The sequence below is a fragment of the Pseudopipra pipra genome, chromosome 4 (genome assembly GCF_036250125.1).
Source record: "Pseudopipra pipra isolate bDixPip1 chromosome 4, bDixPip1.hap1, whole genome shotgun sequence".
In the NCBI taxonomy this organism is placed as follows: domain Eukaryota; kingdom Metazoa; phylum Chordata; class Aves; order Passeriformes; family Pipridae; genus Pseudopipra; species Pseudopipra pipra.
In genome coordinates, this window is record NC_087552.1 from 9,793,325 (window position 1) to 9,865,413 (window position 72,089).

A 72,089-nucleotide genomic window follows, 5' to 3' on the forward strand; every position below is an offset into this window, starting at 1 on the left:
ATTTATAAAGCAGAGATAGTATTCTCCTTGAAGTTTTTGAAACCTGCTGATTTCTTAAAAAGCACTGATTTTCTGGGAGTTACTTTAATTATCCAAGATATTTCAACTAATAAAACTAGCCACTAAAAAGTTTTTCAATTTTTTTTATTTTTTTTTTCAAAATTCACAGCTCTAAGTATATTTCAATCTTTACAAATGTATTAAAAACTCAGGACTTAGTAACTCAGTACTTATTATTCCTAACACAATTTTTATATAAAAATGATTTTCCAAAATAAGATGTATGTGTGTGGAAGGAGGTGAAGGGTGCAAACTTTTTGATGAAAATATTTTAGAATAAATAAATATTAAAATATGTATATAGTAACAACAATACTTGTATGAGAATTAATCATCACATATTGTGTTCTTATGTTTGTCTAAATGACCAAATTATAATACTGACTTATAGTGAATCATACTATCCAGATGAGTATTACATCAGTAACATTTTCCATGCATAGAGGAAGCAGGATGCTTCTGTTCATTATCTGATGCCTAAATCCAAAAGAAGACAGCCAACTAAAAAAGTTCATAAAATCTTATTTTTAATAAAAACATCCTATCCCACTTTCTCTTGTTAAACATAGATCAGTAACATTTTAATTACATGGAATCCCTACACCTGAGAAAGAAGCTCCTTGTTTGTTTTGAATATACCTTGGGACTCTACTTGAAATCATATTTCCTTTAATAACTCAGTGTAATTCTTAACTTGCATGTGGCATACATTGCCCTTTTGGGAAATAATGTTGACAATGTTATTGATGGAGTTTGTATCTAAAAATCAATTTATATTAAACTGATGTGAAAAAAATGTATTGAAACAACATGCACAAGAAAGCATGATCTTTTTCATCCTAAGAGCTGTTTCAAAAATGTTTTTAATGGTGACATTGTAGCTTAGGTGGCACCATACCTTAAGCAATATTCTCAGTTATTTTGATGAATTTCAGATTTCCTTCCTTAAATTCTTTCCATTCTAGTCTGATTTTGATCTGGAAGTATTTCCAAAGTGAGTGAGTGTTATGTGATAAGAAATGCCTCATAAAAAGCCTTCCCTACCAAGAGTCACTCATAACATTTACAGATTCATACATACTTATGTACTTATGTATCATCTTGGAAAGTTTACATGGGATTGCTTGATTTTTACCTTAACAGTTTTATGAAAATTTGTGGACTCAGATACCAAAATAATTTGTGTAAATACATGCTTGGTTTTTAGTTTTTGTTGTTGTTGGTTTGGGATTTTTTTGTTTCGTTCATTTCTTTCTTTGGGTTTTTTTGTTGTTGTTTTTGTAGAGTGAGGGAAAATGGCAAGATTCAGCTTCCAGAGAAGTTTGTGATGTAAGATAAGAGACCTCATCTTAGGGATGAGACTTAATCTGAGGCAAAAAGAGTAAGAACTGGTAAAGTGATCTATTTAGAGAATACAGATTATATACCTAAAGAATACAGAGAAACAGTGCATGAAATTTATTTCAAACATTAGATTTAATGCAGAAATACCATTGTCTAACTGCATGTTCTGATGCTGTTGTGGTATGATGAAAACACAAAAACAGTTCTCTGCTTGATTCACTGATATTACAGGCAGTGTTGCCATCTACATTCTATTTTTGTTGAAGTAATCCAAGTAGCATGTGTGTGTTTGTATACTGTATGTCCACATAACTCTAAAAATATACTTATTTCTCTATTTCCTTTGCAAATATTGATGAAATTGGAAAATTCACTAACCACAACACAAATATTCAGTTCTGTATCTTACACTCCCCCTGCAATAATATGGTTAAACTTGTTTTTAAAGCTCAGATATTTAGATTGCTTAACAAAAGCAAAATTAGAAATTAATTCAAGGGTTAAAAATAGTATTGCACTATTAATTATAAAAAGTAATAAATAATTAAGAATTATTTTGGAAATGCACATGTACGGACAAAGAATTTTTTGTTTGCTTAATAAAATAGGGTTTTGCAGATAGTACACTCAAAGCTATTAAATAATTGAATTTATATGCAATATAACTGCCAGGTTGCCATGACATTATGGATACTTCAGAGAAGATTCTGATACCAAAACAGCTGCTGCTAAGAATGTGCACTCTAAATAGAAATTGCATTACTTCTTTCCAGATGACAACATTGAATTTTTAGAACCTTTATAAGTAGGTTTTTAACCCCTTTCTACAGTAAAACGTCAAATAGAAGTAAACTAAATATAATAAAACAAGTTAGAAATATGTATGTGCACACAAGCTCTAATAAGAAAGGGCAAAGTTCTGAGGAACTGTGACTAGGATTTATAAAGAATTAAAGGACAGTCTCATAAATTGTCTTATTAAAAGACTTTTTTTTTTCCTTTCTGTTCCATGGAGTGAAAACTCTGACTGATCAGCCATGCTTCTGGAAAAGAGTAACTGCAGAGGCTCCCTGTAGGCCTGAAACTGATATACAAAGCTTTTACAGTTTTACCTCTATATCTCTCAATTTAGAAATCAAATCCTTTAGATTTAATATCAGGTTGGAAAAGACTAAATGACAGTGATACAAGAGGTTTTCTTAATTTACTTTTTAACCCAAACCAAATCTTCCTCCAAAACCAATTTCAAGTGGCATCACGTTGAGACTGTATGGGAGGAAGTTTGATTCTGAAGGTCAGACCCCTAATGAGATCGTGTTGGTCTTCAACGTGCTTTCATTTATAGCACTTTGCAAACAAAACACCAGATCAAGTGCTGTGTGCCTGTGTAGCTTAAGCCACACTTAATTTTGTTGATGAACCTATAACTGGTATGGTCTTGGGAACATCAGAATTGATGCAAGGACGACCCTTTGCCTTTGGTCAGCTCAAGAAATGCTTTCCCATAGCAAAGATCTTAAGCTTCTTTGTTGCTAAACAATAGGACAAGAGGAAATGGCCTCAAGTTGCCACATGGGAGGTTTAGGTTAGATATTAGGAAAAATTTCTTCATCAAAAAGGTTGTCAGGCAGTGGTTGAGTCACCATCCCTGGAGGTATCTAAAAGACATCTAGACGTGGCATTTAGGGACACAGTTTAGTGATAGACTTGGCAGTGTTTGGTTAACAGTTGGACTCGATGATCTTAAGGGTCTTTTCCAACCTTAATGATTCTGTGATTCTGAATTTTCATCTCAGCATCCTTTTTTCATATTTCCTCAAGATGGGCCACATATGCTACAGACACAGGCATTTCTGTGACACATGTTGCTGAGCTAGCTGTGACAGGAACCTCGTTGAGCAGTGTGCCACAAATCCTTCTCATAGGCTGCAGATTCTTGTGGCAGACTTTAAAAATATCTCTCTAGCTAAAATATGAACTAACATGCACATAAACTTCTGTGAGGCAGTTATCAGAGATCAGGAAAGTTTAGGGGCAACACCCCTTTTGTGGATGTCAGTTTTCAGATGGCTTATGTGGATGCCATTTTTATAAGGGTGATCAGCTCAAAACTGCCTGTGGGAGAGGTTTTTTTTCTCAAATATAGCATCTAATATTGTAACATGGGTGACAACATAGCAAGTCTTAGAGAAAGACTTTATAGGAGGAAAATGGGATTCCTTTTAAAAAGAAAACTGGTGTGACATTGATCTTCACCCACACAGTCCCTAGCAGTAGGATGTATGTCTTCCAAATATCTGGGCTGGAAGTCAAGTGTTCAGATGCTCCTTGTACCCAGGCAGCCTGTCCAATATGGATCTGCTCACTGGATGCTGTGGACGTGGTGGTCCCGGTGTCACAGGCACCACCATATGGTCCCTGCTCACCATCCTGGTTTTCCCAGGCTGACTATGCCTGCAAATCTGAGAGAACCTCTCTGTCCCCTGTTGGAGCCCACTGGAATGAATCTCATTCCTGAGAGTCATCAGGATTTCTTTGCTGCCTCTCTTCTGGGTGTCCAGAGAAGCAGCACATGTGATGTGTGCAGTGCTCAGGATTTACAGACAGGCTGGTTTTGGGGCTGCTACCTCCTACCACTCTGACAGCCCTTCTCCAGGGTCTGCTACGTCTGTGACTTCCACACCCACCTGACCCCATCATTCCTGTCCTAGTGCTCCTATTGGTACTCTCTGTAAGAAAATAACTTTCCTTGTTGCTGAATGCCATGTACTGATGTCTTTCTGGTGAGCAGCTACATTATACTGCTACATTTGCTGTCCATAGTTTGCTAATTCCTGGGTCAGTTGTGGAGCAGCTCAACTGAAACAGGCAGGGAATGACCTGCAGAAAGCACACGTGAGAGCATTCTTTGTGCAGGCTGGGCAGGTCTTTCCTCGTAAGCTAACTGTGGTTCTTGCAGTGTCTTATGATTGATACCAGATGGACAACATGATCTGTGATTCTTTGCAGAAGGGCTTGCCTTTTGTGGGGAGCAGTGGCTGCTGGGATCCTTTGTGATCCATGTTCAGCTGTAACTTGAGTAAGAAGGAGGTACACAGTGATGAGACTTGTGGCACAGACCAGGCAGCTCAGGCAAGCACAGGTGAAGTACAGAATTTTATTCTATCTATGGAATAACTTTGTCTCTTCCTTCAGAGTGTATTGCTTGTTCATTCTCTGGATAATTGTATCCTGGTTTTGCTTCTGAACCCTAAAACCTTCTTTTGTCTTACTGTTTAACTAAGTAGCCTGAAAGGCTCTTAGAAGGAACCTTCTTAAATAAAGCTGAATTTCTTTGCAGGATGCTAGTGGATGATCTCTCCTTTAACAACTTTTTGACATTTTCATAAAAGTTTCTAGCAGCCTTGACCTTCAGCAGTTCTTCTCTAACTTCCCTAAGTCAGATGCCAGAACTAAAAGCTTCTTCTTCTGAAGTTGTTTCTTTCTTTTAGTGGCAGCTTAATAGGAGCTTTTGACAGAGCCTGCTCTTATATCTCCATGGAGAGGTTCATTTTGGACAGACAAATCACAACAGCTACAGCTGAAATCTTTGTGCTCTGGCTGATAGTTAATCTAAAAGAAGAGTTTTAATTTTTTAAGGGTTTTTTTTTTTTTAAGATCTATCTCTAAAAGGCGTGTGCTCGTTCATTGTCCTAGACACACAGCAATACAGTCAAGATGCAAGGGATATGATTTAATTAGGCTTCAGCTGTACTAACTCTACTGGGAGTTATCCAGCACTAATTCAAATAGGGCAGGTTGTGATTTTTCGCTGGTGGAAGCCTGAATTACTTCCTGATTAACATTATTGTCCACAAGATGAAGAAGTGGCCTGGTACAAAAACCTTGTGTACCACCTGGGTGTTGGTAATTGTAATTACTGATGTCACCACTCTCTGTGTCAGGGCGGAGAGAGGAAGGGAAGAGCATTATGATGTTGCTGTGAGAATTAGATTTGTTATCTTGTCTTGAGAAAATAAGAAAAAAATCAAACTAATAATCTTTCTTAAAAGCAGCCACTCATCACCGCTCTATTAGAATGCTTAGCAATATTTCCCAACATCTGAAAATAAAAGCCAGTATATACAAATTTTGCTGTAGGGAGTTTAAACCATAACTGAAACCAAAACCAAGACCCTGATCATATTTCTTTGGCAGCCTCGAGCCTGTAAGCAGAAAGCAGACATCTCCTTACGTGTCTACTTCTCAACACAGCACAGCGAGTGACTGCTAGGTATTTGTTTCCCCCCAAAAAATAATTATTCTGTTTCTGTGGTTTCTGCACTCCCACAGCTGCTTCTGACTGAACATTTCTCTTAAATGATGCCAACAGTGGATAGTGTGCTTGGAGTGTGGACTAAGAACTGATAGATATTCCATGAAAATGACAGATTTGGGGAGGGATTTGGGGGAACAGGGGCTGATAGTGTCTGTGAAAGAGATCTGCTTAATCTTACAGTAGCTTTGCTAGATGAATTAAAAATTTCAGACAGAACTGAACTCTCACTAACCTTCATAGGATTTAGGAATTACATAGCTTCTTTTTATATATTTATGAAATAAAACTTTTTATTTCCCAAATTAACATAGACGATGCTGCTTTACACAAAATATTCAAAAGGACAAGCAGTATTTTCTATTGAAATTAACTTCAAGTTTAAATAATAAATAAAAAGACTGTTGATTCATTAAGTTCATGGAACTAACTCAGTGGAATTCCTGTAATGAGAATGTTTGCTTTCTACGGAACTTTAGGAAATATTTTGGTTCATTAGAGATAACATCTGGTCAACTGTAAGAAGTTTTTCTTACTTCAAAAATGTTTTTATAGGAGACTCCGCTAATGCAGATATTTCCACTGGCAGCTGGTTCTAAACTGAGGATAATGGATTCATCTATCAAGGGAAACTGTATGCATATTCAATCTCTTGCCACCAAAGTTATAGGGATTTCATGTAAATGCAAAAAGAAAGGAGTATAACAGATGACTTCAGGGTTGTTTAATGCACTTTCTCTGCTTTTTCAACTCCAGGCATATGAAAACCTTGTACATTTATCTTCTAATGTTGATACATATTTTAGCAACTCAGTATACAATTGGTTCTGCTAAAAATCCTATCAACCCTTCTGTTACACATAATATTTTTTTGAGGAGGCATTTTCATTTATTTCTCTATGTTTGAGCTAAAATGTCCAGGGTAGTATTACCAGTCTCACATAGAATTTTGTCACATATCTGCTTGTGCCCATTGTTGTAACTCTTAGTTTGGTAATTGGAGAGAGATGTACATCAGATTCAACTTTTAATTTGTTTTATTTATGGAGATTTAGCTTTCCATTCAGTGATCTTGTTTGTGATTTTAAAGCTAGCTCACCTCAAGAATATCAAATTATCTGTCAATTAGACACTTTCACTGATTCTAAAGACTGCTGTGCTATTGAAAAATATGATTTTTTTTTAATCCATCTTATGCTGTGGTCTTTTTGCTGGCCATTAGTTTTGGCAGTGGTTTCATTCTGTAATGCTGCAGCTTTTTTTTATATTTTTTTTTCTATGGATTCTTTAGCACAACACAATTGCAATTCAGTTTCTGCGTTTTCATTTCTTCCCTAGGTTTTTTCACTTGCAGTCACTGAATTGGTACTATTGCAGAAAGGATTCCATTTTATATCTAATAGCATAGTCTTTTTATTAAGTACAATAATTTGTATGTACACACGTAATATACAGAGATACACATTCAGGGAAAATAATATGAGAATATTGTTAATAAGCAAAATATCTCATTTAAAATGTAGGAAATACCAGAATAAAGATTTTTTTTTCCGTGCAAGCTTAACTGGCCTTTCCATGTGTGTTATCTTCTTTAATTAGATGGTCACTCTCTCTTTCCCCTTTTAGAGTCCATTCAGGCTGTTACTGCATGTGCAGATACTGACGGTATTGTTGTTATCATCCCACCAGATAAAAAGGGGAGGCTGGTTTAAAACTCAAGAGCTACAGCTTTGCATGGATGATGAATCCCGCCCTCTGGGGGATCTGGGAGTTGTGTTTGGAAGGGAGGACCTCTGTTGGGAGCCTGACATGTTGTCCGTGGAGCCTAAGCCACAGGGCTGGGTGCACTAGTGTGTGCACCTGTCTGAAGGAATGGCACCTACTGCACCTGCTTTGGCACGTTTCAAGGTTGATGGAATGACACTTGCCACTGGGGAACAATAAGCAAGCAGCTCCAGTGGAGAATTTCTAAGCAAGTTAGTGTTGCCCTCATTTTAGAGGTGTAGAAGGGAGGCGATGAGGATTTAGACTGAAAATTTGGGGTAGAAAAGTTGGTAAATCAGAGAGCAGACTTATATGGAGTAAGTGATTTTGTGTGCTGGAAGAACTGTTCTCCTTGTCTGCCTGTGTAGCTGTGAGCAGTCAGTTCAGCCAAATCTCTGCCTCTCAGAGTAAGCACCATGAAAAATTAATTAAGGCATAGTTATGATAGCTTCAGTTATTATATTACCCTGCTTTAAGTGGCAACTTTGTGGGATGAGGTCCAGGTTTCTAATGCAGCACTTACCTGCACTAATGTTCTCGACAGTCAACAATGTACAAGTCTGAGTGTAAGATAAAATGGTGACAGTATTTTATTCACCTGTGTATGCATTTAATATCTCCGGAACAAGAAGCATGTTTTTCTACAAAGATCAGAAACTATTTCCTAGGTAACAGAGGAATGGTGTGACCCTGTGAAATTCCAAAATCTGGAATAGACATTTGCTGTCTGAGGTAAATCTCTCTTATCATCTCTTGTCTGACGATATTCTTGACCTAGTCCTGCCTCTGCTTTCTGCTCCTTTTCTGTGTTCCTGTCAGCTTTGCCTTATCATTCCAGTCCCATCCTTTCCTACTCCATCTGTTCCTTAAGTTTACATGAGTGTTTTTTAAAATATGTACCCTCCTGATTCTGCAACAAAATAGAATTCTTAAAATTCAGCAGAAAAAGGTAAGATTTTCCATTATCATTTTCTACTTTACTAATAATTAATCAATGCAAAATTCAGATGCTGACTTTCAGCTCTAATCCATAATTATCAAATTTCATACTAGATCTATGTGAGGTTTACAGTCTTTCAATATGCCTCTTTCTATTCTTCAAGAAACTAACTTTGCAAAAATTCAACCATGGAAAAACACAAGAAAAATATGCTAGTATCATTTGGAAGAGTATCTTACTTGAGTTGTCTTTTTTAATATACATGACAAACTGTTGTGTAATTTTGAAGTTTACTAAATGATACCTGGTGAGTAAGGTTGCCTGGAAAAAGTGGTTTATCATTAAGTCCACAACGAAACAAAAGATGTGAAATTTTGCTTTGGGGTTTCAAACATCTCTCCTTCATGGTACATGCTGCATTGTAAAATCGTGTCTTTTAAGTATCTCTTTTCACACTTACTGTTTCAGGACACCTAACATTCTTTCTCTGAAATAAAACAACAAAAAAAGCCCTTTTAATTCAGTTCAGTAGAGAGTGAAAGGCAAGCAGTCTCCTTTTTTTCACTTCTTTTTCCAGAATGGCTTTGATATCGGGTGCAGTGGGCTCACTCTTCAGTTGCAAAGCACAAATAGCGCAATCAACCTGAGATATTTTGGAATTATACTTAGGTGTGGGAAATTTTCGTACACCTCCTATTCTTAAGTAAAAATGGAAACTGCAGATGTTTCTAGTATGTGTGTAAGTTCACACTTGTATAATGTATAATGTATGTTCCTTTCAATTAATGTATATTACTAATTAGTTTGAAGAAAGACTTCTGTCTTTACATAGATAATTAAAATTAGGATCAAGTATACCTGACTTCTGGCTCTTAAAAATTGTGCATTGCTCGTTTTCCCTAGTAAGTACTAAGCCATAGTGTGAAAATCAAGAACTCTGTGTTGGATTCATAATTTTCCCATACAGAGTGTGTATGTAAGCAGTAGAACACTATATAATCCTCAGTGAAACCAAGGTAATTGAAGATTGTTTCATGACAGCATGGTGGAAATGAGGAGCAAAATTATATATTTTGCTAAGACTTAGAGAACAACCTAGAATTTCAGAAATTCTTGCCTTCACTCAGACTGCCAGTCCTTGAAGTCTCTCATGAAGTGAGCCACGTTCATCTACGTCACATGTAGATGTGGCACTTGGGGACATGGTTTAGTCATGGACTTGGCAGTGTTAGGTCAGTGGTTAGACTTGATCTTGGAGATCTTTTCCAGCCTAAATGTTTCTATAATTCTATGAATATTTTTGTGTCTTTTTCCTAACCTTCCTTAGCCCAGAAAGAAGTGAACAAAGCTGGTTTTCTAGACGAGCTGCATAAATTCCTTCTGCTTCCTGCTCCAGGTGTGCAGGTTCTTTTCTGCAGCTGTTTTTCTATCCCCAAGCAGATCAGCTGTTTACTGCTTTTGATGGCATGGTATATCCATTGCTTCCACAAGGGAGGATTACTAAAGGCAGTTGATGCTATTCTTTATTTGTTTAGGATTTTTGGTCTTCATTATTCCTCTATCTACTTTGAACTTGTCAGAGTAGTTTACAATAGGGTGTTACATGCTTGTCAGGAAAGTTACTGTACTAATTTGTGAAACAGTTCTAAGCAGGATTATCAAAATAGGACTCTTCCCCCCCACCCTCAACTATATCTTTACTATAACTATTGTTTCTTTCACATTAGCCAGAAAAATCAGGAAGGATGTGCTAAGAGTGTGGATTCAGCTTTGGAGAGATGAATCCTGGTGTCTACTTCAGAAGGTTCATTGCCTTTTTATAATAGACTTTCAGTCTGTTTGAAGTATTTAAAATAATTTCTTTCCCTTTAGAAATACATTTTGCTGCTGAATTGTGTTATGCAGAAGTGAGTCAATTTATTTAAATGACTATTCTGCATGTTGGAGATAAAAATAAATATATAAATAAATTAACAGTTTCAGACATCTGTGACAGAATTTCTAAATGGAGCTATGGGAATAGTTAAACTGAAAAAACCTGAGAAAAAAATAATACATGCTTACCTTTTAATTCTTTAAGTTTAAATGTGAAATGCTACCTCAAAAGACAAGAGTAAATCTCACACCTTTGGAGTTTGTAATCACTCTTTTGCTTCTAAACATGTCAGTTGTTTGAATTAATTAGTTTAATGTCCTGATTTATATTTAAATAAACACAACTGTACAACAGAATATTATTCCTGCACTGCCCATGCTGATGGAAACTACCTTACCATGCAAATGTTGTATTGAAACCAGATAGATTTTCTATAAATAAAAAGTTCCATGGTTTTCCTCTTACATTCAGTTCTTTGGGACTTTCTTCAAAGGCAGAGTTGGAGGTTTCCAAAAAAGGTAGAAGTGCCCAATCTGAGACATCAGAGAAAGTTTGAATTGAAGAGAAAATACCTAAATTTTCCAGGCTTTGTGTAATGGGGAAAAGCATTTAGCTGTGTTTCCAAGAATTTTGAGGTGTTTAGAGTGTTTTTTGTATAGGGGTATCCAGGGACACCCAAACCATCTTAAGAAATTCACATACACACGCAGACCTAGTCCAGAAATGTCTGCTAGTGTTGTTAGTAGATCCATTTCTTCTTGTTTTCCTCCTAATTTTCTCTTAGCCATAAAATAAGATCTCAAGAGAAGCCTTCATCACATAGAATATCTTTTTCAGCAAATTGCCATCTGCCTTTAATCCTGCAACGTGTAATTGAAAACTAAAAATGTGATCAGTAAGTTCTCAGTAGGTTCAAATAAATACAGTAGGATTACTTTTCTCCTTTCCCCCCTGAATTTGATTCAAACTGTTTTGATATCTTACCTCTGAAAAGAAAATAGCTTTTGGGAGAGTTCAGTTTTCAAGGCTGATATTTTATGGGGGTAAAAATGTATGAAAGTAGAAAATTGGCATAACCACTGAGCTATATCTCAAATCTCTAGCTATTGTCTGTCAAGTGTAGATAAACAGTACTAATATCATTGTTGACTCTGGTTTACAAATATTATACAATTTTTTATTACTTCAATGCAAGGTTTCATTTTTTCTTATTAGATTCAAGGCAGAAATAAGTTTTAACTTCCATTCTCACCTTTTCCTTCCATTGCTTCTTGTACGTTGTCTTTTCCTTTTGCAACATATATTAACATAACAAAGTGGATAAGGAATATGCAGAGTCCCTAATACATGCTTTTTGCTTATTCCCATTGCCTTCTGTCTCTTCCATTCCATGCAAACTCATTTTCCCTCTCATTATTTTAGGTGTATTTTTTAATTAAAAAAAAATAGAAAAGTTTACATATATGCAAAAGTGCAACTAAAATGCAATAGCATTGAGTTTTAATCAAATATTTTCATATTTGATTGTTATTCTGGTATATTTTTCAATAACTGTGAGTCAGTTAACTATGAGGAGGAAAATTTCAAACTATTTTTAGTATACTGAATTATGCTTATATGAATATATAAAAATTACTATTTGGAAGCCCTGAGTTAGATTTTAAGTCTATTAAAGAGTAACTCAAAGTTAGGTTTTAATAGAATTGATGCTGTTGGGTAATCTAAACCGTATTTTGTCTAAACCACAGTTACAAAAGACATAAGGTTAGTAGGGAAAATAAATATCATTACTAAATGAGCTGATACAATTAGGAACAATAATGCAGGTAAGTTTTCAGGCAGCAAACTCTCATTTCCTCAGCCATGACAGTGCAAATATTTGTGGCTAGCATTTTTCTGAATCACCAAGCAGTCTATATAATCTCTCTTCTTGTATAAAACCAGGTTTCTTGTTTTATCCTGGGATCTTAAACCATTAATATCATCTACTGTCTTTTTTATTTTGTTTTAGAAGGATTTTCAGTTTATCAAAAAATAACAGATCAGGGAACTTCTTCAATCAGGAGGTTTGATCTTACTAATATATACAGTCAGTGGCACAATTTTTCTGTGTACAAAGTGGTTTAGGTTGATTATTCCAGATATTGAAGGTATAAAGGACCAATCACCTTAAAGGAGTCTAGACATAGCATAACAAAGATTTCCAAGGAGAACTCCCATTTATTTGATGACTAGTAATGGTATCTTTCCATACCATGAATAAAGAATAGCAATGAAAATTAACTACACTTTCTTTTCCATCAAGTAATGATGCTGACTGCCCTTTCCACCCATGGAAAGACTGCAAAAGGAAAAGGCCATTAAATACACTTCTTGTGAGATAACTCATCTTCAAAATCATGTTGCTACTCCCACACAAACATTGAGAAGATGGAAAACCATAAGATCAGTTTTGTAATCCTTTTGCCACCTTCAAAATTAACAAATTAACAACTGTGCTTCTTAGACAATGCAGATGAGCTAAAATTTCAGACACACATGAAAAAAGGAAGATAGAAGCTAGTCAAACTATAAAGATGACTTAGACTTTGGCTTTATGTTTTACCATAAGTCCACATTTCACATGGATTAACAAAAAAGGAGAGAAAAGAGAAAGCTACTATTCCCTATGTTATTCCTCTAGACAACAATGTTGTGCACCTCCTTTCTAGGAGTCTTTCTGGAAATGATTGATACCTTCCTAGAAATGAATGATACTTACAACAAGGTGAATAAAACACTGAAAATGCAAGATATCACAGTCCAGGTTAGAAGTAACCACACAGAAAAGATCAACTTGCCTTAGAGCTAAATTCAGATGTAAAAAGGGTAAGAATTTCTCATATCCACTGAAACCCAAAAGCTATGGTGCTGAGTTAGAGGGATCTGTGAGATTATGGAACTTGGTGCTAATCACTATCACTGGGGTATTACTTGAGGACAACCTGCAGAATCCATGCTTAGTGAAAAAAGCCATAGACTGGAACAAACACTGCAAAGTCATCACAAAAATAAATCTAATATATTAAGATAAAACAGTGTCTAAGAGGAAAAAAGTTCCCTTCTTCCTTCCTTCCTCACTGTATGTTCTGGTTGAGGGTGAATTGGTAGGGCTTGTTTCAGTTCTTGTTGACAAGGTGATTTTTCTGGTATTAGTGTGCTGGTGGTGTGTAGGTTAAAGGACATGCATAAACAACATAAACAACCTCAAAGGTTCCTACACTTGGACTGGCACTACTTTTATTTCTGCTGAAGGTAAACTGTTCCTATAAAAAGAGTACCACCACACTGTTCCTATGTATCATTTACCTCATCAACAGGATTTTGTTTTCCTTAGAAAATAATGACATAACCCCACAAGCCAACACATTTTTTTCCCAAGAACGATCTTTGCCTTGCTTACTCTTCTCCAAAAAGTTGTATTGACTAGCACTGATGCAGAATGTCATGCAAATGCTTACTAATACTCAGGAGCTGTGCTTCCTTAGCTTCAGTTCTATTAATAATGGTGTGAAAATAACAGTGCTATAATAAGGAAAGTCGTAAATGCTGGTCTAATAATTGTAAGCTGCCATCTAGTTTATAGGTTTTATGGAAACTGCAGTTAGAATGTTATGAAGAGTTATACAGATCTTTAATTGCTCAATCTTTTAAATTATGCAGTCTGTGAACACAGCTTTTTCTAGTGCCTCATGCTGCAGCAGTTAATTTTATATCCCCCATAGTTCTGGATATCAAAGAGCTTCTTTTAAGAAGTCTGTGTTTTCGTATCAGACAAGTTCTGAGGTTTTCTGATTTTTTTTTCTTGCAGGTTTCTTTCATAGCTCAGTTCTAAAAATGGCTACATGCAAAATTGCCCTTAGTTTTAATTTTTAAATAAATATAAACTTTTACTAGGAAGAAATCACATTTTGTTAGTGTAGAGGGAGTGATTAGTTACTCAGTAAGTATCAGTATATGATCTATAATGAACCCCATAAAAAAATCAGAAAGTTTTTTTTTTCTACCATTGATGACAAGTATTCATAGCTCAGCTATTACAAACGTGGAGTTTGATTAAATAAATAAATAAGTAAGTTTATTAATTCTGATACCTGTTTTCAGGTATGGAATGTAGTACCTAATGTGTATAAGAAGAACTGTTTATATTTGCTTAACTTTCTGGCACACTGAAATGTTATCAGTGCTTGATTTGGTATGGATTTCACGGTTAGTCAGTTCTGCAGAGCCAACTCCCAGGGAGAACAAGAGGTCAGTCTAGGGCTGAGCTCATGCACCTTCTTCGAATGAAAATGACCTTTACAAGCAAATTTACATTACATTAAAAGTATATCCTACTGTGCAAACTGGGTAAATTTTTATTGTATGTTGGCATGTGTTTTTGAATTCAGTAGAAATATTTTTTACATCCAGAAAGAGACTCAAAAACCTTGTATTTCCAGTGTATGTCAGCAGGAAGAGAAAGGGGGAGGGCACAAGTGCTGGAGATAGCTCATATATAATTTTTTGAAACTTCCCAAGAAAATGTGATTAGATTACATGAATTCTCTTAAGAATCTGTTCCTCTTTCTCTCTCATCTCATCAATTATGCATTCAAGTGCCTGCAGTATATATACTTTGTGTACTGAGAAAGTGACCCTGAGGATATCTACATTTTCCTCGGAAAAGAAGCAAAACCCAAACAAATATAGTGTACCTCAAGACGTATACTTTGCTGAGATTGGGTGATGATGTAATCAGTTGTAGGTGATAGGGAAGAGAAGTAACTGAAAATAAACTCAGGACTGAAGGCCTGTAATGACAAGCAGCAAAAAAATAAGAGAAAATACGATGGAATAATGATGCTTAAATTGACTGTCCTTTGCTTTAGTAGCTATGGGCAGCCTTTCTCCAACACACATTTTCAATCTCAAACCACAGAGGAAGACAGAAAATCCTTTAATTATGTTCTGAATTCATGGAACTGTAATCTCAGAGTAATATATTCATAGCTCCATCTTTGTTTTTATGGGATAAAATAATCTTCTCTGGAATACCACTTATGTGTTTTTTCTTGATTGTAGAAAAACGGACCAGGATTTTTAAAAAGCTGAGGTTAGAAAAATGTCTTTGAGTGAAAAACAATAACAGATGTCTGATTATTCCATGGGAACCTTATTGTCATTCATTCTAAAACTCTTCTTGATATAATTTAACATAAATAACTCAGAATAAGTAAAATAGAGTATGAAAAATGTCGTTTGACAGAGATAAAGTTATAAAGTATTTTAAAGTGGTGTCAGGATTTTACTAGCTGAATTAAATGTTTTCTGCAAGTATATGGATGTTTCATCTGAAGGGAAAGGCACATTGAAATTCGTATCATTTATATGTATTGGCATAAACACACAATTCACCTTTCCAGTCATAAACAGGAAAATATAACAATTGTATTCTAATATGTTGAGTCAATATCCTGTTGTATATGAAAGAACAAGTCTTACTGCCTCTGAGAAATCCTATTACATATAAGTGACATTTTTTAGTCAGGGAGCACCATGCATTAGGGCATCAGAGCAAAATTTTATTAGAAAATAAGAAAATTAAGTATTTTTCCTATACTGAGGGATATTGAAAGTGCTATAAATGAGAGCAGATTGTAAGACAAAAGGAAACAAAAGTAAGGATCTAGAGAAATAGCTTATTTTACATTATTAGGTGCAAGAAAATTAAATTATTCACCAATATTTAAGGCTTAGACTTCAATTAAAGTTTCATTTCATGCCTTAAATATTATAATAAATGGTTAATGACTAACAATTTTCATAAGTACATTAGTAACTAATGGTGCAATGGGTAAACATAAAAAATTTAGATAAATAGAGCAAGAAAATTTAGCATCTATCATTTCCCATTTTCTTCAGAATTCTTTCAGGGGAAGTGTTACATGCTTGCATACAGTGTAAAATTTTATCACTCTCATTTTAAAATAATGAAAAACTTTGTTTGCTGGGCTAGAAATATCAGACCTGGGTTCCAAGACACTAAGATTTTTATTTAAAAGTAGATTGGAGTTCAATTATGCTTTCTGACTCTGTTGATAATATCTACAGTTATTTATGTTGTTTATTAAAGTGTTTACATTGATTTATGTATTTCATGTATTTAAAATTATTTTTATACTTTTTTTATTTCCTTGGTGAGATACTGAAATACCTCTTGAAGAGTTGAAAATCACTTTCATTTTTCTGCTTTTATCTTGCCCTTCAAAAGATAGTAATTTAAATTCCAGTATGAGGAATTCTGATATTAATTTTAGGGACTACTGTAGTTTCTCTTAAATCTACTAGACTGTTTGCTAGAGAATAGTATGTTGTCCTTCCTGAATAAGTCTCTTATGTCTAGATCCACTTGGATCTAAGGAAAATATGGGTGCATGGTTGAGTGCTTACTTTAGGGACCAGCTCCTAGATGTCAAAGTTTTCATGAGCCTTACTGTTTCTGTACCTTTTATTTCAGAAAGAAATATCAGTTTTTCCACACCTGTCACGATGAGGTATGAAACAGCTATCAAGGTATTTTAGAGGTTTTTATGTTCCTTAATATGCCATATTAAGTTTCCTTTGATTTTCATATATGTGTAGCTTATATTAATTTTGATTTCCTTTTTTTCCCTAACTCAGGCCTAACAATATTGCACATTTTTAACTCTCAAAAGGGTGAAGCAATCCACTTTCATCAGGAAAATGCATGAACTACAATGGAATATACAACAAGGGATATAAAATCTTGAAAGTAAACAAAAAAAAATTTCATATAATGCCTTAAAGTAATTCTTAATGCAGGGTTCCATTTTCCTAGTTCATAAAATAAAAAGGAATAAACTATGTTAGAACTCTTCAATGCGCTTTTCAGCTTCAATGGATAAAGTTGAATAGGTCTCTTTTTACCTGGATTATCAGTGCCTGGGTATTGAAATCATGATCCTTGTGAACTGAAATTTCATCTTTGGTAACAAAGGGAACTGACAGAGCTTTTTAGAAGTTAGCACCATTATTATGAAACCTCTTCCTATCTCAGCATTAAACCACTAGAGCCAATTATGGCATGACATTGTTTTGACAATTAATGCTTAAAACAAATACTTTACAACAACTGTAATGTAAGAACATGATAGCTATTTGTTAATAGCATATCTTTCTTTTCAGTATACTCTAAAAAATGAATCCTTTAGGACATAAAAAGGTATTGCTTTTAAGGTATTTGTTGTATCAGAGAAGTGCCTGGCCCTGCATAATTATTCCATTATAAAGCTGCATAGCTTTTATTAATTCCAAAAGTCTAGTTCCAACTATTGTCAGCTCCTGTGCCACCAGACCTAGGAATATTAGGAGTGGCTGAAAATGTGCAAGACTCACAGAATTATGCACATAGCTCTTAATTACAAAGAAAGTTCACAAACTGAAAAGGAGTGAAAAAGAACATCATAAAACTAGAAAGAGGGCAAATCCAAAAGCTGAAAGCCAATGAAGGAAAATAAAATTGAGTTTCCTTACTCATTGAGATGGTTTTGACATATGTACTATTGGTGTAGTGAGCAAATGAACCTTTTGGTATCTTTTACTGTAATATAATAGAAATGAAAGTTATTATCAAGTGTGATTTCTGTTTAGATTTGTGTCAGACCGTGTTTTGTATCCTCCAAAACTTTCCTGACTATTTGAAAATGATTTTTCTATTTCCTAATACCTATGCTTTGTTCATTTGATGCTAGATCAGGCTTGTACTGTAAAAGATGGAGAAGGAGCAAATTTGGTCAAAGCCAAATGCCTGAGGTATTGAGGCATGTACAAAATTTCATATAATGAACGTATGCTTTTTGCAAAAAGTAGGATAACACCAGGAGGCAATAGGATCTGCCAGGCCATTTCTGGAGACAAAGCCTGTTCCTTCTTCACTATTTGACCTGCAAATTTTCACAGCTCAAATTCCAGTGATAAGCATGAAATGAAAATTAAAAGTGACAGAATATGGCTGCAGCCTCTAAGAAAGTTTGCTCATTTGTGAGCATTTAGTGAACACAAGTTCAGCATGAAGTTAGTGTCCCAGAAAAGTGGCATGACATCCCATATAATAGGGTTATGCTTATTGATTAACTACATCTAAGATTGTCTGACAGAATCGCAGCTTAAAGATCAAACTTGCTTAATCTGTGTGTAGCACTGGTAGAGCTAAAATTGTAAACATATTATTTATTCCATCTCTTCATCAATAATGTTAAATACAGGTTTTACAGAGGTGATTGAAAACCTACGCCTAGGATCGTGTGAAAATATGAAATGGAACATTGATTAATAGTTATATTTTAAGTAAGCTACTCGAATATCCTCATTTCTTCTCTCCCTAGTCTTCTTTCCAATGAAGTTCAGCACTTTTACCTTCTGACTATTGAAACTCTTCAGAGAAGCAGTACTTCTTTGGTAGTAATCAGAGGCCTGAACGGCATGGGATCGCTTCCCTGGTTTTCTAGGTTCTCAGATTAAAAGACAGTTGATTTTTTTTTCTGGGTTGTCTCCAATTATAATATGTCTGAAAAGTAGCTTAGGATAAAATCTTCAAACAGAGGTCCAGGCTGCAGTCAAAAAAATTATTTTGAAGGTTAGCAGTGTGACTTGAAGGACAGGCACAAACTGGGGAGATTTCAAAGGACTGGGAAAGGTCACAGTATGGAAAAGGGGCTTACAGGTAAAAAAGACAGAACAGAGGGATGAACTAAGGAGGCAAAGAGGACAATAGGTCTGCAGAATATAATACATAGTGAAAACTGAATCCATAAAAGATGGAAAGCAACACTGGAATAATAAAGATAATACTACCTGTGCACTGCAAAGTCTGATGAAAAATTAAAGAGGAGATTCTTTCAAAAAAGGCTATTTGAAGACAAAGCGTGGATATAGAGAAAATTTCTGTAGAACATGATCAGAAAGCTTAGAAAACATGGGAGGAAGAAATAAAAAGGAAGTCTCTAAAGTAATATAATTGACAAGGTTGACAGCCTCCTAACCAAACTGAAGAAGATAATGAGCATGTGGAGTTACATATTTTTAAATCTGTTGAACAAATGTAATACTTGAGAATGCAAAATGCATTAATGAGCTTATTTGCAATGCCACTGACCATGGAGAATTTTAGAAGGGAAACAAAGCTTTTCTGACAAATATTGCAGGGAAACTAAAGCAAAATATCTTTGCTTTGGAAGAGCATAATTCTTACAAAGAAGTTAGATGACTGATTTTTTTAAATATGTCAGTGTTGATTAAGTAGATCAAAATGCTAAATGAAGTACAGATACTGAAAAATAGTCATTCCAAGTACTTTCTTAGAGCTTCCTCATACAAATGGGGAATTAGACACATAGCAATCCATACACTAAAAAATATTATGAATATTACATTTCAAAATACAATTTTTCTAAAGCTGAAGAAGGATTACCATTAAGCAATCTTTTTTTCTGTGATTTTGCCACTGGTTTCGAGAAATATTAAAACTTGTTGTGATGTTATTTGTTGAAGACAGTAGATATCAGTGTGTGAAATGTCATAGAGAAAGATAGAGGGCATTTTCTCTTTCGGTATGAATCTCAATCCACTGAGGCCAGTTAAAGGCTAGTTTTGATGGGTCTGGCAAGAGTGCAAAGATGGAGACAGGCTCTTTTTAGTGTTACCCAGTGACAGGCAATGGGTATAAGATGAAACACAGCTTGTGAGGCATCACTGTGGTCCCCTCTCAGATGCTGGGGTGCCACTGGGATTTGTTTACATGCATAGGTGAAGTATCATGTATATTTTTCTTACTAGAATTAACCCATCAAAATGCATCAGCAAAGACTTGTGTTCTTAGGAGGGCTAGCTTTGCAAACTGTCTTCAGTGAATGAAGATGGAATTGAGTATCTGAAAGATGTTTATGCCAGCAGTATCTGGTTAATCAATCTTAAAGCAGTTGGATGTCTTTGCTATTTAATGAAATTGATACATAATACTTACGATTACACCAATCCATTTCTTCATTTTCAGAACTTTTAAGTTGACCAATGCCCTTTTTTACCTGATAGCCTCTGAAATCACAGTGGAATCTAAATACAAAGCTGAGGCTAAATATTTGTGTTTTTTTCAAACAAAGGTGAGCTTTTGAGATGATAAAGTACTATTCATCATGGAGCCTTTTACTTGATTTTTTTTCTTCTTTACAAGGTGCCTAAACTTTTAACTACTCTTAGAAATTACTTGCTGATTTCACCTTCTTATAGGTAATATCAGAATACAAAATGAAATTTCTCTTTGAGCCTTCCGAGTCATAAATTCTTACCGCCTATTCCTTACTCTCTTTACTCCCTTTATCTTTCATCTGCACCCCTAGAGTACCTAATTTTGATTGAAAATGTTCTTAATCTCTAGACTCTGAATTCTGTGAATCACAATCATATTGCTGTTGATAGTTTAGCCTTCTTAATGGTTATAAATATTTAACACTGGGTGCCATTAGACTAATTAGTGGCATTCTCGCTAATCATTTCACATGTGGACTCTTACAAAATTTTCCTGTTTAATAATTGACACTTAAAATCTGTTAAAAAACCCCATCATAAAAATCTGTTCTACAAAGAACTTTTGCTATTGTACCATCTCATCACCCAGTACAACCTCGAGAGCTGAAAGGTGCATCTCCACACGTAGAACCCAGCTTTTCTTTTTTTTCAGTAGCCAGCTGAAAGTATAGATTTTAAAGCACAGAAATACATCTACAAACTACGTGTGTAAGCTGTGCAGTCTGTAGGCTGCTATTTGCCAGCTGTTAACACATCAGCTCAGGCTGACACGTGCCTATGGATGTGCATGGGCCAGCAAATACACTTGCTTACCACTCACATACATGAAGTGGAATGAAGCAGCTGGTGATACGAAAACTTTGACACAAAATTAGCAAAAAGTTACCTGAAAGTAGGATGAGTTGGTGGTCTTGCCAAATACACATATCCTGATCAGGTTTTATATGTGTTTACATGTTTACACTGTATTTCACAGTGTTTCCAAGTAGTACATATGGAAGCTAGTGGGAATTAATCAGTAATTACTGCATGTAGGCAGCATGGCACTAACACTCTGCAAGATGGTCATCTCCCCTTCCCCACCAGGAGCCATCCATCAGGATCTTTTCTGACATTATTTGCTTTATTCAAATTATTGAGTGCTTTTATTTTTTCATGTAAATAGGATAAGCTTGTTTTAGATCTACCTTATGTGCTGCATGCAGTGTCTGCCTGACACTTAAAAATACCAGTCAGAAAGTAATCAGCTGTTTGTTCCTCCATGTTTGCCTTTCAAAATCATTGCTGACCTTTTATAACTGAATTCAAGTGGTTCTTTGCACAGCCTGCTTTACTGAGCCTCAGCACCTTACCTCTGTTTGGTGAGATAAAGCAAGCAAACATAATTTTCCCCTGATAGGAGTCGGTGAAAGCCAGCTAGGATTCTCAGAGGAACCATGTGGGAGATCTGCAAGGCAGTAATAGGAGAGCAGGCAGAGTCTGTGGTCAGAAGTGATGGTAACATATCACATCATAGACATTTTGGAGGAATACCTCTTGAATCTCATATGCAACTATTTGATGCATAGGTTTTCATTCTGTCTTTTCCAAGATTTCAGTCTTTTAAGAATCCCTGTGCTGTGTCAGATCATGAATTTTGCATGACTTTCTTATCTTCATTCCCTAATAATGCCCTTTACTAGGACACAAAGACCTTACAAAATCAGAGCTGTAAGTGCCATTTCAGTGTGGCTTTCTCAGGTGGCAATTTCAGTTATCTACAAATATTTGTGAGATAGAAACAAATCCAAAGTTATATGCTTCAGGTATCCTAGAACTTTATGTCAAAAGGATGAAGATGTGCTCAAGAGAGAGTGACTTTCTGGGGAGAGGCTGAAATGGGAGAATGAATTTCCACACAGAAAAAGGACAGTTGTAGATGTTTCCTCTTTGCTTCAATCTTACCCTATTTCAATGTGTGCAGTGAAATAAAAAGTAAATGACCTGTTAAAACTCTTCTGTAAAAACATCTTTTCAAACTTACTCAAGCTTACTTCAGGCTTCCTTATGAATGTAAAAATTAACAACAAAATCAAACATACACACACACAGAAAAAAAGAAAAAGTGAACCTACCACCAAGTACATAAAAGTGAAATCCAAGTTGTCTTTTAATACCAGGACTGATGGGGTGTGAAAAACAAAGAATCCATTCTGACGTACAGATCTCATGCTTTAGTTTTCAGGACTGACAGAAGAAATAGTCCTTCACAGGTATCAAACAAAAGCATATAGTTGTGGGTTTGGTTTTTTTTAATTCTTTGCATGCTGACTAGATTGCTAGTCACCCTCAATTCTCAAATCATGATCAAAGTTTAATGTAGGTTTTATATAATTTTAATCAAGCATTTCACAAAAAAAACCCCACCATAACTAAACCACATAAGATTAAACCACAAAAGTTCTATGGAGATGGCAGAGAACATTTTTTAAATTATGCTTCCACAATATTACTGAAAGTTACACATTTTGAAAGCACCTACTTTGTACTAGGCAACTTAAGCCTAGTTTCAAAACCCTTAAGAATCCTTAATCACATGGATTTTCAATATCACTGAGGGCTAACATACACAGAGAAGTTGCTTGAGGGCCGTATGTTCCCAAGCCTCAGCTGCTATGCAGTTATTGCCTTCACTTTGCAATAACTGTGATTTAGTCCACAGCAAATGCACGGCCTTGGAAGATAATTTGACCCACAATTAGAATGCCAAGATGACTTCACACACCATGGAGGGAGCAATTGCCAATGCCACTGGTATCCAGTAATTTCTCTGCATGTCTTGTTTGTATATACTGAGTGTAATTCTAAATAATTTCCATTCCAAAAGTGCAAATAAGTACCAGATAGAACTTTTTAAAGCCAGGCATACTCCTTCTAGTATCAAATACATAAGTATCTTTAAATGCTTTTTGAAAGCAGGATTTAAAATTATGTTTATTTATTGCATAAGTTCATTAATGTTTCCTTTTAAATCAAGTATTTTACTCAGTATGTTGGAAAAGGAAGAAATCCTTATATAAGAATATAAATACTATACAAAGTTGCATTTTTATCTAATGTGGAAGATACATTTTCATACTATTGAACATAGGTTGCTTAAATCTAGAGTACTAAAAACTGTCAAAACAAAAGTTTTGAAGTGCAAATGTACAAACTCAAAAAATTCCCCAAAACTTATTAAATTTAATTTAATAAAAATTGGTCCCATTTTATAAGTTAGGGAAAGAAAGTTTAGAGTACACCAGGAAAAAAACCCACAACTTTTTTCCACTTTGATTTACAAAAAATCATGTTTTCAACAGCTTTTTAGCTACAGGAGCATTGAAGTTTTGAGATGATTGAGTCCATGATTAATGCTCCAATATATATGTTTTATTGTGGAAATAATGTTAATAATGAAATGTGAAACTCAGGAATCATCAAAAATATTGGGAAAACCAAAAAAAATTGAAGTAGACTTTCCTGTTCCAATACAGAAAATGTATAAATATTTTCTCTTGTGTGATTTTCTCAGGTTCATTTTTACAATGTATGATAGCTATTTCAGCTAAGAAAATGTTTAATTATATTTTTAATGGATTCTATGTTGGCGGTTTATGCATCTATGCCACTTCCAGTTTCCATGCTTGCTCTGATTTAATGTCTGAGAAATTACATCAGTGAGCAAAAGGAATAGACGTGGTGTAATTGTCTTTCTAGTTCAGACCCTTTTATGATGGTAAAAATATATTCCAGAAAGGCAAGTAATAATCAAGTACTCAGGTTAAAAATCTTAAAACAACCATCTTCTCGTATGAGAAACAGACTTTGGGAGTGGAGTTTGCATATTTTTAACCTGTCATTGCCAGTCAGAGGGGCAAAAATGGAGCTTTGGGTCCTGTTTACCATGTTGCTGCCTCAGTGAGCGTGGGATGTGGTTGGTGTTCTGCATGAGCTGGGTTCCGAATTTCTGACCAGCCACAACTGAAGTTTTCACATAGATTTAAAGCTCACCCTCATGCAAGACAGTAAAACAATTTTCAGATATCTTCTTCTCTCATTTGTTTATAGGTGGAGTTAGAAAGTCAAGGTATGTCTTTAAAACTCCATTGAAATTCAAACAGGGCAGGCTGTAGAAGCAGCTTTCTGAGGCGTGGCTCCCAGAGTGCTGGTTGGGGTGGTGTCAGCCTTAACAGTAGGAGCCCTTGCAGGCTCCATCCTTGCCTGACCCGACCCTTTGTGTCAACTACAATTAGATTAATTGTGGTCTCTGGAGAAAAGCAAGGGCTTTAAATACAGAACACTTAATGAGTTCTTGTGGTGCTATGACGGGAAGCTGGGCTGAGCCTGTGTGTGTTTTGGTGCGTGGCTGGATGACAATAATTGATGTCCTGTCGTGGTTGTCAGCTATCTCTCAGTTTAAGCATATGGCATCTGACTGAGCCAACAGCCCAGCCATACGTCACTGTCAGCAACAGGGTGTGTCTTTTCTCAGTGCATGGGGTACCTGATGAGACACCAACATCAAATTACAGTAGGCCTGGGAGCTGATTCTCTTCTTGATTAATGACACTAATTGAAGTTAAAGTCTGTGCACACATCAAGGGCAGAAGGGAACCTTCTCCATTTGTCTCTTTCCACACAGCTGACACCCACTCTTGGTGGAGAAATTCCAGCGAGCGTAGGCTTATAAACATTTACAGTTCCTGCTTTCTTGCCATGGGATGATAATAAATCCCACCATCATATCAATTTTGATGGGAGATATTTGCATTCTGCCTTTTACATATTTATCTATTTATTTATTTTAAGGAAAAGCTCTGTGATCATACATATTGCATTCTGTTAAGCGTTTCTTAAAAAAAACCAAACTTTATTAATGATAATAGGAGTGACATCTTACATGCTAATGGATTGAAATTCAAAAGTTTGGATCAGACTTAACATACAGAATAGTTTTCAAACCTGATCTGTCAGTAAGAACAGATCAGGTTTCCTGTGCTGTTGTGTTTGTACTAATTTTTTGGTTATTGATGACAAAAGTGCAAATCTCTGTATTAATGTTTGACTATGACTGGAAACATGGAATAAATGCAGTAATTGTTTCGAATTTATGAGAAAAGTGAGCTCTTCCAGCTCAAAACTGATAGAACTTGTTCTGATTTATGCTACTTAGAAAAAACTAGTTAACAATTACCTGTCATTTTAAAGGAAACAATGAATAGCTGATAATGTCCGGGTAGCTTGAAATCCTTGGTGTTGTACAGTTCATATCTTCTTTACAACCTTGTTTTTTTGTTGTAGTGAGCAGTGGAGGCCTTTTACAAAAATTTATGAAAGTTTTAAGTTTGGACCTGTTTAAAATAGTAATTCCTAACTGCTATTGGCAGTTTGAAATAAAACTAAAACCTCTTAAGATAAAATACTAATTGCTTCTTAACCATTCAAAGATATAGCTTTTTGACCTATTTTTTTTGGCTTACTCAAAGGAACTCCAGATTAATGTGAAGCCTGTGTAGACTGCAAATCTAAGGTCTTCTAAGGGCATCAGTAAACTGAAGTGTTATAAAAAATATGTTTTACAACCACTGTGAGAGCAAGACTTTTTCACTGTGAGGATGACAAAGCCCTGGCATAGGTTGCCCAGAAAGTCTGTTGAGTCTCCTTTCCTGGAGATATTCAGAAGCCATGTGGACACAGTCCTGGGAAACCAGCTCCAGGTGGTCCTGTTTGAGCAGAGGGGTTGGACAAGATGCCCTCCAGTAGTCCCTTCCAAACTCAGCTGTTCTGTGAATCTATGACTTATGTTAAGAATAAATATTTTACTTGTTAAGGGGCACTTCCCCCAGCTCCTTCTGGAGCAAGAAAATCTGCATAGTAAGAAGCCTATTATAAGCATTGCATCTGAAAGAGGGGAAATGTACACTATATTTTAAGTCCTTCATGATGTAAGCACATGATGTAAGTATAGTATGGTCTTTCTGTTTAAATTTGTATTTTTTTTTAAGAACAGAAGGGACTGATGTTCTGATGCTTATTATACAATACTCATTTCCATAATATTGTATTCTGACTGATTAGACAATAATATTAAAAACTAAAACAAGCTTTTTTTTTTTTTTTTGGTGCTTCAAGCAGTGAAAAATCAAATTTCTATAAGTATTTAATTTCATCAATATTTTGGTACTGTTTTCAGTACTACCAATTGTTCTTGTAAGTCTTTGAAAAGCATACAATAACTTGTTAATGTTGTTTCTACAACGCAGATCCAAATGTGGGACACTATTTTAGTAATAGTATCCTTAGCAGCGGCGTTAGTACTCTTCTCATGTTTAGTATGTTAACGTGTCCTGCAAACAGCTTTATTCTGCTGCTTAAACATGAGAATTGTAAATTTCCACATATATTACTGTTGGTTTGGGATTTTTTGTGTGTGTGGGTGTGTTAGGAAGAGATTCAGACTGATACTGTAAAGACCATCAGGTGAAAGAGGAAGTGGAGTCAAAGGAAGTTTTGTGAGTGATAGAAAATGTGTCCATCATTAGGATGTCTGGGTGCTATGTCAGACAGTCAAGATAAAGTTACTAGTATAAAAAGTTAAAGTTTATTAGAAATACTTTTTTAGTAAGATTTTAGTTAGAACTTTACCTAAGTTTTTTTCTTTAAAGTTACTGGAAACTATTTGGCTACTTGAATTTTTTTCTTACTGTCTCCTGTAGTGAGAAGACTTCAAAGAGTCTGAAAGTCAAAGTCTTCTGTACTGAGGGACCAGAATAGCTGGACAACATTGAACCCGAACACTGTGGAATGTGAGTTAATGGAAGTGGGGAGGAATTGTCCAGTTTTCATTAGTGCAGCCAAGAACAATAATAGTACAGCAGGACTCGATAAAATAAGGTGTCTTATTCAGAGTAGTCTGTACTCCTGTCTGTTTAAGGAGTCTGTATCTATCAACCTTGCTGTAGGACAATTAAGTGGCAAGAAAAATAATCACCCTGCCTGCTGCTAAGTTTAGAAGTGTAACCTCATTCAAACCTAAGCCAGAGATAACAAGTGCCCTGAAATGCCTAAAAAAGCAATAGTGTCCCTTGGGTTTGTAGCTCTCTGCTTTTGCCTTTAAAACAGATGGAAATCCGTGCCCTGCATTTTTCACAGAGGTGGGCTGATTATCTGGCCATGGGAGCCAGGGGTGTTTCAGTGGCACTGGTTCCTAGGAGGGAAGAGGAAGGCAATGTATGGTTGCAAGCAGACTGTATCCATCAAATTCCTTCTTTCACGTCAGCACATATTTAGACAGGCAGTGTGTTGGTACTTTGAATTACTGCTTGCTGCACACAAGCAGAGGTTATATTCCCCTACGCATATATTATTACACAAAGGCTTTGGTTCCTGTGGTGGCTATAAATCAGTTTTTCACATTGTAAGCTGGTAAGGATTGTCTGCTACAGGAAGTTAGTATGTGACTCAGAATGGGGTAAAATTACTTTACTGGTCAGTTAAAATTATTGTACAAGGCCACACAGCTGTAGGTTTCTTTGTGAAGACCTGTTAACCCATCCCCACTGACAAATGCAGTTTAATACAACAACATGACCTCTGTCCGGATTCACAGTACTAGACATGAACTAATATTTGTAATATTGTAAGAAAATTTATATTTTATATAATTCATGAACACATGGCTGCTAAGCCTGGGTGGTCCTAAATTACAGAACAAATTTACTCTAAAAGGTCTATAACAACTTCTGTGTTGTGTCCTGCTCTGTTCTGTTTTAGGGAACCAAGTATCAGTGAGAAGTAATGCACTATAAATTCAAATACAATTTACTGAACATTAAATTTTCCCGCACAAAGTAGAGTTTGGTTGGTTTGGGTTGCTTTATTTTGAATGGGTTTTTATATCATCTACAGTATCCCTACATGGACGAGGCAGGTGCAAGAAAGGTAAAAATCCCTATAGTTAAGTGACAATATGTAGAGAAATACAGAGCAAAGTGTCTCAAAAGCTCTAGTGAGCAGTGCAGTAGAAAAGCATATAAACAGTACAAGTTCAAATGAAAAAAGGAAACTAGAAAATAAGTGAAAACTTGAGGAGCAATTAGCTAATATTAAGAAGAACATTGATAAGTATATCCAAAGCAAGAAGCCTTTTTGTTTTGTTGCAGAGTTAGGGAAGTAATTATAGATGATGAAAACATTACAGAAAAGCACTTGATTTATTTACTCAATTGAAAACAAACATCCTTCTTCATTCTGTCAGAGAAAGAGTAACAACAAAAATAAAAAAGCAGTGAAGAGCTACTAATAACCAAAGGTAGGTTTTTTAAAAATCCCCCCCCCCCCCCCCCCAAGCTCTGAAAGAATACAGAGGTAAAACAGCTTTTGGTATGTGGATCATCCAGATCACAGTGACATCCCACCAAGAATGAAGCCACTGACTTGATAGTCACAAAGATGTCAGAGATTAAATATGTACAACAGGACCAAAGAGGAATAAAGGAGACATACAGAAAGAGCTTGCAACTCTTGAAAGAGTGTAAAATCACAGATGGATGTTCTTTTCAAGACTCAAATATTAAAAGCTGAGTGTACTTAACAAGAGGAGGAAAAATAGATTCAATGTGAGGGACAAAAGCAATTCCTGTCAAATAAATATGAGGAATAATCTCCCAAGGGAAAATGATGATGCTCCTGTCACTTAACACTTTTGTAACTGGGTTGTGTAACATGTTCCAAAACATACAATACTGAAGGGAACAATTCTGCACTGTCAGACCATTAATTTGTTACTCTTAATAAACCTCTTCTGTAATATGGCTATAAAATGTAAAATGCACAGATACTTTTTCTTCTTGACAGCAGAAGCACTTCTTAGTGTGTGTAGCACTTACACACACTCAGTGATCTACATGCATAATTTATTTATCCATGTCAAAAAATGAGCCACAAGTGTTTTCAGTAAGAGAGTTAATCAATAAGTCTCAGAATATATCATCGTGAAAGGGATGCTTTGTTTGTTGACTTTAAGACCATCCAGGACTTTGTCAACTTGATTTTTTTCAAAGATATTATCTGAGGAATGGACTCATCTAGATCATTTACTGCGTATAATTTGAATTTACCTGACTGATGTTGACACTGGTGATCAGATAGTCATGTGCTTATCTTGTTTCGGATGTTTTTAGTACATCATTGATTATATATTTCTTTTGGGGCTCAAAATCTAGTCTAAATAATGTTTTCACTGAATATGATTATGACAACCTCATAATCTTAAAGACAAAAGACATCTAAGGAACTCTCATTTTCTCCTAGTTTTGATTTTTGCTGTCTGGAGCAAAAAACTATTTTAGTTTGAATTTTTAAAAGCTTTTTCTGCCTTTTATGAACGTATTTTTAGAATCAGTAACAATTGAACTTGTACCACCTTTTCATTTTCTTTCTCTTTCCTGAGACAAAGCTTCCTATACAAAAGGAATACAGACTTGTGTTTTGTGGATGCTTTTACTTCTGTATTTCAGGAGTGAAAATAAATAGTAGCTCATTACACAACAGGAAGGAAAGAAGAGGGGAATGGGGCAGGAAGGTCTATAGATTTTTGACCTTGGCTTCTTTCCAGTCATCATTATATTGTCAATCATTGTGTTTTCTAATAAGCATATTAAGCAGTGGAAGACTGAAGACATTACTGAGAAGAAGGACTTTTCCCACTTCTCTCAGTAGTATATACGTAGAAGAGGGGCTTGAAGTCATCTCTGTACTTACTGTATTTCAATGCACAGATGAATGATTACTCAAATTGCTTATTGATCATAACTAGAGACTTACACAGCTAATTACATAATATATTGAATGCATGTATTTCTGCCTAATTAGTCATGTGCTTGCTAGATGAGATGTTTGTGTACATTATATTGATAGAATACATAACAAAATAGGAAACTAGCTTCTATCAAAGCACAGACTTTAATAATTACCTAGACAGTAATGCCAGCATTAAGTCACTAATGTAGAAAGCAAGCCAATTTGATCTCTTTGTCAATGGTGAATGGAAAATATATTTCCCATTTATTTAAAAAAAATCAGAGAGAATAATTTCATGAAATGAAAAATTTAAAGGAATCTCTTACTTTGCTGATGATTATATTACCCCTTCTATTATTATACTAATGATTATATTATCCCTCTGTTCACCTTTGCCTTTTTCTGCTTGAAAATCCTGTGTCCTTTCCTGTAGTTCTACACAGAATACTATAGAACTCTGTATAAGGATCTAAGATGCTACATTTTATCATAATGGAATTCCTCTAATTTGGAGAAAATCAGAAAAACAAACAAACAAACAAAGAAAAAACACAACGGAAAAAAAAAACACTGAAACAGATGAGACTATAAGATGAGGTTCCTTTCTATCCAGGCTGCCAGCACTGGCTCGTGAAGGACAGAATAGATCTTAAGCAGTGAAATGTTGATTTTTATGTAATCTTGAGACTTTCTGACTAGGAAGCTGTTGAATTTTCTTGAGCAGGCAATGCAAGGAAGTCTGGGATTTAGGATTGCTTTTTCAAGGAAAAAAAGAGTTTAACTGTTAGCAATGGAGAAGGCTGCTGTGCCTATGTATAATAAAGCAGCAAAATGCTTAACACTTGGTATGTGCAGTAGGTTGGAGTAAGAAACATTTTTTTCAGGCATTTAAACAACTGGAATCTTAAAGGGAAAGGGAGATACCATATTGCCATGTCTGAGAACATACATGCTTTTTGCTCATTTTGTCTTTTTCCTTAGTCTCACATCCCATTTTGATCCAAATTTGCTTTCAAGTAAAGGGTTGTTGCCCAACTAAAGACAAAAATGGGTCTGAGTTGGAAAGCCACAGTCTCTTCTGTTCTTTCATGTAAAGGAGTATTCAGAGACGATCAAAACTTTCACTGTCATGAGTGTCCACTTTCAAAAGAGACCATAATTGACAGGATTAAACAGCATCCTCAACCTGTCGACCCAATCCCAGTTACTGCCATACTGCATTTTGAGAGATCTGAAGGGTATTTCCTGATGGCTTGTGAACCTTTAGCTGTCTGTAAAATTGCACTTGAGAATAGCTTCAAAATCCCTATCTGAAGCTGTGATCTGGTATTGTCTGACTCAATAGGGCTTAAACTCTGGCCTCCTAAATCAGTAAGTTCCATTTCTAAAATAGTATTGGTATTTGAAGCCTAATAGAGTTTGTCTTGAATGTGAGTGAGAATATAAGGAAAATTAGCAATGAATACCTCTCAGTCAGTTCCATTCTGCTGCCAAAGACTTTTGCTTGTCAGGAAAACATATATAATCTGAATAAGTCATAGATCTGGTTCTTCAACCAAAACAAATTATAAATTAAGAGAGTGAATAGATAATTGGAAATTTTTGCCACATAAAGTAATGACAGGAAAAACTGATTCTAGAACACTCACTACAAGCAATCACCATTTCGTTAGGACTGAAGCATTTATTATGATTGTGATTTATTATGACTGTGAATTGTAACATATGACAGTTACACAAGCACTCCGTTTTACTTGCAGTGGTCTAATTCTTTAACTGAAAGACTTGGAATCTGTCTGGTATCTTTTCAGATACTTAGGAAAACTGTAGGGCAGCATACTTCCTAGAATACTGAGAGAAATGCATAACACACTCCTCTACTAATAGCCACTGCCTACAGCTGAATATATTTCAGGCCAGGAAGCATTAGGACCTACAAGGGGATCAGAAAATCATCAAGAAGAGTGACAACTGCTGTAGTTTAACCCCAGTCAGCAACTCAGCCCCACACAGACGCTCGCTTGCTCCATCTTGGTGGGATTGGGGGATCAGAAGGGTAAAAATAAGAAAACTCATGGATTGATATAAAGACAGTTTAACAGGCAAAGCAAAAGACATTCATGCAGGCACAGCAAAACAAGGTTTTCATCCAATACTTCCTGTGGACAGGCAGATGTTCAGCAGTTGCCAGGAAAGCAGGGCTCCCAGCTGGGATCAGCTGTCCTGGTTGTGTCCCCTCCCAACTTCTTGTGCACGTCCCAGCCCACCTGCTGTCAGGATGGTGTGAGGAGCAGAAAAGGCCTTGGTTCTGTGGAAGCCCTGCTCGGCAGGGATGAAAACATCCTCATGCTACCAACACAAGCACAGCCCCATACCAGCCCCTGTGAAGAAAATGAACTACCCCACCCAAAACCAGCAGAAAAACATAGGTTAAAAAAATGAAAATCATAATCATGGAACAAGATGACTTTTGAACTAATGTTTGAAAGGTAAAGACTGGGGCTTTTTGCTAGGTGGAGGAGCACCCTTCTTCTTTGAAAACAGAGTAGATGTTTGCTGAAAATTCCTGTTGGTTTATGCATCTGAAGAATCACATATGAGAGAGCAGCCCCTCTGTGCTTCCTTGGGGGGAGCTTAGTTTGCAAGTGCCTGAAAATGGAATTCCTGTGAGTGTGTCAAGATGCAGTTTGTAGGAGCCTTGACAGTTTGCTCGTAAAAGCTGTGAAGAGGTTTAAAGACTGTGATTTAGCTTTTAATCTAAATTTTTTGATCAATAACAATTTTAAGAGCTTCATCTTTCGTTTCTGAAACACATGGGCCTTCATGACCCGTGGATATGGATCCTATCAGTTTGTTGAAACATTAAGTGAATCTCCTCTGTATCAGTGATCTGAATATAATGTGTTGTAATAATTAAAGAATAAAACACAGGTGTTTCTTAAAAGACACATGGACAATAGAAACACTGACATGTATTTTGTATAGTCCTATAACCTGGCATGGAATTTGATAAGGTCATAGTGTACAGTAACTAACAATTAAATATTGCATTTTTCTTTTCATTCTGCTCTTCACATCTTTTATATATTTTATTTCAAACACACTGTTTACAAATGTAAATTAAGGTGTATATTATATGTCTGACAATGGTCAGGAGCAACAGAGCAACAAGGAATTTCAATATGTTGGAGACAATAAAGGAAAAAGGTGACAATGAAAGGCAAATAGTACCTAGGAGTTTTAATTTTATTTAATACAATTGCCTAGGCACTAAACCAATAATAATACAAATCAGTTTTTCCCAGTTGAAACCAAACAAAACAAGCTTTGTTTTCTAATGAATACAGCAACCTTTCAGTTTATCATTGTCCTTTTAATAAGGCAGATCTTAGTGCTGTTGGGTATCATTTAAATTAACCTTGTTGAGATTAAGGTTAATGAGAGCATTTATCAATGTGATCTAAGAGGAGACGGTTTTGTTCAGAATTGCTTTCTAGTTTACTACAATAACTTTGATAAACTCTTTTTCTTCCTACTTGAGTGGAAATTTCTGAATGGAAACCTGTATATATGGTGTATCGAGTATTTTTGCACACTTTGAATGTCTTCACTTTTCAAAATTAGAATGAAGCATGCGTGTATGTAAGTATGGCAATATATTTTCCCTTGGCTTATACTCCTGCTAATTTGAAGAGGGTTTCACAACGTATAATTTAAGGTGGTGCTTGGGCTACTGTTTGTTTAATTCACACTTTTTGTCTTTTTATTATTTTTATCCTCTGTTCACATTTTTCATCAGTGCTCTGAACAATCTATACCTTCTTAATTCCTACAGAATATACGAAGTTATATTTGAACTCATGTTCAGAATGCAAACTAAGTGCTCTTTATACCCTTGAGAAAGAGCAGTATTGCTATCAGGAATAATTAGGTTTTAATTGTCATTGACAAGTTGCTATTTATGTGACTATCTCAGACCTTGTTTACTTGTTCTTCATGCTTTCTTTCTTTCCTGTATTCAACACACCAGATACAGTTTGTATAACAGTTTTGATTTCTTGGATAAAATAACTAAACTCACAGTTACTAAAAGTACTAAAAAAAAAAAAACCACACATAAAAAACCTTACAACTTACTAGCAACCCCCCTTTAACCTTTCCTTATTCCTGCAGTTTATCTGAAAAACATGGTGGTTTAATTCTATTAACCAGAGTAAAGAACAGAGAAGGTCAACAGATGCTGCACAGAAATTCCATAAAATGTTAAAGACTTTATCCCTTGGCATTGGTAAGAAATCAATATCTGGCCAGATTATGTGTTCTTTCAGGAGGAATATGGTGATGAAAAAAAGCTTATTCCTTTTATAAGTAATTATTTGCTTAAAAGACTCCTTTGGCCCTTCTAAACCCGATTGCTTTTTGAGTGTCATGCACAATCCACACTTATCTGTTTGTCTAATCAATAGGTATTAGATGTTCATCCAAATCTACTAGCTGTGTCAGCTGTTAGGTCCCTATTCTTGGCTAAGATGTGCTCCTATTTTACCATTTGAGGAAGACTTTTCTGAATGCTGTGGAGCTGCTACATTCATTTTAATTTGATGCAACTGCAAAAGGAGTATCAATATGCTCCACAGTATAAGAAAAAATGGTGCAATATTCTGGAGCCTTCCATCATGTCACTCTCCTTAAGCGTGCAGAGGTTCTTAGTTGTAAAGCCAAACAAGGGTGTGGCCCATGAGCTAGATGCCTCTCTATACAACCCCTGTTCTCCTCCCTTCTTCAGTCCCCAGTACCAGAAAGGAGAGAGTAAAAAGATTTAAGGAATAATTGAGGGATCACAGCTTTGTGCTGTAGTGCAGCAGTTTTTCACAGAGCAGAAGTGTTGAGGTGGTGGCTCCCTTCATGAAAGAAGTATCTAGAGGCAGAGCCCTGTAAAGAGCCCCCAACTTTGTCCTACTTTTCTGATACCATCTGTAATATTGAGCTACCCTGAGGGGGCATTCTAGAGCTCATTTCTGTTGGATTATTTGTGAAAGGTGAAAAAAACAGATGTGTCAGTTAAGGTAGACTGGGGATGGAAACCCTAAGTGATCAGTGGCTAACCAAAACACCTGGATGAGTGTCTCCATATCTGTGTATACTCTTGTTGGGTTTTCCCTCATAAAAGCTCTGCTTTTATTAAAATACTTCTTTCTTAATCAGAGAAAAAGTTAATGCATGTAAAGTCATTCTAGAGGACATTCTCAGAAACACAAGGAAAAAAACCAGAAGGTAAATGCCAGAGAAGGAGAATGTGTTTTGCTGCATTTACTCGGTTCCATTTTAAAATGCCACTGGTGTTTGGCATTTAGCCATTTGTTAGAGAAAACAGATTCCCAGGCTCAGAGTCCTAATGATGTAGTAGAGATTAGAAGGGAAAATTATAATTAATTTTGTGTAAAGTCCAAAGGCAAAAAGCACTTCAGTTAAGGGAAAAAAAATAAAAATGTCCTATTTCAGGTGCTGGCATTCTTCAGAGTGATGATGGGGACATATACAGGAAGAGGAGCTAATGAGCTGCCGTTTTCTAATCAAAGCAGAAAAATCTAGTAGCAAAATAACAGGCTTCCATTTCAGTGTCATTTACAAAATGACAAAAATAGCTCACTGCTTTCTCAATGAAGAAAGAATTACAAAATTTAGTGCTCATGAATAGTTTTGTTGCCACTTTTCCTAATAGGTCAAATGTATTTGGTGTATTTTATGTAAAAATGACATATCTATCATATTTCTGACAGCTTATTGATTAGTCCAAGAGGGCAGGTATTGATAGATACTGTCTTTTTTAACAAGTTTTTCCAGTCGAGAAGCTCTTCCAGTTCCACACATACGTATATTCATGTCTGACTATCTGTCTTGATTAATAATAGATACATGACATAATTAAGAACTGAAAGTTTTGTGCAGCACTGCAAGATGACAGTTTCTTGAAGAAACTGAAAAGCAAATATTGGGAAGTATTGATTTCATAGAATCATAGAATCAGCTGGGTTGGAAGGGACCTCCAAGATCATCAAGTCCTGTAGCGTGGCGGGTACTTTACATGGTAAAAAAGGAAGCATGCTCCTTGTGAGGTGGTGAACAAAGAGAATTTATTTCAAATTCGGCGCTGGTTTTATCCCTTGAACCCATGTGACTTCTTTGACCAATAAGGTTGTCTATGTCGGCGCATGCTTCCTCGGGCACTCTTGCCCTGGTACATCCCCTGTACCTTAAACACGCTCCCTACAAAGTCCAACCCTTGATCCAACACCGCTGTGTTTACTAGACCATGGTACTGAGTGCCACCTCCAGTCTCATCTGAAAAACCTCCAGGGACAGAGAGTCCATCACTTCCCTGGGCAGCCCATTCCAGTGCCTGATTACCCTCTCTGGAAAGAATTTCTTCCTTATATCCAACCTAAACCTCCCCTGGCACAACTTAAGACCATGCCCTCTTGTCTTACTGAGAGCTGCCTGGGAGAAGAGACCAACCCCCACCTCGCTACGACCTCCTGTCAGGGAGTTGTAGAGAGTGAAGAGGTCTCCCCTGAGCCTCCTCTTCTCCAGGCTGAACAACCCCAGCTCATTCAGCCTCTCCTCAAAGGACTTCACCAATACTTCCTTTCACCAGCCTAGTTGCTCTTCTCTGGACCTGCTCCAGCACCTCCACATCCTTCCTGAACTGAGGGGCCCAGAACTGGACACAGCTCTCAGGTGTGGCCTCACCAGTGCTGAGTCCAGGGGAAGAATCCCTTCCCTGGACCTGTTGGCCACACTGTTCCTGATCCAGGCCAGGATGCCATTGGCCCTCTGGGCCCCCTGGGCACACTGCTGGCTCCTGTTCAGCTTCCTGTCAAACTCCCAGGTCCCTTTCTGCCTGGCTACTCTCCAGACACTCTGTCCCCAGCCTGTAGTGCTGAGCCCTTATGGAAAAATGGTCTGCCAAGATGATATAGTTGAAAACTACCAAAAACACTTTGAAAACTTGAGTAGGGAGAAACAGAAATGGACAAGAATGATATAATAGGAAAACCTAGAAGGAAAGGCATGTTTACCTAGGAAAATATTGTTATACAGAAAGTGATACCAAGATAAGAAATATGTTTAATAGTTTTGAAAATTTGCAAAGTAACCTTGACTCCCTAGATCTACTTCAAGTTTAAGTAATTCTCTAGTAAATCCTATATTTATTTTTATTTTTTTATGTCATCTGCTCCTTTATGTAATGAGCCAGTTAATCAGGTAAGCAAGACTGATGAGTAAATCAAACTGGAAATCCTAGGAAAGAGCATCTCTTAAGGATTCTTGAATATCTAACCAGATGGAATTCCCTTTGGTTACTAATATTTTATAAATAAAACAATAACTTTGTGTTCTAATATTTCTGAGCTTTGTACCCAAACTTAGCAATAGTAATAATGTTTACTATAAATCATGCTGTGGTAGCATTCTCAAGAGAAGAAGATTTGACATTAAATTTGTGTCTACTTCAAATAACATTAGCAACACTAACATTTAAAAGTGGATTAGTCTTAAAAGATTATGTTGGGGATATTCTTCTTCTTCACTTATATATGTCTTCAATGAGTCAGGTTTTTTAAAACACCCTCTCCCCTTCACCTCTTCTCAACCTATAGGAAGGACATAATAAAATATATTATGTTCCATGATCATGACAAAACTATCATTATCCACTTCCTTAAAATTTTGACCTAGCTTTAAAGAATAATTGTTGTCAATGGTTTCTAGTCTTGCCTTTTCTTACGCTTATTCAAATATTTCTGAAACATTTTATTTTCTTTTTTTCTGTGAGACACACCCTTGTTGCTCACATTTCTCTACTTCAGCTCTCCCTGCTAACTGCTCTTTTTTTCCTGCTTCTGATCCTGCCTTTCTATTTAGAGTCTTTATATTTCTTTTTTTTTAACTGTCCCAACACTTCTGTATTCTCCATCACCACCTCTCAAGGCTCTGTGCTTCTGTGTGTATTAAATGTAGTAACAGAGGATTCTCTCTGTGTGTGAGAGGCAAAAAGGGCAGGTGGTGAGTACACATGCACCTTCAACATCAGTTCAGTTCCCTGTTGAATTTTTAACCCAGTGTCTAATTTAATTCAGATTAGTCAGAGCAAATGCTGACTTGTGGCACATAGTAACTCTAAAGTTATGTGAAAATAAACAACCACATAAGAGACTAAAGTACTTACACTCTGAGTAGCAAATCACTGCAATGTGAATTCTACCCTTAGTTTGATATCTTCACTCTAATGACTAACACATAATCTTTATGTTTCAAATAGTTACAGGAGGTACAAAAGTTGGAAGGAACACACAATGACCATTAAGTCCAACTCCTAAGTGAATGGCCTGTACAGGGATCAAACTTGCAACCTCAGCATTATTAGCACCATTCTCTAGATCCATGAGAATTGGGTTTCAAACAAATCTATTGGATTTTTTGTTTGGTTGGTTTTATTTTATTTTTTTTTTAAATGGTGAGAAAGATTTAGGCAAGGTATGTGAAATTAGTGAAAGAAACCATACCCTGATGATCTTACAATACTCCAGAACAGCAGGGTTAAACTATAACTGGAAAGTCTTGGTGGGTGACAAGTTGACCAGCAGTGTGTCCTTGTGTCCAGGAGGGCCAATGTTCTCCTAGGGTGCATTGGGAAGAGTGGCCAGCAGATCGAGGGAGGTGATTCTCCCCTGTACTCAGCCCTAGTGAGGCCACACATGGGCTGTTATGTTCAGTTCTGGTCTTCGCAGTTCAAGAAAGACAAGGAGCTACTGTGGAGGTCACAAAGATGATGAGGGGTCTGAAACATCTCCCTTATGAGGGGAAACTGTGAGAGCTGGGCCTGTTTAGTATAGAGAAAAGAAGACTGAGAGAGGACCTCACCAACACATACAAATATTTCAAAGGTGGGTGTCAAGAGGATGGTGCCAGATGCTTTCAGTGGTGCCCAGCAAAAACACAAAGAGCAATGGCCATAAATCAAAACACAAGTTCCACCTCAAAATGAGGAAGAATTTCTTTCCAGTGAGGATGACAGAGCACGGGAATAAGGCTGCCCAGGTTGGTCATGGAGTTTCCCTCTCTGGGGACGCTCCACACCCACCCAGAGGGATTCCCGTGTCAACTGCTTTAGGTGATCCTGCCTTGGCAATGGGGTTGGATGGGGTTATTTACAGAGATCCCTTCCAACCCTAACAATTCTGTGACTGTGCGGATGGAGTGTCTCCTCACAGCTTGACTTGGTTCAACTAAAGGATTTCACAGTGAGCTAGATTGGATGCAGAATGAGATTTCATGACTTACAAGAGTTTTCAGAGTTTTGTTGATAACCCCTTGTGCATGCCCTGACTTCAGCAGCTGAAAGATACAGGGTAACAGATCTAAGTTTGTGATATATTGCCATATATTTCAAGCCTATTTTTTTCTTTCTTCTCAACTTTGTTGTCTGAAATGAACCCTCATTTTGCTGCCTGATTTTTCTTGTGATTGTCTTTGCTAAACTTCACTTGGATATTTTAGTTTTACTGCAATGTTGTAATTTTTTTTCCGATGTACAACTGCCTGAGCAGGTATTTCAAATCTACTCAATTTTTAGTCTCTGAAAAAGTAAGTGTAGCTGGATGATTTTTGGAATTGCAATTTAGCTTCAAAGACTGTGAAAGGCAGTGGGTTGGACAAAAACAACTGTCTGCACTGATTTCACATTTAATAAGAATTTAGTGGTTTTTTTGGGGTAAACAATTCAGACCTCCTATTTTAGAAGCCTTCATCTTTCTTTCAAAAGTACATTTACCTTTTCCTTATATACAAATGTCTAAGTTGAAGTACTGAGTAGAAATTCAAATATGTATAGGTTGAAGATTATATATCTGGTATGGCTTCTTGTTTTACACAGAATAAAATGGGTTTTGCTCCTATATTTGCATAGACAATTTTATTACAGAGATCAGAGATGTCTTTCAAATATATTCTCATATGTGTATGGTTTGCATGAAAGCAGTATTTTAAGAAACCTGAAAAATTGAATCGGGGAATGTTTAACTGTATCAATGTGAAGTGTGTATACATGCACAAATATGGTTAAAATATGAGTATAAAAACAAGACATGAAAAATCCAACATTTCCTGTCAGTCTGCACAAATACACTTCTAAATGAAATGATGTGCCTTTGGAACAGCTCTCAGTGGTATATGATTTAAAACTGGGATAACATAAGATGATTAATTGTCCTCTATGAAGTGAATTTGCTCGTTTAAGCTGATAGCCAGAAAAAAAAAAAGAAAACCCCAATATTCCACTTCTCTTGCCTTCACCCCATCATGATTAGGAGTGTTTGTACTTATGAGAGGTGCACCAATCCATGCAGGTTGGGCAGCAAGGGTAAGGAGGTTCATGATAGTAATGTACTGTTGACATCTTATGTAGAAATTATTCACCTCAACCCCAAGCAACTAACAGTAAAACGAAGTGGCTGTCGAGAAAACTTCCTCAAAAGTCATCTTGTGCTGCTCAGATAGTAGTGGCCAAATGCAGTGGGAAAGTCACTCATTTCATGCGGGGTAGGGAAGCAGCAGACCTACAAATCTGCTAAAGGGGCTTAGTTAGAAGTGTTAGGAAGGAAAACAGGAGGAGGAGGAGCAGAAACAAGAGCTACCTGCATGGAGGCACAAATCACTCACAGGAAACACTGAAACCGGACCGGTCTGGTGTGGGCATATATGTGTTGGAACTGCTGGAGTGAGTCCAGAGAAGGGCAGTGCAGCTGGTGAAGGGTCTGGAACACAAGTCTCATGTGGAGTGGATGATGGAGCTGCGGGTGTTTAGCCTGAACTACCCTAGAACTACCTGAGAGGAGGTTGCAGCCAGGTGGGTGTTGGTCTCTTCTCCTAGGCAACAAGTGACAGGACAAGACGAAACTGCCTCAAGTTACACCAGAGGAGGTTTAGACTGGATATTAGGAAAACTTTTGTCACAGGCAGGGTTGTCAAACGTTGGAACAGGCTGCCCAGGGAACTGGTGGAATCATCATCTTTGGAAGTATTCAAAGAATGTCTAGATGTGACACTTGGGAACATGGTTTATTGGTGAACACGGCAGTGTCGAGTTAATGGTCAAACTCAGTGATCTTAGAGGTCTTTTCCAACCTATGATTCCCTGTCCTTCCAGTTACAACCTAAATGTTGGTGTCCAGGCAGACTCTCTGAAAGATACTACAAGACACCATCTTCTCAAGGACCTGTGGATTTTGGGGAGCAGATTATTTCTTGGTGATGATTCTGGGCAGTTTATAATCCACAAATATAGATACAGCCATTAGTCAGATTATAAAACAGTTAATACCTTATTGCTGGTTTATCGAAGCCCTATTGAGTCACCTACTCAGCCCCCAAGATGATATTCAGAGGAGACATATTGAGGGGTATTGTAATGTGCAAAGCTGACAGCAGGACCTATTGAGTGGCACAAGGTTTATGTGCCCTGGGTATTGATTTAATTCATATGGAATCCACATGCATATATAAGAGGTGAGAGAAACCAGTTATTTGTAACACTAAAACAAAGTTTCCTCCTTTAATTTTTATTGCTCTTGTACATCTTGTGGCAGCCATATATAGTGAACTGTAAAAACTGAAAAAAAATCAACTAGATTCTGTCAGCTGACATCTGAACAGAATGACATCTGCAGAGCAAACCAGTTAATAGCATAGATATTTACACAATGTGATATAAGAAGTAATTTTTTCATGCCTGTTTTTCCTTTCTCCATAAAAAACTCTGTGACGTATCATAAAATGAAAATATTAATTAAAATTGATAATATTGAGCCAGCTGCTGCTACTGGTCTTCTTATTAAAAGGCAGTAGGAGCACCAATATAGAAATTCAGTCTAAGAGACTGCAAACTTAGAATGGCACATACTGTAATGGTAAATTCAGAATGACAATATTAATTAGGAAAAATCATTTAAAATATATTTTCCTGTCAATCAGTTCCTTGCTGCCAATGTGCATTTTCAGATTTATCTGATTAGAAAAAAGTGTCGAACAGTTTTATTTAAAAGTCAAGTTAGAAAAAAATACATTTATTGAGATACTTATAATTGTGCCCATCAAAATACTTGTTAAGCCATTTTATTCCAATAATACTTAATGTAAATTAACCTGACTCTAGCCATTTAGATCTCTGAGATGTCAGTATGGCGAGTTCTGACTCTTATGTAGTTAGTTGATTCCTAGTGTGGACTGAACAAATGCCACCCTAAATCCCCATGTGTATTAATAAATTGACGTCAAACTCATCTCAGGCTCTGAGGGTGGATGCTAGAGAGATATCCTTCTAGTTTTAGGTAAACAAAAGGGAGAAAACTGCCCTTCCTCATAAAATAGTGGGCCTGAGAAACAGAGTTTTCAACAGCTTAGGCTGACATGAAGGTTTAGATAAACCTTACTGAAAGTGAACAAATATCACCCGGATAAGTATGAGTAGCTTTAGAGTTAAGTGAGAAAGTCGGGTAATTACAGGGAGTAGCTGTAAAGTTGGAACCATTTTAAATCAATTGTTTTGTCAATGTGCTTGAGGAGCTGTACAAATGATTGAAAGGAAATGCTGGACAAGACTTGGCAAAGATCTCCCTTTTTTATCAAAATAATGGAGAAGCTAAATCCATCTCTTTCTCAAAATACAGAACAAATTTGCCAGATCCACTGTATGTAGTTGCTGTTACATTTATCATTGAAATAGTGGATATCAAACATCTATAAAACAAATTGAGATATCTCCATGTCTCAGTTTCTTACAACAAATAAGTCTAAATTTAGATTTCTTGATACAGTTTTTGGTACTCAGCTTTGTCAAAGTACCAGAAACTGTATTGACCTTTAACCTTAACTCTATGTCTATTTACTCCGAAATAAAATGTAGCTGTAGTTATACAAGTAAACTTTTCAAAGCCATTACAGTTTGTTTTCTTTCTTATATGTTAAAAATTCTGCTACTTTTTTTTAAATAAGGGTAATTTGTCATCCAGTTTCAACAAATCAGAAGAAAATACATACAAAGAAAAACAGTTCCTGCTTATTGGGATTGTCCTCAAAATATTCAATCTTGATGGTCAGTACAGCAAATAGTGGTAACTAAAAGAGAGCCTTCAGGGTTTCCAACAAAAAAAAATTTAGAAGAAAATTAAGTTGCATTTCATTTACATTATAGTTGCTATAATAGAAATTAAGAGTATTTTTTCAACCTGTTAGTAATAGTTTAGTATATTTATTAAAAAAAAAGTTCAAATGTCTGCGTTTAACTTAAAGGAACGTTTAAGTATAATTTTATGCTACAAAAATATATGCATTCCTTCAACATGTAGGGCCTTCCACTGATTTTATAGCCTTTCTCCTGAATTCAGAAATTTTTGCTCTTATTGTGTGGTGTAACTTTACCCTATTTTTCCTGCAGAATTTATTTTGCATGATATTCCCACAAAGACACTTATAGATGCAGCCAAGATGCTCCCATTGGATTACCTGATAGCATTGATCCCCATCTGCCTCCTGTATTAAGAGTGTTTTTCAGCCCTGGAAATGTATTAGTCTGTGGCTTTCTTCTGAACCAGCTCTGAGCAACAGCATCTTCCTGAATCAGCTGTTCGAGTTGGACACTGATTTCTGGGAGGGCTTTAACACTCTCGGAGAGACTCACATTATTTTCCTCCAACCTCAGTCTCTTCCACTTGTATATTCAAAAGAACCATTGGCTCTGGATTTCAGCGTTCTGCTGAAAGTTTTATGCCTTACCAATTCTTAAGGGAGAGCGAGTGACCTTATGGTTTTGCTTGTGGATTTTTACTGGCTTCTTCACTTCCATCAGGCCATTCATCGGTAAATATAATTTGCTTGTATCTGCTTTACCAACCTATTATATTCTTTTACAAGTCATCAGTCTTAATTATTTATTATTCCCTTTGTATATAATTTCTTAGATGTGATTTTTGTGGATTCTTCTATTTTGGTGCTAAAATTCTGAGAAGGAGCAGGAATCCCTTCGTGTGGACCACTAAAAGCACTGCTACTTACCAACAAGTCATCTAAAAAATCATTTGGAGCTCCAGGCAGTCAGTTTGTAATGCAAATATTATTGTGTTTTCCCAGAAACTTCCTCAAAACTTTGTGTACACATATTGTCAGACACAGAAGTGTGACTTCCTTTATTACATTTCTTCCTTTCCTATGTCAAAAATACATTGACTTTGTAACATTCATTTAAATCTGCTCACTTAAGAAGGAATTCATTCTATCAATACTTTGAATTCTTTGATTCTTTATTATTAGGGTTTGGTAGCATCCTTTTTATTGTTTGGGGGGTTTTTTATTTTTTTGGGGGGGTTTTTTGAGACTCATAAACCTGTAATTACATACCTCATCCTGTTTATCTTTTCACATGCACATTTTCAACCCATTGGTTTTCTATCAGTTGCCTAGTTCTTCCTCAGCATTACAAGACTTAATGGAAAAGAACATTAGTGGTTGAAAATGGTTCCCAAAGAACCCTTAGATGCAAACTTTCTAGACTTACTGACTTAAAAATGGCTTAACTGTTTAACTAATCCATTCCGTAGAATGAAAAGTACTTTATCATTGCCTAAAACTCATTTCTTTCTCCAAAAGCAGAACAAATTTGTTATCTATTAGTGGCTGTTAGTTGCCAGTTATCTGCTGGTATCTCTTTTTTTGTTAACAGCCTTTTGTTTTTCAGGATGTTTGTTGTTGCCCCACACAATGCAAATATTTTTCATTCTTTCTATTTTGCAAGCTCCTTGGCCTGCAGGGAAGATCACTTAGTAACTAATTTATATTACAAGTTTTGATTGCCAGAAAGGAGCAATTAAATACTCTAAGTCTTGAAATCTCAGCAGTGATTAAGGACTTGTGAGTAATTTTCTCATTTCCATGCATTTTTTTCATAGTAAAGGTGACTGCCTTTCCTTCTGCCCAGCAAACTCAAGACCAAACAACCATCACGCACTGACCCTCAGTCATTGAGTAGGTAAAACTACCAAGTGCTTTTTTTTCATGTCGTTTCACATCATGTCTTTCAAACTGACATTCAGGAGTCAGACATTCTGCTGTTTATGTTAAGAAGCACAGTCGTGAAGGCAAATGACCAAATATATTAATTTTGTCCCTTTTACAAAATAAGTCAACGCCAGTATCAGCATCTGAAGAAATAGTGATGTACAGAGACCTGACCTGACACACTGGAGAGGAAAAGTCAGTCAACATTGAGTCCTATTTGTAGAATTTGATTAAACTCACCAATATGTGATAACTACATAAGGATCATATAAAATCCCTGAATATTTTGAAGTTTGAGAAATGATAGCACCTGAAGTTTTATCTGAACCTGATGGCATATCATCTTCTGTAGGGGGTTAAATCCATGTCCTGGTTCAAAACACATTCAGATTGCAGGCTGAGCTAAATTTGTTTCCCTGTCTTAATAATGCAATTTATATTTATATAGGGAGTTTTATACAGAGAGAGAGGGATAAGATTTCTGCATTTATGAAAATATTCTCTGAATGTTAACAGATGTGAACATTTCAGGAGCAGTATAGTGGAAACTTCTCCAATATTTCTCTAATTAACTTCAGTATCAGGCTAGATTTATTAGCTATAAAGTTTATAATAAATTTTTAAACCTTTTTTTTTTACTTGTAGACAATCAGGGAGATCATTTCCAATAAAAAGTCAATTCAATTTCAGTCCTTGTGATGTATCAGTTGGATTTTATTTGTGGTTTGTGCATCTGTCTTCAAGCAATGGATCAAAATGATTGGCTCAATTTAATTTAAATGAAATTTGAATTCCTTTGGGCCAGATTTTTAAATTTCTTTAAACATCTTAAAATGCCTCATGTCATTCCTACATTTAGGCTCTTGAGAATCCTTTACAATGCTGGCCTAAAAGCTTAAGTCATTTCAGAAAACAATACTTTTATTATAAAAGACTGGAAAAATTGTATTTTTTACTGACAGCCGTGCTAGCAACTCACTGTGAAATCTTAAAGGTTTGCAAGCTAGATGACTCCAGCAACCAGGAAAAAGAGGCAAGAATATGAAATTCCTTTTAACATTTTCACATATATATATCTCCTATTAAACTGTGAGTTAGCCCTCCAAATGTAGCCAAAGCAAGAAGTGGTCTGGATGACAAACCAGAATGGAAGATTATGTGAGTGCAAATAAGACAATATTTTGTTATAGGAATCATATCACTAACATTTCAGTAATTCATCCTTATAGCCAACTTTCAGGTGACTGAGTAAGAAAGGCAAGAATTGTGCTACCTTTCGTGTCTAGCACTATCAACCATATGTGTTTTCAATTAGTACTGCATGGAAGCATAAAAATATATTCTTATTTCTGATGAGTTAAGGCCTTCACTATAACAATTTGTTAAGGGTTAGTTTTATCGAGAGTGAGCTGTATTAGCAGCCTCCCTGTAATAGTGATTTTCCAGAAAAGGCCTTACAATTAAGTAAGGTTCTTACCAATTTTAAATAGCTCCTTTCAGTAAAATAAGGAATAATTTATGACATCAAAGATAAACCATGTGTATGGTACATGAAATTAATGTAATATTTAATTCAATAAAGAAAGTAATTCATGACTGAATAACATCATATTTGTTGTGGGCACTGTAAAAAAGAATATGGTCAAAGCACCAAATAGCAGAAATTTAACTACCCTCTGTCATATTAGTTTAATGAAGAATAATGTTAAACAACCTTTTAGAACTGAATTGTGGAAGTGTAAATCACAGAATGGTGACAAAAACTTGCAGAATACTACATCACAAAAAGCAACATTTTTCTATTATTTGAAGGAAAAGATTTAAACCCTTTATTTCTCTTTCTGTTACTTCATTCATTTTGACTTTTTCACAATGTTCTCTAATATTGTGCTGACTTCTATACCTTGTCAGAGCTCTGCCTGATAAGATGTGTCAATGAGAATCATGTTGTCTCAATAGATTTAATCAATTTTGTTTCTTTTCCTTTCTTTCTTCTAGTCTAGGAACTGGCAAAAAATTGGACTAAGTTCTATTCCTTCTCCCATGCTTGTTCTGATGAACAGTTTTATGCAACTTTCAGTATAACATGCACTTACAAAAAAGCCAGGACAGTTAACTGCCAGCAGGAGTAGAAAACAACAGAGCTGTACCAGCTAATTTGAGACAGAATTTTTAAGTAAATTCTACCTTCATGGAGAAACTTTGATAGCCGTTGTACCTCTAAAGACTATCAAAGATGGTGATGTATAATGTAGGTGAACTTCAAAGACAGCACAGATTGCACAGGTGTTTCTAAGAGTTCGGTCTGTCCATCTAATCTGTTTTTCCTCAAGTAAAAGGAGATGAATAATACGTTAGATTACTCATACATGTGATAACTCAGGAAAACTTTTTCCATGAATATTGACGAGTTCTGCTTTATTGTATTTCAAAGTATTTGACAAACTGTTTATTTAAAAAAGAACTCATTCATTTTATTCTTTGTTCTTTTGGTGTTCTTTTCTGTTCCTTGTCTGAATGGTTAACAGACTACATGGAAATGATGCTCTCTGTGGAAATACTGTCTATACATTCATATGTATTTATGCATGTAACTGTCTGTAAATAGCACAACCGCCCTTGAACTCTTCTATATACTTCTAGTAAGCCCTTTCTAAAACTATAACTGTTTAATTTATTTTCAAGACCTCATAAATGGGCCGCAGTGATTCATCCTCTACCTGACTGAGGCACCATGTGAGCTTCTCCTTCCCACACTTGACCTGCAGCTATACCTTTCCTGATCTGAGATAGCTAAGCGCTTCTTACTTTGCATTGTACTTAGTGGTTTCATTTCCTTGTATCCTAATCCCTTCCTGAATTCCTATGAATATTTATTCAATATTTCATTATCTTGAATATAATCAAAGCCACAGTACATTTGGGCACTGAACACTGATGCACATAAAGATGCAGTCCCTGTGTAAATGGTAAAAACCCTAATTTTCTCTGAAATGTTTAGTCCAAATATTTTCTGTAAGAGAAGAGCAGAATAAAAGAATTTTAATTCTATGATGATACGACACATAGCTGAGAGTGGTTACAAAAGGTCAGAAGCTGCTTCTTTTTCACAGTCTCACAGATGAGTCTCCAGCCCCACTGGGGCTTTCTGATTCTGTCACCATGCAAAGAAGCCCTGCTACTGTTTAAACAGGGAGTCTTTTGGGTTTGTTTTTCCTGTTCCAAAAATCCATTTGCTGTGAGCTTATCCCCAGTAATATAAATTGATACTATATTTTTAAAGGAAAGTGGTCATTGTTATGGATTGTTTAATAATCACTGCTAAGTAGAAAACAAATAAAAGTAATAGAGAATCTGATTTGTGTCACACATGACATAGAAGCATTAGTCAAAGTAATTGTATGAATTCATTGAAAAATGCATTAATCATTCCTTGCTGCTGCACATTAGCAAGACGTCTACACATGGATAAAAAGGTAACATTTTCTTGTGTAGTTCCAAACTGCAAGATGTTAATAGATGATCTTTCTTTATGAGGAAAAATTGGAATAATTAAATAGTTAAGTGGACTAACTCAAATTCTGACTGAAGAGACGTATGTGAGCTTCAAATTAGGTCCCCAGGTACACAGCTATCCATACCATAAAATATGAAAACCAGGTTTTTGATCAAAAGCAAACCCTCTTCCCCCTCTCCTCCCTCCCCCACCACCCCTTGGAATATGACATTGCACCATATAATTACACAGGAAATTAAAACTCTTTTCACAGATTTAATAATAGATGAGATATAGGCCTTGCAATAATTGTTTTTATTGAGCTCTGCCATTCTCTAGCACAGCATGCAAGCTGTGGCTTACAACTTGCACCTCTGTCAGCTCAGAGATGGATTAGCAAAAAGAGCACAGGGTTCCATTTGGAAACCACAGGAAGCAAACAGGTGCCAAAAGCACAAGTCACTCTCCTCTACTATTTTCTTTTTTTTTTTTTCCTTCTGATTTTGTTTCACTTAAATTCATCTGGATAAAATGCTTTGTAGAGTTGTACTTCATGGGCAGCAAGTTCTTTAGCTTGTTGCTGCTGCAGGTCAGTATCATCTGCAAGCTCCTGCCTGTTTTTGTACTCTGTTTTCATCAAACTGGAAAATACTGATTAATCAAAGACAGGCATACTTCCAGTATAAAACCAGGACTGAACCTGGGGGTTTTGTCATCTCTGTGATATTCGGGGTGTGCTTTTGCCTTAGTATGGCTGAAGACTTTTTACAAAAACTGAGAGTGAGCTTTAATATTTGGGGTTAGACTCAGTATTATATCTTTCCTACTAGTATAATTAATAGGCAAACAGGAAGGCTGACTGTGCATAAGCAAGATTTACTACATGTGTAGTTTAAATGCTGGCACTTGAAGAACGGTATTCATTAGGCAGCAATTGTTTAGAATTGTTTCAGGTTTTCAGGCTGATTCTCCATTAAGGAGGATCTTTGGAAAGGCTGGCAGACATGAGAAAGAGGAAGGAAAGTCAGCCTTTTAGGTCTGTGCATTCAAGCATGTTATGTTGGAAGTGGGAAAATAGAAATGATTGGAAATTGTCAGTTTGGGACATACTTGTGGTGCTGTCACAACAACTACACTTCACAGTACATGCATCAAGCAGTAAAGAGCTCAGTAGTTTAATCTGTTTCTGGGGTCAGTCTTACTACCCTTGATGAACTCACTGCTGAGGACAGTTGGCATCAACTAATATATACATACATACATGTATATATATTTACATACTCTCAAAAAAAGAGGAAAGGTCAATTATTAAAGAACTCATGGGGCGGAGAGTTGGCAGTCTCTGTAAGGTTTTGGGACTTTCCAAACATAAAAGGAAACAAAGTTTCAAGAAAAGCTACAGGAAAAGCATATATATAAATTTGCATACTGGTTTTTGGTTTAGTATTTTAAACTGCTTTTCTTTTGATACTGACACTCACTTTCAAGAAAGCTATTTCTTTTCTAATCACTGCTGTCATTGTTTCCAGAAGGAAAGGAAGGCTGAACTTAATATATGTTTAGAGTTAATCTAGAGGCTTATAGGGGAAAGGTACTTGTGTGAATCTGCTGTAAGGTTATTACTGCCTGAAGTATGTATGAAAATCTAGTGGGAGCCACCCTTATTTTGAAACTTTGGTTGAACATGACAGACCCTGAGTTAAATCATCTACACTAACATGGAGTGCTGATTCTTAGTGCTTGATACTGCCATGCTTTAGCTGGCCAACAGTTATTCCCTATTCAAAGATAACATGTCTCAAACCCCTATTTTTTTAATCTCACTAAAGTGGGACATGGTATAATTTTATTTCAGTGCAGTCTTATCTACATTCCCACAGAGCTCTGAGAATTTCTTCATGCTGTGTTAGTGTGTTTCAGTACATTTTAATAGCATCTTAATAAATGTACACCCCAGAATGACTTTTCAAGAACCAGAAAATTAATAATTTGTAAGCTTAAATCAGAAAAAAAAAAGACTATGTGAAGTAAGGTGTGTTTGATTTCTTGACAGACCTCTGAAAGTATTCTGGTGTCTGGTGTCACCAGGACATTAAGGCCAAAAAGAACAGGGATTTCTTTCTTCAAAAAAGTCACAAGGCAACTGATAAGGTTTTCTAAGCTGTTCACTCTGAGAGTGTTGTAGGTGCAGTCCGGACTGGCACAGCTGAATGAGTATCCAGCCTCAGTTCAGCGGTGTGTGTCGATTCCCAGGAGGTACAAATGTCAACCTCACAAAGTAGTTTGTGAGAAGGTTGAGGTCAAGTGCATTTATTTGTGCCCAGGACAGCTGGCGCCAGGGGCAGCTGCTTCCTTGGTGGATTTCTGCTGTGAAAAGTTGTGGCCAGATCTTGTATTTTTTTTTTTTTTCACACTCCTTACTGGACGTCTTTCGCACACACAGTGTTCTATATTCCCAGCTCTGTGGACTATCCATGACTTAAAGAATTATGAGTGAAACCTGTGAGACTCAGTTTGTGACTCAATCATTGTGTGGTAATGGCCTTCTACTCCACTCTGAAACTAGTTCAGGGATCACAGCATTAAATCAGTGTTTGGACATGGTCTGTTGGTTCTTAAGCAAACAGATTTAATGATGTAGATTCATGTTCTACATCTGTAATTCTGGAGGAACACCCTTTTTTGAGTGACATTTATGTAGATTTACCTTTTGTAACTGTAAGACTGATTTTCTCAGCAGATGCAGAAGATGTTAATGATTTTTCTGTCTCTTAGTATTTTCAAAATAAATAAAATATAAAAAGTTAAAATAAAAACATCTAACAAACAAAGACTAACATGAAATATGTATAATTGAAATTTTAAAGCCTGTGTTGGACAAGGAATTTAGCTAAAGACACATATAAGAGAAAGATGTTTTAGTTCTAGAGGCTGGATACTACAAGTTTCAGTTTGGATGAATTCGGCCTGTAAATAAAGTTGAGACTTTCTCGCAGTGTCTGGAATTAAATATTGACCCAAACTTTGTAGCATGTGGGGTAGACTCGTTGGCTAATAGGATCAAATGTTTTAAAGTGTGGAGATTGTTCTTACCAGTGGTGATAGAAGTCATTTAAAAGCTGTAGTTTTAACATAAGAATCAGTTGATGAAACTGTACAGTGTTTGTTCACAGAAAGGCAAATCTCTCTCTCTGTGTGCGTGTCTGTGTGTGTGTGTGTGTGTGTGTGTGTGTGTGTGTGTATGCTTTCTGGGGGTGGGGTGTTACATCTGATGAAATTGGTTTTGTAGATACCACTCTGCTTAGAGAGGAAACAGATTTTCTGATGGAAGGCATTCAGTTTTGAGGTTGGCATATTGCCATAGACATTTTGATTTACTGGGTACCCAAAGTGACAGTTGCTGGGAGGTTTGTGTCCAAAGTCCATCAGGCTGGGCAGCTGTGGGAATGAGTATTTTATAGCATTCTACAGGAAGCCACTTTTTTCCAATCAGAGGGTTGAATGTTTGAGTTTAGTGCAGGTATGTGCATTTATTACCAGTGTATATGCACAATAACAGAGTAATTTTTATACCAATATTTATTTTAAAAATGAAAATCAGACCAAACATCTACATTCTCGATCCATGCCTTTGTCCTACATTGTTTAGTTGTTGCTGCGAGAAACACAGTTTAGAGTTAGATGGGTGTCCAGACAAAGCTTCATCTGTTTCTTTCCTCTGCTTTATTAGCAAAACAGTGTCTGTGTGGAACTTAAGCATTGTGTAGACAATGTAGATGATTTACCCTATGCTGACTTGTTTTATAGACATACACCTCTTTCCCTTTTGTCATTTGGGAGATTATGTTTTGATAGCCAACAAATGATTATTCTATGACCATAAGACATACTGTGTCATTGTTGGCAGCTACCTAATGCTGTTTTAAATGCTATTTTCAAATGTGGAGGTAGGCAGAGGCAAAGGGCAAATCACATATTTCATGGTTAGGCATGTGCTCCTGATTAGGATAAGGTAAAATACCCCAGATATTTTAATGTAGTTCTACAAGGGATGAAGCTGGTCCTGAATTTATTTGGTAGCTGTTTCCCTGGAGACAATCTATGTGAGCTGACTAAATTCTCAAAAACACATGCTAATAAATAAATAAATAATTTCATAATTAATGGGGCTGACTGACTTTGGCCTGGCTGCCACATGTGCCCTTCCTCTGAAATGATGATTTACAGTTCTTGCAGACAGTGAGTATTTGTTTTGGAGGGTCTTCAAGTGACACTCTATACTGTAAATGATTTATAATGCTGTGGCCGTGATTATTCATTGAGAATTCAAATGCACCGAGTAGGGATTACAAAATGGTTGGTATTATACAGCTAACAATAAATTTTAAAGTCAGAGATTGTTTTAGGATAAATACTACAAAGTTTGTTATTCATAGGTGTCTGGTAGCTGATGCTACATATTAGCATTAGAGTTATTATTGTGTTGGAATACAAATGGAAGAATGGTTTATAACTTAGTTCTCTCATAGTCCATAGCATGTGCTTAATTACACTGACAAATGCCAAGAGATGACATGAGTCTGACTCTTTTTCCATCTGTACTTTGTAAATCAGGGATCCCCAAAAGAGAGCACAGCTGTTAGTCTTTTCTTGCTTCCATTTTTTTGCACTAAATAATTTGGGGATTAAACAGAGGAATGTCTTAACCTGTAGCTTAGGCAGTCTGCCCCCTTCCTCTCCTGCCCTCCAGGACCCAATGGCCTCGACCCTCATTGCCAGGGTTTAGATTGAAAGTATCTCCATGAAGATGAAGCCTGTGGCTTTACATGTGGTATAAGCATACAGAAAATATTACAGTGAGAGATTTCTATTTCTATTAGGTTGTCTTTTCATGGGGATCACTATGTACACGTTTACACATACAAGGGCTCAGCTCCCTGCAGAGGATTTGAATTTAGTGGTGTTTTGAGTGATTAAGGCCTAACTTTAGTTACAGTAGCCTGATCATCCTGGGATATTTTTATATATTTTATACTTTATATATGTTATTATATATATATATTATTTATAATTTATATTTATTTTTATATTTTTATAACTGCAGGATAACGGACAGGACACCACAACCATTCAAATCTGTACTTAACTTCAAGCATTCGAAATCAGTGTTAGGAAAAGGCTCTGGTTTTTTTCACTGACTATGAAGAGTGGAAAGATGATGCCATCTTCATCAGTGACACTGATATGTGCTGCTGTTCTACAGGTGCAGAATGGAGGTACTGCATCCACGTCACAAAATAAAACACTTAACAACTCTTCTGTGTTTTGCCTGGACAAAATGAATGAACAACAAGTGATATGCATAATATAAATTTTAAGTATCTTGATATGAAAGGAAGGAAGATTGTTTTTTCTGATGGTTTTGTTTGTATTGAAGACTGTGCCTCAGGACATGATTTCAGATTTCCATTCCACTCTGGTTTTATGAATTAAACAAAGCAGAGCAGAAACAAAACAAGCAGAAAACCTTGACTGACTGATAAAGCAAGTGTGTAGAGCTGTAAATCACTGAGTAGAGGATGGAAACTCTTTAAACTTACAGAGCAAAATCTATTATACATTATATTTAAGTGATTTTTTTAACTCTCCACTTCTTTTCTGTAATGTACATTTATCACAGTGTAGAAGAAAAACAATTAAGCTTTATTTCACAGTGTTTGTTAGAAACATATTAATTTATATTGAAAGCAGAAATTCTATTCCATCTAGAATGGGTTCTTATTAATTAAATCTGTATCACTGGGCAGACACCTCAAACAAGTTTATTCTTCACTTAGAAGTGAATCAATTTTCTTACATGATAGCAGACAGGAAGGTTCCCGTGATGGAACACTTGTTGAGGTACTGTAAATAATATTAACATGATATCTAGAAAAGTGTTTTAAATGTACCTTTTGCAATGTAGTCAATATATAGATCAGTCAATGAATAATAAGGCATAATACATTATATATTTTTTTTTAATTTTCTTAATGCACTGTGTCACTAACCATAATCAAAAACTTTGTCACTGTCAAGTATACACACAATAAGAAATCACATATGCAGGGCTGTGTTTTTCATAGAAGAGGTATAGCTTCTATCAATGTCTTTGGAACTTATTATTCAGGTTATCATGGACATATACTTTAGTTTCCTTTTTTTTGGTTGTTGTTCTGATATTAAACAACAATTTTAAAAATGTTGAAAAAATTTTTAAGTCTTTTTCATCGTAATTTATCTTGTCTCTCCGATGATGTCTGTCAGTAGTGAAAGTAATACTTATCTGATTAGCCTGTTATTGCACAGCTGTTCTGAAAACAAGTTCAAGAAATTTTTTTAAGGTTAAAAATACCCCACAACTCACAACTTTAGCTAAGTACATATTATTCTTATGGATTGTTCAAAAAATGTTAGTCTTTCATTTTTTAAAAAATTTATTACACAGGAATTTAACTACAGCTGTGGGAAATCTAGTGGTTTTAAATGGTAGGCTTGCTTTCAGATGCAGCAAGTATAAAATCTTAGCATTTACTGAGGCTTTCTTTTTGAACCATTTTAAAATAAAATGCTGAGCTGGAAAACATTGTTTTTTTCTCTGTTTTCTTTGTGCTAAGCTGTGAAAATCCTTGATACTGTATTCTTTAAAGAGAAAAATAATAAATCAGTCAAACAAAATTTACAGATGGGTCTGGGTTTGCTATAAAGGTTCACAATATATCTTTACTGGATAGTAAAAACCATGAACCTGATAGAGATATCCTTTTTATGACATGTGATCATTTCCCCTCTCCGTCTCAAACTATCGTGTCATGTGCTGCCAGCAATAAATCTCTCATCCTTTACTGTAAGAGAAAGCTATCTTATCACCTTTTCTCATTATATTTCCTCTGTTCCAATATTTCTAACCACCTTTTCTTTTAGCTGTTTCAAATTAATGTGTCTATTTTACCTCAGACCTAATGTTTTTTTCCTGCATTACCTTTGAAAATTGATCTTTTTTCTTTTCAGCGGGGGAGGAGAATGTATATTGCCGAAAGACTGGCAAATGAGCTTGTCTAATAAAACATGTTGTCTTTTTGAGGCACTGTCATACCTATCCATAACAACCCTGTTATAATGACATTGCATTCCTACATAGTGCTTTAGTACTGCAAAAAAATTTCAGAGTGAAGTAATGTTTTGTTTAGTTCAGAGTTTCCCACCGGAAACAAATTTCGTGCTTGATAATTCACTGATAATATGGAAAGTCTTACATATTCTGATATTAATGGGGGAAAAAAAAGGATATTGTTGAGAAGATGATCTAAACTTGTGTCCAGCCTCTGAATATTGTTCCCTGCAAATTGATTTGATACTACTTCCAATTCTCATCTTCATTTGCAGCTGTTAAATTGCATTCACCTAAAAATTTAATTCTACTTATCCAAGTAATGTATTTTATAGTATAGATTTTATATTAAGTTAGAGGAACATGTTAGAGCAACTAGAAGGATAAACTTTTTATTTAATTGTGATCATGAGAAACTGTTTCTTGATACATTACCTTTCCTACAATAGGGTCTATACAATGAAAATTTGGATTGTGTTTCATTTCAGATTAATTCCAAACTTACAAGAATGGTTATGTTTAGTCATATATTATGGCTATGTAGGTTCTACAAGTTCCTAGAAACCTGTGAGAAGGGTGTGATGGAACATCACATGGATAGGTAAGCACATTTTGTTGTTACAATCTATTTCTACTTTCAAAAACTCTTTCGCAATGTTCATCCTCCAGAGGTCCTTAAAAACAAATCCCATAAATTTTCAGAGAAGTAAGGATAAAGAGGGTTTCTTTGAAAGCTGGAGACCTTTACAAGGGCATATAGTGATGAGATGAGGGGGAAGGGCTTTAAAGTGAAAGAGGGCAGTTTTAGATCAGACTTTAGGAAGAAATTCTTAACTGTGAGGGTGGTGAGGCACTGGAACAGGTTGCCCAGAGAAGATCTGGATGCCCCATCCCTGGAAGTGTTCAAGGCCAAGTTGGATGGGGCTTTGAGCAACCTGGTCTAGTGGAAGGTGTCCCTGTCCACGTCAAGGGAATTAAATTATCTTTAAGGTCCCTTCCAATCCAAACCATTCTATGACCATGATTGCACGCAGCTGAGTGTTATAAGAAAAAAAGTTGGTAGAAAATGATAACTTATCAAGGCAGAGAGGAGTTATTGCTGTAGACACACAACAATATGGTCTGAGAGCTGAGAGGTACAATGTGTGTGGAGAGGGAGTTACCACAGAGATACAGATGAGGCCCTGCAGAATGTACTTTAGATTTTAAGCACAAGATGTTGTTTTATTGTGAGGAGTCCCATTACTGAGTGATAGGGCAATAAAATGACACATGAAAATCAAAATTGATAAATGCAAAGCAATATTCTAGTGGAAAAGTGGTTTTAAGTTTATAAACAGTGGTGAGCTCTAAATTATCTATTCCTATTGAAGATGAAGTGGCAGTATGTTTGACAGCTCTGTGAAACCATCAGCTCAGAAGCAAACACTATTTTAAGAACCTTATCTGAGGAAGAGATAGTGAAACAGAAACCAAGAATTCCCCTATATACGCCCATGAGATAACACTACTTGAATACTGGGCATCTCTATGGAGCCTATATTTTGAAAAGTGGAAGTTAAAAGTCTACAGGAAGAATTGTAAATTTTATCAAAGTGTGGAGTTGCATTCCCACAGGGAGAGCTTATTTACAAGACCCTTCATCCTGGAAAAAAGAAAATCAGTCATGGTAGGGAAAGCTATATGTTTCTAAAACATGAGTGTTAAAAAATGAGTGACAATAAGGTGCTCACAATCCAAGTACAAAGCACACCAAGCAGATTTAAAGCAAACTACCTGCTTATAAAACAATCAACTAGTTTAAAACAAATGAAGTATTTCTTCACACCAGAGTTGCATTAAATTACACATGTTTTGAATGCCAAAACTTTACACAGGTTCGAAAAAATCCTGAAAATTTCACAAAAGAAAGCCTTATCACCATATTTGACACACACACACAAAAAAAGGAAACATAATGTTTTTCTTTCTGTTTTTGCACCTTCTTTAGACATCAACTCTAGCCAGTCAGAGGTAGGACACAAGATCACATGGACCTTTGTTCTAACCTTGGTTTATTGTTTGCACCTCATGAAATGCAAATAAATATTTTTTGCCATTATACTTTGAAAGCCTCTCTCAAAAAGTAGAGATAAATGGTGATTCTGAACATCAAGTATGAATAATGGCTAAGAAAATACATGAAACTATTTGGCAATTTCCTGGTAAATACCTCATATGAATTCTGATGTTTCTCAGTTTCTAATCTTTCTCAAAGTACTTCTTGAGTGTTCTGTTGCTTTTTTTTTATATAAAATATTTTATATCATGTTTCTGAATATAAATATATTTTTCTACTATTGCTGTCTGACATAGAATATGTAGAGCAAAGGAATATATAATGTATAGGTAATTAAAACAGAGAACAGTGTGATCCCTGATACCAGACTTAGCACACGCACTTTGTTCTCTCGTTCCAGCACAATTGTCCATAATACGATTTCAGAAGAGAGACACAACTGAGAACTCTTTTCTGCTGATTGGTATGAGCAATGCTGCTTTCAGGATGGGGAATCAGCTAACTGGAAAACAGATCTGAAATAGTTTCATTGACCATTGCTTACCTAATTTTGGCAGATGACTGATTTTACTGATTTTTTCTTTTTCTATTTCACTTTAACTTTCACTGACTTTTATTTTTTTTTTTTCTAAGGATTACTGCCTTCTGCCTTAAGTATTCCATTATACTGTAGTCTCAGGAGTCAAAGAAGTGCCTGACTGCTGGAGATGTCCAGAGGTGCTTAAAACTTAAAAACAGGGAAGATTAAATCCACAGGGAGAAATGCAGATCATTTTTGCCATATTTTCTCAACTTCCCCTACTGAACTATGAATTTTTGAATCTTGCATGACAAAATAAGTTCTCGTTCAATACTTAGATCTTGCTCAGACATGTTTCTTTGAACCGAGTGTCTGAATTAGAACTTGAACATCTTTTTCATTAGGTGAAAATGTCACTTCGATAAGAAGCACATTTGGTAGCAAATGTTAATAGGCAGGAAGTAGGATTTTGTAGTTACATTGCATTTCTTCATATCAAAAGGTTATAGAGTTAGAGATGCTGCCTGCCAAAACTCCTGGAGCTAGTATTCTTCATTTGTCCTTTACTTTGATTGACATATGTTGGCAAGTCTATAAATAAATAATTGAGGTTCTTTGCAAGGTTCATTTGCTGTTAAGACCAATCTATGCCTTGCCAGAGTGTTTGAGTGGAAGGTTGCTTTCCCTTTGAATTATTCTGAGCTGTATAAATGTATTGATAGGAACTTTCTTTGCACTGCTGTCCTCAAGCATAGCACTTCTGCTCTGCTTCTCAAAGAACAATAAATGATGGGAATAGTGTCCTTTGTGCAAAATACTTAAACTATTCTTGATGCATTATTTATATGGGCTAATCTTTCTAAATCAAAATATTGAAGCCTTTAGTGGTGCACTCTAAAATCTATATCAACTATTACCTTTGCCTAATGTTTTTAGCTTAAGACATTGTGAACACAGACATTGCTGATGAGGCAAAATTTGAGGTATTTACACTTTAAGATGTATGAATTGCTTACAAATATATTTTTTGTTCTGCTACTAAGGGTCATGTCTAGAAAGTTGTAAATGTGATTTACACAGAAATAAGCAATCATGTTAATTCACTCATTTAAAACTTGTTCAGCAAAAGACAGTTTTCAGCAGGAAAATGAAACAGGAAAATTAAATACCATGATGTTAATTGCCATCAGCTTCCTAACCCTTTCAGTGCAATAGCTCATGGTATTGGAAGTGCAGTCTTGCTTTTAGTGGATTTTGTTACCCAGGTTTTCTGGTAGAATGAATTCAAATAATTAATCAAGGAGATTAGTCTTCTTGCTTGGCAGGAGCTGGAACCTGTCTCTTCATCTCCTATTACTAGTGGGTTTGATGTCCTCTTTTGCCATTGATTGTCTGTCAGATCTTTTTACACTGTAGAAGCCTACAAAATACTTGATAGATCTATAGACCTAAGAGGAATATATATGTGTATATATATATTCAATGTATGTGTTTTACTTTTTATTTCATTATTTTACGTTTAATCTTTTGAGGACCCAGTGAGCTGTGCCTCATGGACACAGGCTATATGTATAAAATAACTCCTTTTTTCTCCTAAAATTTTTGACAGAAGTCACATATTTTTAATTTGTTCTTAAAACAGTTGGCATTACGATATTATACCTTCTCTACTACTGAAGCAGGAGCTGAAGTGAGGTTTGGATAAGGATTTACTCTTTTAGGGTTATAAAGGACACGTATGTGATTACGGGGAAGTGATGGGAAAGAGCACTTTTCTGGCATCTGTTGACTTCATGGGGTTGATTTCTGTTTCCCTATTGAAGCTCCTGCAGGTACATGGCTCAGGGTTTCCTCAGTATCCCTTCACCACTATGTAAGCAGTTATGCTGGCTGATGCAACGAAGTGGGAGGAGAGCAGGAATGTGTCTCCATCCACTCCTCAGCCACTATTTCTTTGCCTGGAGGAGAATCTGAATAGAAAAGCCTCTGTAAATCCCACAGTAATAAGCATGTGTTTTGGGGGAAGCATGAAAACAAGATACAGTTCTCTCTTATCTTGGTGTTGTAATTCTGTCAGCTTTCATTCATTTTTTTAGGATTGTAGCTTTATGTATGTATATATGTATACGTATTTAAATAAGCCCTTAATTTCCTGCCTTGTGGAACTTCTTCTCAGGTACAATTATTACTCTCTTTTTTATATTGTAAAACTTACACTTTAATTAAAACTGCTAAGAGAAATGCTGCACTTTGTGAATGAAGAAAGGGTTATTCATAGGAACAAATTCATTTCTCAGTTACTAAAGCTGAGTAGCCCCTATCTGACTGTTCTGATGAACTCCTTGATTGCCAGTGATTTAGAATGTGCCAAAGATGTTAAAAGATACTTTCACATGAATATGAACATTCCAAGAATAATCACTTTTGAAGAAAAAAAACAAGAGAAATGGAAACCACAAAGCAATAAAAAATTATAGTAAATTTATCTGTCATTTCTTTATTTATGCCTTCAGTTAGTCAGGTTTATTTTATGGTGGAAAAGGAATTGTTGTCACCTACTCTTGTCACCATAACCTTAGCTGAGCAGACACCTGAATAGAGCAGAAAACAGGGTAATCCTTAGGTAGCCTCTCTTCAGGAACATGTAGGTGTTCCTGTTCCTGGAACACAATCACAACAAAAAAATGCTATGGTTGGGCTGTGCTCTCCTCCAGACTTCTGTTCTTGTAGGAACACTGTGTATTTGTATTGTTTAAATGCTTTTTAAATTAACTTTTAAGATTAAGTAACAGAATTTGGAAATGACCTGCCTTTGTCACATTTTTGTTAATGTTTTAAGACTGAGCTACTCTTACAGAGTACATAAATATTCTTTTCCTAATATCTGCTGTTCTGTAAGTGCACAATGTTGTCCTATAAATTTGTGTGTTGAGAGAGTTTATCAGTAAACTCTGAGCCATCATTGTTAATATTCTCCTTGAACAAAACAGCAGCTTTGGTAAGTGTCCTGCTCCTCAAAATTTGCACACCAGCATTCTTCAAAATGAAAATTCATTTGACTGGGCTGTGTGTCCCTGATAAACACAGCAAATTCTAATAATGTGATGAGCAAATAGTCTGTAAACAAATTATCAAAGAAAACTGATTTATGCAACTCTCCTCACCACCTCCCCTCCCTCACCCAAAAGCTTCCTACAACAGGATCTAATACTTTGAAAAATGTGAGACAATAAGCCCTTGAGCTTTCTGCTCAGAAGTAAGAAATAAGTAAAAAAATGATAAATTTTGATGTTTAGTGATGGTCTAAAGATTATTTTATATTTGTACAAACACCAAGGTTAGTATAAAAATGAGATTTTTTTACTATTATTATTACTCTGGTCTACTACTGTGGAGTTGTCTGCTCCTATTGACACACCTAAACACGATGAAGAGAAGAACAGCATGTGCTCACCAGGAAAGGATAATGAAACGTATAATTCCTTTTCATACTTTATACACTCAGCCTGCTGACCTGGGAAGTTTTTAATGAACATCACAAGTGACTCTGCCTTCTCCCCAGAGCAGACATATTGTCTCATGAAACTTCCCAGTGTTTCTACTCGGGCACTGTAATTCTGTATTGCTCTCACTTTGAGTTTAAATCTTACATTCAGCATCAAGAATGTTGTAAATTTTGCTATAAATTACATTTTTATTAATGACATAAACATAAACCCATAACAATTAGTACCTATTCTATCACTTTATTATCTGCTTAAAGCATGTATTTATGTTTGATGTTGTTAGAGCTTTGTGTAATAAAGTATAAGAAAAACATATATCATCAAGAGTGGGCTAAAATGTGTACTCTATTAAATAAATAAGATTGCTGTTGAAATTGTGGAAATATTAGAAAATTTCAAGTAATTTTCTCCTTGCATTAGAAAATATAGCAATTTACTTATATTACATAATGTCTTCAATTTAAGGAAGAAAAAAACCCTCTTAGCACATTTTTTTTTCCCTACTACATATGTGACTAAATATGAAAACAAAGTGTTTGATAAAAATCTAGTTATTTTTTAATGCTTATAAAAAGCTCTGAACAAAAGTATGCTACAGGTGCTTTAATCAATATTTTAATGTAGGCTGTGATGAAATGAGAGTGAGTAATTATTCAGTTTTATCTGTCCGTTCACATTCAAGAAATACCAATCCCCATTCTTTGTAATAAAAAAGGTAAAAAGCTTATTTATGTCTTTCAGATTTGATCTACAGGGAAAAAGCCCCAGTACTGAATATTCACTAGATTAGGTTGTGTATACCATATAATTTATTGCTGAGAGGTGTAAGTCAGTCAATAAATGCACCATTTTGTCAGAATCACTGATTTAAAATAAATGAAGAATTGATGTCAGGGACACCTGTAAAAATTATTCCATGTAAGTCACTGTAAAGGAGTACAATAAAATGGATTCATACACATGCCTCCTATGAAATTCAGAGCAGAAATTCATGGAAACAGATTTTCTGACACGATAAGAAAGTCGTCTTTGTTCCACAATCCTGCGCAGGGGGATGAAATTCCCTTAAAAAGCCCAGAAAAAAGTTCTAATACATCAAAACTGTTAATTTCTCAGTTCAGTTTTTCAGATCATTTAATGCCTTTGGAAATAACACAGAAGTTTTGACTGATGATATGGCATTAAACTGCGTCTTAAGTGCCAACAGAAGATGCGGCAACATCATTATCTTGAATTAAAGAGCAAGAAGAGCATTCTACTGGGAGCATTATGGCTCCTATAGGAAGGAAATAATTCACGAGTGCTCTTCGTGAAATTAGCTTTTTACCTCAGTTCTAGAATAAATGCTAGAATTGTCTACAGAATCTGTCCTTACTCAGTAGAAAGCTGCTCCTCCTAAATCTCAATAACTGTCTAGGGTAATCTTCGACAGCTCGGTGCTGTTAGAGTTCATGCTAATGGTTATAATGTGAAATCCTCTAACCCAGAGCTTATTGCTACTTATCTAACGTGTGCTTGAAATGAGGTGACATAGTAATGAGTTGATACAAATTACTTTTATAACTTTCACACCACTTCTAGTCGGAAGCAAGCAATCTAAGGAAAGTTATTGTCTGCTTTTCTGAGATAATCTGAATGTGTTCCATTTGATTGAATATGGCTCTTTGTAAAAATATTAGAAAAAAATGCATCAGTGGTTTCTATCCTCTAGCTCTCCTTACTCACTCTGGTTACACATAATTACTTCCTTGGTTTTACCAAAATAATGATTTTTTGCTGATAAGAGCAAACCAGATGATACATGAGCATCTGGATGATGCATGGGCACTTGCTACTATAACACAGCCTAACTATTAGAATAATTTGCAGCTCTCTGTGTTAGCTAATACCAATTGGAGTGACTTTATTTATGGCACATCTCTTCATAATTAAGGAGTTTACCTGCAGACACTTCATACTTTCTAACATAGCAAAGCTCTGTTGTAAGCACAGTGATGCTATGGGCTTGGTGCCTCCCTCATTTAAATCACTTGGAAAGAAGATTACAGTGGTGTAAAGAGCATTATCTGAAAGCAGATGCTGTACATGACAAGCCCTTTAGACTGTTGTTTTTGCAGAAAGAATTTGACAGATAAGCAAGCTTTACACATGCAAAGAGTCACTGTGAAAGAAGCATAAGACATCTTTTTCAGTTTTGTGGACTTGTAAAATTTACTATTTGTGCTAGACTTGAGTGAATAATTTTCACAGAACGATTTATTCAGTGTATTTAGCTGCTTTCTCCTCTTATAGATCAGGCTGTAATTTCCCACTAAATTATTATTATTTAATGTTTCTTTTTATCTAAATGTTGTTTTAACTTGTATGAGTTGATCTCAAGAATTTTTCTTCCACTGTTTGATACTTTTCAGACTGTGAATTACTGGATCAGATAAAATATGAGAAGAGTTTGTGTTGAAGATGACATATGCAAGCACTTCCAGTGTGAATCTTCTGAACATCAGATTATAATGTCATGTCTATGAAGACTTTTCTTGTGTAGAATCATGATCATGCAATCTTTTCACGGTTGTCATACAGGACCCTAGAGATTGTCCTGAGGATGTAAATAACTATGTAAATAACTATGTAAAAAAGTTTCCCTGAGATGTAATCAGAACCTGAAATGCTTGAAAGCTTTTAAAAACTGATCTGGGAACAAATTCATTGCTGAGCTGGAAGAGGCAACACACAAAGTAAAAGAAGCTGCAATTTGCAATGTGTTTGATCAGTGTTTAAAGAATTAGTTCAGTCAAGATTTATCCACACCATATGGGCTTTCAGAGGCTCTTGAAGGATGCTGGATCAATTTGGTGATTGTACTGTTCAGGCTAATTTCCCAATTCCATGTGCTTGTGTCAGGCACTTAACCAGACAACTTGAAGATAAGCACATACAGGGTAACCAGGGATTGGGCCCCTATTTGCAGAGCACATAGGGTAACACAAAGGCTCAGGAAGCTGCAGCTTTGCTCCTGTCAGTCTTTCTGGACACATTATCAAAGTGAATTTGCAGTTTCTGCATGTACCTGAGGTTGGGAATTATGTTTGGAAGGCAGAGCTTTATGGCATGGATGGACGGCAGGTTTTGCAGTAGGTCTTGGGCTTTGTCAGGATGTGGTAAAATTAACAATGAAAATATGACCTCCAGTGCCCAAGACAAACTTTTCTCAGTAGTTTTAGAGTTGTGGGTGAACACATGCAAATTGCAGATCCCTCTTACCAGATAATACATTCCAACCTCGAATTCATTGCTCAGCATTTCTGGGTATTCATTCAACACTGCTGTCTTAGCTTTATCCATGTGGCTTATTAAATCTGACTCAACCATTCCCCTGGGTAGCCTGTTGCAATGCTTGATAACCCTTTCATTGAAGATATTTCTTCTAATATCCAATCTAAAACTCCCCTGGGATAACTTGCAGTAATTTCTTCTTGTCCTATCACTTGTTACTTGGAAGAAGAGGCCAACCCCCACCTGCCTACAACCTCCTTTCAGACAGTTTTTGAGAGCAATAAGGTCCTCCCTGAGCCCTGTTTTCTCCAGGCTAAACACCCCAGCACCAACTGATGGTGAGAGTAGGACAAGCAACAAATCAACACAGCTTTACAACAGTGGGTAACTTATACTGATTTATGCCAGCTTTACACTTACAGCTGATCTTAAGAACTAATAAGTGATATTGGGTTTATACTGACTAATTCCTTTGATGATACAGAAGATTGCAACTTAATAATAATAGCCTGAAATACCATAGCTAATTTTAGTTCAATGACTTCCATTTTTTTTAAATGTGGTAGTTGATAGTCTTTTTTCTCTTCAAAGGAGAAAATAGGCAACACTTTCTGTGAGAATAAAATAATGAAACAAGAAAATGGCTCACAGGAAGAATTTTTAAGACACTTTTATCTGAACTGATACTGACTATCATAAACCTTTGAGCAAAACTATCTTTGAGAAAACAAAGCAAAAAAATAATCCCCCCAACAAAATAAAAAAGAAATCTCAAAACATTTTTTACTCTTTATGCCTTTAATAGTTCACAGGCAGATGCAAAAGTATTTTCCATGGGTATTTTGCTCTCTGTGGCATATGTGACTTTTAGCTCTGTAGTTTTCTTCCACAGTGTCTTTTTCCCTCTCTGCAATTTAATGACTCTCAATTTCCTTTGTCATTCCATCTGGTTCACTCCCTGTCTGTGAGACATTATTCCTTTCAGACACATGATAATATCAACACCATGCCTAATTTTTTACCTATATGTAGCATTTTAAAGAATCAATTGTTCAACAGTTTTGTCAGTGGAAAATAGGGTGACTCTCCCTCAAAGAGGACAATTAGAGGAATACTGTAACTCAGTTATTGAACTGTTTTTCAGAGGTTGGTCTTTGTGTATTTGTGTTAACTGCAAAAATTTTAGAATCAGGTATCACTGAAAGTATTCTTATAGTTTATGTGCAAAAAACTTTCCAGATCCAATATTCCTGACTTAGAGAATATTCAGAAAAGAGAACATTCCTTGTTTATAACCTGTGTGACCATCACTCAGCCAAGAAGTGAGAACTTACCTTTAATGCTTTAATGCTTTTTTGGAGACATGCTGCTACACCTGCTGAGACAGTTTTGTGCCTGTTAAGTATGTTGCATATTTCTGCTTGATCCTCTAAAACAATTTAATAATCCTCCTCAAACAGTAGTTGAACCATCCACGTCCTTAGGCCTGGCTAGCTCCCAAAATTATGGTGTAAGAGGATGGTAAGGACAGTATCTTGTGTCAAAGTTGTCCAGCTTCAGTTGTTGCTTCAGCTACCTAATTGCATAAAAAGGCTTTAATGGTTCTTTACATCTGTCCTAAATGACAAGTGACTGTTAACACCCACTGCTGTCAGCAATTCATAACAATTTCCATAACCTATCCATAGCATTAAATATTTAATCAGGGCTATAATAAATAAGTTATGCACGCAAGTCAAAGTGCAGTCACTCACACTTACTCTGAGAAATAAAGAGAGAAAACAGACTTTTAGAGTAACTTGATGTTAAAGGGAAAACTGGTAAAATTGGGAGTTCAAAAGCAATCAAAAAGACCTGAAATGCAGTCATAGTGACTTATAATAAGAGACTTTTTAATTGAAAACTAAGGCCTTTTTCCACATTTTCATTACACCTAAAATCTTTGCATTACTTCTAGACCAGTATGTTTCTGCTTTAGTCACTAGGCATTAGATAATTCATTCACTTACAGTTTCCAGGCAGCATATTAATATGGCTTGAGATTCTTCATACTTATCACACTCATACATTATTTTTTACCATTATTCACTCTTGTTTTCTCTTGCTGAATCTGAAAAATATATTTGATACCTTCCAACCTGCAGACTTTACAAAGTTTCGAAATGAGAATGACACTCTCAGAAATGCATTCAGGAGAGGTCTGTTCGAGTCAGCTTGTGCCTGAAATGAGTGTAGTGTTAAGAATACAGAATTGTGTCCATAGTTATAAAATGCACAGATATTGAACTGGACTTTCAGCCCAAGGCTGGTTGTCACCATGGTGCAGGACCAGCCTTTTTTGGATTCTCAGCCTGCCTTGCTTGTACAGGTACCTCCTGTATTTAATCTTAAGTTTCCTTAGCACTGCTGCCTGCCTAAAGATGATTGTCAGTAAACAGCTGAGGATAATACAGGTGGCCTCAAAGAAGAAAGTTACGTTTATTTATAGTCAGTCTAGTCAATATGATAATACCAGGCCTTTCTTGCAACCTGCAGTGAACATTCTACTCATTATTTCCATGAACTATCTCATCTGTCAACTAATCTGACGAATCATTTTTATTGATTTTGCACCAGATGTTCTGAACACACTAGTTTATCATAGCATCTAAGCATTTCTTTGACTTTTAACTGTACAGCTACTGAAATGGCTGCCTAAGCATAGGTTAGCGTTGAGACTTTAAAAAAATTTCCATATAACCTTAAGAGATATTGTGGCCCTGGGAGTCTTCCTTTAGTATGTTTTTAAATGATTTCAGAATTGGATAATACATACAGGAGCTGTGCTAGATGAGGGAATGATCAGATTTCTGGTCTCTGGGCATTCACTGAGCAAATGTAGACAGAAAACATTTAAAATTTCTGGATTTCATGCCTAGGTTTCCTAACTTGGGACATAGATAACATTTCTGTAAACAGGGCCCAAGTGAACTAGCGTTCATTGGCATTGAATAGAAGATGCACCTGATGAGTTCACTGTTCAAGTTCAGTATGTATCCTGGGAATATTATTTGCTCTTAGTGATGCTGGTTACTGAAAGAATGAAATTTCGGTATGTTTTGTATTTACCAAAAGCCGTCATTTAGTGCTAAGCTAGTATGTGTGGATATATGTGCTTTCCTAAAGTTTGTTTTTACATAACAAGTATTGTTGCAATTATGTTTTATGGGAAATATTGATCATTACTTGTTTTTCAAGCATAGTGTGAGATTCTGACTTGAAAACAGAATTGACATCTCTGTTTCATCTACTGCTGAGTAGCTGTAGTATTCACACGGCATAATCCTCTCTGCTGTTAATAAAGATTGTTTTCTGTTGCTTCTGGAGAAAAAAATAAACATTAGCAAAAGGTCAGTTGTGAATTTTTTTTCATTTCCCTTTTGCTTTAACTACTGCCCACACATACTGCAAACCCCACACTTAACTCTGTATGGATCCGTTCTGGCAAGTGGTCTTGGTTATTAATATTTCAAGCAACTTGAGGGAGCAGGCAGTTATTCTGAAACTGTCTCTTTGATTCACCAGGTTAGCTTTTGGCAAGTCTGCATTGAGGGGAGTAAATGTGGGTAAAACTTTGCAGTCAGACATTCAGTTTAGTGGCAATTGTAGTGAGTGTCTGGTGGCTGCAAGTGAGGGAAACCAAGGAGGAAGGAACAGAATTCCCACCTGATGTCTTGACAGACCTTGTGGGGCCAACAGTCAGTAGCAAAGGATCCTCAAGGGCTGGAGGGAATATCCAGTGAGGAACCACTGAGGATTTTGGGGCTGTGTAGTTTGGAGAAAAGGAGGCTTGAGGGGAGACCTCATTGCTCTCCACAGCTTCCTGAGGAGGGGATGTGGAGAGGGAGGTGCTGAGCTCTTCTCCCTGGTGATAAGACACATGGGAACAGTTCAAAGCTGTGCCAGGGGAAGTTTACACTTCACATTTGGAAGCATTTCTTTACAGAGAGGGTGGTCAAACACTGGAACAGGTTCCTTAGGGAGCCCCAAGTCTGTCAGTGTTTAAGAGGCATTTGGACAATGTCCTTAACATGCTTTAACTTTTGGTTAGCCCTGAATTGATCAGACAGTTGGACTGGATTCTCCTTGTAGGTCCCTTCCAACTGAAATATTCTATTCTGTTCAACTCTATTCTACCTTTTTCTGAAGTTGAAGTGAGACAACTTAATATAATAAGTTGTTTACTTATTTGTTAGGTTTGAAGGAAAGATGGTTATGTAAGTACAAAACTCTTCTTATGAAAAGCTGGTGAATAGAAACTGTATTCCTCTTTGCTCAGAATGTATATTTAAGATGAACTTTAAAGGCCACTGTCAAGGTACTACCAATTTTTAATTCTTTTTAATATTCTATTGATAGATTTCTTTTGTCAGCTTCTTGATCTTTAAATAAATTTTTAAATTAAGATTTACCTTTACAGTTTTATTAAAATCTTTTCTAAGGGACTTAAAGAGAGACTCATTTTGACCTTATTTTGCGAGGCCTAGAAGTTACTTCCTCAAAGGACTTGCTTTTTGACATTAAGTATTTAGAAGAAAAAGAGATGATCTAAATCTCCCACAAACTAATGTCACAGCTTTACTTTCAGTCAGATTTCTACCATCAATAGCATTAAAGGGTATTTGCAGATCCTTAGAGTTGTAGGTCTCATTAGCCAAGTTAAATGAAAATATGAACCTCTGTGGGATCATAGGTTATTAGATTATCTTTTCAATATTGACAACAAGACTTACTCCTAGAAGGATTTTTCCTTAAGCAACTCCCTTAACTCTTGTTATCCTGTAGCCTCTGGGTCTGAGAACTAAAGATGATTAGAGCTGATGAATCCCAATAATGAAAGAATACCAGAGGCTGTGAGTTTTCGATTAAAGAAAAGATTTGTCTTAGCTCAACTGCTTTGGGTTGTCCACATTCTAAGCAGGAAAAAGAGAGGAGAAAAAGCACACATATGTCCTAGCTTGGATGGAAAATTTTAATCACTGCAAATGCATGATGCTTTTCAAAAGAATAAAAGCAAGGACAGATAAGAATAAGGATAAAAGAATAAAAGAATAAAAGCAGGATGGATAAGCATCGGAAAAAATGAGGTAAAACCAAAAGAACAGTTTTCATGATCAAATAAAGCTTCTTGCTCAATAGCTGAAGCTATTCTGGGCTTTCTCTACCATTGTATTTGTTGGATTTCTTCCATCTCTTTTTAACAGAAAGCAACAAACAAACAAGCAAAAAAGACCTTTTGTAAGAGCTAGTATATCTCACACAAAAGATAGGACACTCCAGATAATTTCCTTTATATAATTGGCAATATTTCATTCCTCTGTTGTGAAAATTATTTTTAAGAATAAGGAAGCTTAAAATTTATGTCTTTTATGTGACTCAATGGGCCTATAAATTTCTTTCATATACTAATAGCATGTCTCTAAACACTCAAAAATGTATGTAGCATTTTCTTTGTTTTCACATTGCCATTACTTATAATCAAGTTCTGACTACCTTGATCTGCCTACATAAATACTTTTTTGGCATCAGAATTTCTACATCATTTTAATTCATTTTAATATAAATATTGTCTTCAACTTCTGAAAAAAAATCTGATGTGTGAGTTAAAACTTATTTATATTTGGATTTTGTAAAAGGATTAGAGACACTTTAGCAAAAAGTAGGACTCCAAAAGCAAAAGTAAGTTCATTATTCCTGTATGAATAATATTTGTATTTACATTAATAAAAATCAACAGGATAGAAAAAAATTAGTCTTCATGTGAACGACCAACACATCTGTCAACTTTAAATATATTGAAACGACTTTGAAGCCCTTGCAATTCCATAGCTACCTCTATGACAGCCTTCTTACAGTGTGCCTAAATTTTTGTTAACCTATTTTTTTTTCTGACTCTTACAAAAACATTCCAATAGGATTGATTGTTATGCATTTATGCTTTTCACAAGAATGATACTATTTCTTGAATTTTTAGTGGGCATTGTGAAAAAATGACCCATTCACCTTACATGAAAATATTTTGAACATTTGCTTTTCTTGTTTAAATTACTCGAAAGGAAGAAAATTAAATGCTACAGTCTCCCTGTTATTATTTGTCAGTCCTTAAAATCTTATTTCAGTTTTACAGAGGTTCATGAGCAGGAAACTAAGATTAATCCAAGGCTCAGTATAATCATGTCCCTAAGTTCCAAAATAAGATAAAAAAATCTTGTCTCCACCTATAAAATATGTAACTTTAAAATATGACTAGGCATTTATAGATGAATCAGATCTGATGTAAAGAATTAATAATCTTTATTTAAACTTCTCTGATGTTGAAATTAACGTGATAATTTCATTCATTAGTTTGTCATAATAGGTGAAGTAACTCTTTTTATACACATAAATACCTTATCTGCGAACCTAAGAAAAATATGACCGCACTACAATTACCTTGAAAAGTTATAATTTCATGTTAGAAATTTAAAACTATGCAGTTCCTTGTGTCATTGGAGTACTGAATTGCAAATATAACATTTATGGTAAAATAGTACCAAATGTCATTCTTTAGTTCACACAATGTTCTGAGGCAGCTGCACACAACTGGCACTATGCTCCTGTTCTTTACTTGAAGCCATTATCATGTCCTATCCCGTTTATTATATTTAGAATATATCAGGGTAGGGAGAAAACAGCAAGTATTTAAATTT

General features: G+C 35.8%; 2 long non-coding RNA genes across 2 annotated transcripts; both read left to right on the plus strand.

Moving 5' to 3' along the window:
• The first annotated feature begins 16,712 nt into the window (after window positions 1–16,712).
• Window positions 16,713–22,416, plus strand: LOC135413819 (uncharacterized). The gene is made up of 3 exons (XR_010430403.1): window positions 16,713–16,874; window positions 20,393–20,498; window positions 22,230–22,416. It is a non-coding gene; the product is annotated as an uncharacterized LOC135413819 (long non-coding RNA).
• Window positions 22,417–27,163: 4,747 nt separating this feature from the next.
• LOC135413820 (uncharacterized) lies at window positions 27,164–55,476 on the plus strand. The gene is made up of 2 exons (XR_010430404.1): window positions 27,164–27,251; window positions 53,958–55,476. It is a non-coding gene; the product is annotated as an uncharacterized LOC135413820 (long non-coding RNA).
• Window positions 55,477–72,089: the final 16,613 nt, after the last annotated feature.